Consider the following 62,443-nt stretch of genomic DNA (forward strand, 5'->3'; position numbering starts at 1 on the left):
AGAAAAACAAACCTTGACCTAAAAGGAGTCCGCAAGGACAAATAAGAATAAAAAAAGAGGATGGAAGAAAAAGGGTGGATGTTTGATAGTGACATTCATTCAACATTGGAGTCCTTTAAACCTAAAGCAGGGGTCGGCAACCCGTGGCTCCGGAGCCACATGCGGCTCTTAAGCCCCTGTGTTATTGACAAAAATACATATATAATGTTTTATATTTTATTTTTTCCAGTGGACAATCCAGGGAAACCTCTTATCTTAGAGTTTGAGGTGATACTGTGTCACTGAAAAAAAAAAAAGTTTAACTAAGTTTAACATCCTATCACGTCGCTGTCACTGCCAACAATGCTGGCTGACCTGTATGCTTGATATGTGGCGAGAAATTATCAAACAACAAAACATTTAATGTTGGAAGACTCTTCCAGAACAAACACACAGCATCTGATGAAAAGTATCAAGCTGCAGATGAGCGAAAAAGAGCAATTCCTCAACTGCTGCAGCAAACTGAGCAAAGTAAATATATTTTCAGGAAGTGGATCAAGTCTCCAAACTCAACTCCTGCTGCTGGTTCTGTGGCAGCTCATCAGACAGCGAGGCGTCCGCTAGTAAAAATGGATCCGTCCTCGGGAGCGTTTCCAAACTCCTCCATGTTCGGTGCTCTAGTCTAAAACTACGCATAGTAAAAGATATGCGTTTTAAAATGGAAACGTAGTAGACAACATGCAAATTATGTGGAGGACAGGGTTCGAACATGTTACATTGTGGTTGAAGGACGAACACTCTACCACATGAGCAACAAATATAAGCAGGACTCAAGATCTGCATAGTTGATGTCAATGTAGGCCGACACATGACAGTGTATTTTTTTAGCAAATAGCAATACAATGTCAAGAATTGTCTTTATTCTTGTTCTCTTAACAATAAATACACCAAACTATAGTTTTTGTATATATAATATGACTATATATAAAACTTTATAAGCTGTGATATCAAATAGCTTTTACGGCTCTAGACAAATTTTATTTGGTAGAAAATAGGACAAAATAGCTCTTTGGATAGTAAAGGTTGCTGACCCCTGACCTAAAGAGATGAAGAATAACTTTTTTTAAAGGGTACGGCTTTGATTCTGATTGTGCCATAAACTCACGGTGACGGCTGTGCTTAAAGAAAGCAGTGCTGACCTCATTAAAGAAAATGGGGTCAAAAGAGAGAGTCCGGGTACCTCCGCCTGAAGGACCCAATGTCACGTTCATGAAGAATGAATAAACCTCCAGGGGCCTCGCGGTTTGCCGTGAGGAGGAAGTTCCTTCTGCTGCTGTCGTCAACAGAGTAGAGAAAAAAAAGATAACTCAGATTATATGGATTAGCATTGAATGCAAAGAATAAATAAATTACAAAAATTAAAGAAAAGGGTTAAATAATCTCTTTAAATCTACTCACATCTCTGCGAACAAAGTTCTTAAGTCCGGAAAAAATCTCTGTACATTTGGTAAGAGTCAGCACGCACAACACTGTTGCAACACTTAAGCTGTCTCACTAAGGTTGGCCAGAGGCTGTACGTATCTGCCGCCTACTCGGCCGCATGAGAGAAACTTGAGGTTCAAATAGCAGAGCTTCTACATACAAGTACTCTTCCTGCAAGCTTATCTACTCTGCTACACGAGTGGATATATTTGAGTGAGTGTGTGTATGTGTAGTTTGGTGTGTGTGTCTGCAAGCTGCAGGTTTGGGTACTTCCCTTGTGCTTAACCACTAGAGGCTGGTGCAGCTGTGGGAGGTGATGAGCTCGTGACTGCAACAGCCTCAGAGAAGGCCGGCCCATCTTTGAAGGGAAACGCGCTCGAGTTACATTAAGTTTTGTTCATTGTGTTTCCATTAATTCAGTGCCACTGGGTAACACCTTAGTAGTTCAAGAATTTCCCTGTAGGTACATTCTCAATGTTACATTTGTTGTTGGTATTGAAACAGTATTGTCGACAATAGTGAGTTATTTAATATTTCTGTCGATAATAGTACAAGCATCGATAAAACCCTCATGATACCCATCCTTAAGTGAGACTTAGGTTGATTGTATAGACTTAATGATCACTGAAACATCAATAAATGTGTATCTTATCTTATCAAAAACAGCTGAGAAACTCATTGGAAATTAAAACAAATAGGTAGATTAAATTATAGCCTTTTTGTATTTGTTAATATACATACATTTGGACTTGATGGTAAAATAGTGATGCCTAAAATACCTCATGTTTTTGGAGATCTGCTCAAATGTACAAAAGACTGTAGATATTAGGGCTGGGTATCGAACAACAATCCCTTTTTAGTTCACGATGACACTTGGAGGTTAAAACATTGTATAGCTTCCGTTTACAAGCTGCTTTAGTGCTGCTGTTATGCAACTGCCACAGTATGTATTGAAGCTGATACAAACTCTTGTTGAAAAGGGAAAGGTCTTGGCAGGATCTAACCCCCCTAACCCTAACCCCTTTGACAAGATTCCATACACATGAAGCTATAGCGTAAATTCAGTCAGAAGACCAAACTCTTGCAAGCCCGTCATTTATTTCTCATACATCTGCCAATCACTTCTCACGCATGCTCACTCATTATTCACTTGCTGTCATTGTCCGGGGCTGTCAATCATGACACCAGCTGTGTATATCAGCTGGTCTCCTCTATCCAATAAGCACAAGGAAACAATGACATGGTCAGCCAATCATCTTGCTGCTGTCTCTTGTAAATATGACCGTCTCTCTACCTTCAGTTCATTCATGCTGCTGTTACTCACCTCTCCACCCTCCAGCTCCGCCCAGCCTTTGCTGGTCCATCAGCTTCATCAACTCATCATTCTATCAGCCTAATCATCATCATCATCATCATCATCATCATCATCATCATCATCACCACCACCACCATTTCAGAAACTGTTTTTCAACTGCCTAAGAACTATGGTATTAATTAGAAACATGAGGGAATAGTTTTTAGTCTTGTGAAGACGTCTGCACGTCTGCACGTCTGCACTGAAGACGTCTGCACAAAAAAATCAACAATTGAAATGGAGCATTGTCCGTCGACCCTCTTAAAGATCTTTCCTTCTTCGACAAAGTCACATCCTAGAAAAACAGAGAAATCTGAATTATTGTCTTTGTCAAAATTACTTTGAAATGTGATCATATTTAAGACTCTTTATACCTAAATAGTTTGAATATTCTTCTGAACATTGTTGAAAGAAAATCATTTTGTTTGGGATTTTATTATGTATTATATGTGAATAAATAAATAAATACAAAAAAAGTTAAGGTTGCTGCTGTTCCAATTGCAGAATGCGTTTAATTGGGAGTCTGGTCCAAACTGTGTGCACAAGTCCGTACTTGGCGTCCTTGGTATTGAGAAAGACCCTCTAATCTAAAGTCCGCTAACCCCGCCCCCCAAACAGCGAGTGGAGCGTTGCAGCCGGTGCTGTGAACCAGAGCCATTTGAAGAGAGAGTTCCGTAAAAGAGCTCAAGACGCGTGATAGCCACGTGAGTTACAGGGACGTCAGATAGTTCCAGTAAATACAAGGCGGGTGATCTGAATACACTTTAGGTAACTTAGATTTGACCTAAGTTTTAAGAAGAAAAAAAGGTTTATTATTGGCTAGAAAAACATGTGCAACAAAAGGCAATCACTGATCTTGTGACTGCTTTGTTCTACATACATTCTTCCAGTATTACTTCAGAATGACCTCCAAATGATGGTCGTCTGTCTTTGGCAGTGCATCGCTGAATAGTGTTAATCCTCCAGGCAAGGTACCCTGACCCACTCTTGCCATCATAATAATGCTCCTTGGAGGATAACAAAACAGACACTTCATTAGTAACATTTAAAATTGGAAAAACATGCTCTGGTAGAATTAAAAATGTTTCAAAACAGCATTTCACATAACCACAACCATTGCTGTGTTTAACTCACACAGCCATTCTTTGATTAAGGGTCACTGAGGTCAGGTAATAAGGCCACAATTCCTTTGGCATACATTTCTTTCACCTGTCTGGGCGGTGATGTACTGCAAGATTAAAGAAGAAATTATTTTTCAGTCATATTTCCAGGATTTAATAAGAGATTGAGAACATAAAGGCTAACTAAAAACAATTAGTAAATTACCCATTTTTCTCTGTCACGCCAGCTGAATGTTCACCATTTACCTTCTGCTTTCATCCACAAAGGACTTGGTTCGGTTGTATTAATTTATTATCAGTTCCCCACCAGATGTCTTAGTAAGAATGGATTTCACCAACTTAGCTTGCGGTTAGCTTGTCTGTAAATATTATCTAGGTGACTAAAAGAAAATGGCACCGTGAAAAATCCAGATTGGTTAGAAATGAGGTGAGGAGGGGTGTTTCAGAGTACTTCTGACACCACCTGGCAGCATCTTACTCAAGCTGTTGTTTAAATAACTCTGAAAGAGTCAATGGACTTTGGGGATCCGGTTATAACCATCCAACCTGCACAGCATCCTGGTGGCCAGATATCACTTCTGATACCCTTCAATGCTGCTGTGAGTAATGTGTTGAGGAGGTATTTTTTGGCCCTCCCGTCCAGGCCTTCAGGTATCACTCCCAATATTGCTACTGTGGGGTCTTGTTGGTATATATCTCTTTGAGGGCATCAAAGACTTCCCTCCAGTATGTATTTAACTTGGGGCATAGCCCGAATATATGTGTGTGATTGGCAGCGCTTCCGCAATTCCGCCAACACAAGTTGGAATGTGTTGGGCCCATCTTGCCACTATTTCTGAAGAATCTGGTAATTATTTTCCATTTAAATTCCCTCCAGGTGTTTGAGTTTGTAACTCGGTGTGCCTCTGTGCATATTTCCTCCGTATTCTGTAGCACGGTTGTCCTCATTAAATAGCTGGTGCAGGTGAACCAGTCCCATGCCTGACCACTTTCTAAAGCCTGTGTCTAGATTGTTAGGTGTGAAGGTCTTCATAAATCCAATGCTTGTTAATAATGAAATTAACTTTGGAAGCCCAAAAGCTGTCTGTATTTTGTTCCAGATTTTAAGAATAATCTTAGTCCACTCTGTCACTTCTTTTATGGGCACTTTTTTTTTTATCTAAAAAAGGCAATATTTGTAAGGGCTCTGGGCGTATACGTTTTTCCTTAATATTAAGCCAGCACGTGTCTGTGCCATTCTGAATCCACACTATCAGGGGTTTCATGTGTGCAGCCCAGAAGTAATATTTTAATGTTGGGAGTTTAAGGCCTCCATTTAGTTTAGATGGCTGTAAGGTTTTAAGTCAAATTCTGGGACTCTTTTTTTGCCAGATAAATTTGATTTCAGTGATTCTATGATGAACTCTTCTTTCTAAGATTGCTGTTAGAATGTGCAGGTCACCATTCAGCAGTGATATTGGTCTATAGGATTGGCACTCTGTGGGATCTTTACCTTCTTTATGAATTACCACTATAGTTGCCTCAGTCCAAGACGGTGCCATGGTTTTAGATTCTACTGCATGGTGGTATGCTTTTAGCAACAGTGGTGCTAACATATCCTTGAAGGTTTGATCAAATTCATTAATATATCCATCTGGTCCTGGGCTTTTATTATTTTTGAACGTTGAGATAACCTTCCTCAATAGGCTTATCTAATTCCTTGGCTGCTGATTCTGTCAGTTCAGTTAATTGTATAGGATTTAGGAACTCTGTAAGTTTTGCATTATCAGAGCCCCTATCCGTATTTTTGTATAAAGATTTGTAAAACTCTGCAAAGGATTCTGCTATTTTATCTGGTTTTGTAACAAAAGTTTCTTTTGATTTTATTTTCTGTACTGTATTAGATGATTGCTATTTTCTTAATCTAAACACTAATTGTTACCGTGTTCATAGTATCTTTGGTTCGCAAATCTTAAACTTCCCTCAATTGTATCTGATAGTAGGCTGTTGAGTTCTCTTCGGGTTGACTTTAGGTAATTTAGGAGTTTAGCCGATGCCGATTGTTTATGTTTATGTTCTAAGTATTTTATTTTTTCTTCCAATTCTCTCTGTTTAGCCTCTTTTCCTCTTCTCCTAGCAGAAGCAAATGAAATAATGCGGCCTCTGATGTATGCTTTAGCACAATCCCACAGTGCTGTAAGAGATGTTGTTTCGGCCGAGGTATCGATATCCAAGTATTCCTTGAGTTCTGCTGTAATAAAGACGGTAAATTATTTATCATAAAGGAGAGATGCATTAAGTTTCCATTGTTTAGATGTTGGTCTTTGGCCTATGTCCCATTTCAATGCCACAGGTGCGTGTTCAGATATAGTTATAGGAAGAATCTTAATGTACACTATCCTGTGTAGCTCTGCTTTCATGGTAAAGAAATAATCAATCCTTGAATAGGATGCATATCTGTTTGAATAGAAGGTGAAATCCCTGCGTCTCGGACACTTTCTTCTCCATATATCTACAATCATTCTACTCATTCTAGAGAGTGGCGCTTTAGAGACAGGTTGTCGGTCCATTAGTTGTAACATTACGCAATTCAGGTCCCCTCCCAGGAGTAGTAGCCCTGTACTGTATTGTAGGATCTTATTAAACAATGTCCTGATGAAGCGAGGATCGTCTTCATTAGGTGCATACACATTTATGAGGGATACTTCTGTGCCCTCAATTAATCCATTAACTAAGATATATCTCCCCTCTGTGTCTTTGTGTACTAGTGTTTGTGTGAAATTAATTTGTCTGTGTATGAGTATGGATACTCGCTTTGTTCTCCCTGATCGGTGCGAAGAGTAATATACTTTATCTGCCCACGACCTTCTCAACTTTTCATGTTCCGCGTCAGATAAATGGGTTTCCTGGAGGAATTCAATATGACAGTTGGCTTGTTTCATCTGATGTAGAATTGTATTTCTCTTAACAGGGCTATGGAGGCCTTTGACACTATAAAACTAACACGCACAAACAGACTACAAAACAGCTTTTACCCACAGGCTGTCAAATGTATAGAACCCACCCTCCCCCCACAAAAAAAAGCTGAGGACACTATAGCAGTAGCACTAACTGCTGAACAATATTCAATGGCACATGCACTTTATGATGATCCACTTATTTATCTGTCTACTTGTGATGTGAATGTTTCTATGGTTGTTTTTAATGTTTGTCTTTACTGTAAGCTACTAAACTGTTTTTCGTTGTTTTTTGTGACAATGACAATAAAGTATTCTATTCTATAACTTATTACTTTTAGCGAGTCCATTATGTTAAGTATGCAATTTTCATATTTTGGGATTTTGCATAGAGAGATGGGAAGCGGACGCAAACAGCCAGCACATGGGCCATGTATCTTGTCATGTGGAGTGTGGGGAGTTGGACTAGATAATGAAATCAATAGGGGTGGGTATAAAAAGGGTATTTAAGAAAAATGGACGATGACCTTGTTGTTCTTATGTACAACGTAGGATCCCAGGGGAACAGTGGGATCAGAATGAAGGGAAAGCAACAGTTGTGACTGCTGTTAACAAACATTAACAACAGTCTGGGACCTAGTCCCTAGCCGCTACCTGCCTTTTGACATCTTTTAATCTAAGGTTGCAATGTTTAATGACTAAAGTAACCTTAAAGACTAAAGTCATCTGTGTGACTTTCAGACAGGACAGAAGGAGCCTGAGAAATATTGTCTAATTTTTGACACGTCTCTGTGCAGTGATCTGCTATTAAAAGGGGTATCATTAACTAGAGATCATAGCAAAATAATATGCAAGGTAATCATATTCAAATATCACATTTGCACTTCCAAAAACAAACGCCATGATTAATATTGATAGTTTAGTTTATTTACATTAGGGACCATTTCCATAAATAATCTCTGCTGGTCCATATAATATGGATGTGTACTTGTGCAAGACACTTACACCTAACCCTAAATTGTATGAGTGTATGAGTGGGTGTGAATGATGACATTAGTGTTAAAGTGCGTTGGTCAGAAGCCATTAATAACATTTACCATTTACTGAAGGAGGCACGATATCCAACCTGCACAGCATCCTGGTGGCCAGATATCACTTCTACCCAGAGGTGAAGACCAGAGGGATGGAGTCTTGCCTCAGCTGGCCCTCTTCACTTCAGAACAAGTAATCACAACTCACACACTATTACTTATCCCCTGTGGAATTAAGGGATTGAAGAGTGATTCAATATAAACTCCCACTGACCTTCTATTTAATTGAAATATGACAAATTAAATATGAATCGTTTATCGTAAGTTTGAGTTCAGAGTTGTTCCGATACCAGAACCATTCTCTGATGCAGCCTAAAATGCCTTAAGTACTGCAGGTGTGCGAGTCTTTGCACAAATCCAATATACAATTATCATATATCATTTATCATCTTATTTATGCGACACAAGAACAACAACACGTGTCAATCGCTACCTTTAGTTATAATGCAGTTGTATAATCCTACTATTCTACTTGCAACATTGCTGGCCCATATCCATCAATCAAAAATCAGCGGAGCTGCAACATAACATCGACAGATAATAGTCAACTGAACTATTGAGAGGCTCCGTGAGCCGCCTTGCTGTCAAGAAAAAGAAGAAGGGTCGTTGGAGTGACCGGAAATAACGCGACTCTGTCTTTAAAGGTCTCTGGTCATTGGCTGAGGCTGAGCTCGAATGAGGAAGTGGAACCACCACCACCACAACAACAACAAAACTCCGTCGGAGATATCGCTGTTGTCTTTGTAGTAATGCGTGTCGTCCTCCCCTGAGTGCCTGAGGTAATACTGCTTCTGGGGTATGTATGGAGAGCTGCTTGCACAGGCTTTGAGCTAATGTTAGCCTTTCCTCGTCCGGTGCTAGCTTAATTTACGCTACTGACGCTAAATGTATTCGAGCTCGGGAAATGTGAGTTTATTAGTATGTTTAGCTAATTGTATTATTTGACATCATATGACACATGACATACACATCATGTTTGTCTGTCTGCTGTGTACCAGCTGTCTACATACAAAACTACGCTAACGTTAGCAAGATAACCGCTAGCTGTCATTACGTTACTACTGGTAGCGTGTTAGCTCGCTAACGGGAATCAATACTAACCTGTGCTAATGCTAGGGAGCCATGTTTGACAGGTAAATAGCTCCAAGACGTGTTGAGAAAGGTTGTCCCTTAAAGGCTGTCCCTCAAAGACTATTTAAAGACTCTCTCTTAAAGAAGGACTGTCCCTTAAAGACTCTCCCTTAAAGGCTGTACCATTTCTGTTGTATGTAATGGAAATTAATTAACCTCCTCAATCTCCTTTAGAGAAAACAAATGCGACATGAAACACTCAAATGTCTTTAAGCATTTATTAAACAGAAACTTGGAAATAATTCAATTGAATGGGCAGTGCTCTTCCCCACAAATGGTTCGGAGGTCTGACCCGGAAAAAATAGTTCACATGAGTTTTATACATCAACAGTTATTCTTTGAAATGTTTGCCCTCTCCCCTTTCCCCTCCCCCCACACTGCCATCCGTGTGCAGACAGGAGTCAGGCCCCGTCCAGCTGGCGCCTGCCGCTTGGTCGCGGCCCTGAGAAAGAAAAGTGATAGCCCGAAGAAAGAAAACAGAAGTATCCATACGATAGAAAGATACCCCTGCTATCATTCCAAGATGGCCCAGTTCAGTCTGGGCGAACTGACCTCACTACATGATCCACACGTTTAAGAATAATGCCTTCTAAATACAATTTCCACCACATTGTACAGTGTCCCATATTTACTGTGGAGGAAAGGACATTGATGTGGCCTTTGAGGACACGAATTAGTCTTCAGTATAAATCAAATACTGAAGTTTATATAGGTAACGTTCCAGTTTTCAGACACAGAGGTCGGCTCCACCTGGGATATTTTTGCTGTTCAGTTATTTATTGTTTGAACCGACTCTCTTCTTCTCATTGCAGTGAAACTGCTGTTTTCTGTGTATTTCAAAGGCTCACAACACTGTTATAAACCTGTGACAGGCTGAATCTAATTATTCTATATTGATGGGACTCTTATTGTTACAGGATGGGTGTGTAAATAGCCACATAATATGGATAGTTGTGTCTCAGTAGAGAACAAGCTGTTGTGACATTTTTTATATAATGAAATGAGAGCTTTTTTCTTTCAGTGTTTGTATTAAGCCTTTGGATACATTACACAACTGAGCCACGCCATGGAGGAGACGAGTCGGGAGGCGGTTGCCACGGCGGTGCAGCGAGTGGCAGGGATGCTGCAGAGGTCCGACCAGCTGGACAAAGTGGAGCAGTACAGAAGACGAGAGGCTCGCAAGAAGGCCTCCGTGGAAGCCAGGCTGAAGGTGATGTGTTGACGGCATATTTCAGTTTTGCCCTCCATCTGATTTTATGAAATAAAAAAGCAGCAATTCCTCGACAATCCTCAATTGAGTAAATGCTTCAGCACAAAGGCTATTTATAGAGCAATCAAAAATGTAATTGATACCTGCTAATGAATTAGGTTTGTACAGTTACAATCATCATCGTCTGTCGTGTTAAAGGGTTCTAAGAAGAGATCAGAAATACCAGGAAAACTTGAATGTCAAAGTAAACAGTTTATTTAAGCTCCATCTTAGTGCCCCCAACCCCCAATATTATTCGTTGACACAAAGCAAAATAACACTAACTTCTGTAAGTTACAGGGACACTAATAATAATAATTATTATAACAATTGGGGCTGCATCTAACATTTCTATTTTAAGCAATTAATCTAACAAGTATCTTTTCAATAAACCGATTAATTAACAACTGTTTACGATAAAAAAACATATCTTTTCAATTCTTGATTTAATATAACAATGAATTAACCCAAAACAAATACCAAAAGCCACTTCTTGTCTCCCCAGCCCTCATAAGAACGGTTTCTTCCTTCAGGCAGCAATCCAGTCCCAGCTGGACGGCGTTCGCACCGGACTCACCCAGCTGCACAGCGCTCTGCTGGACGTCAAAGACATCCAGGGCTCACTGGCTGACGTGAGCAAAGACTGGCGGCAGAGCATCAACACCATAGAGAACCTGAAAGACGTCAAGGACGCCGTCGTTCAACACAGTCAGCTAGCCTCCGCTGTTGAAAACCTCAAAAACATTTTCTCAGGTAAGCTTAGTTTGATCCGACCTCAAATGATGTCGGCGATAATGTGTCCCTGCCCCCAGACAGTATCCCCAAACAGGCTTCTTTGAAGTTTGACTCTCACTCTTAGTGCTGTGTGTGTCTTTGTGTCTTTTGCTGCGCGTACAGTGCCACAGATTGTGTCGGGGACGACGCTGCTGATAGAGCAGGCCGAGCTGCTGCAGGCCCACAGGAAGCTCATGGAGCTGGAGTGTTCCCGGGACGACCTCATGTACGAGCAGTACCGCATGGACAGCAAGAACACGAGCGACATGAACCTCATCTCCATTTACTTCGAAGACGTAAGTTTGACTGACGGAGTTTTTGCTGACAGCTGACATGCAGCCGCGCTGCAGTGTGGCCCGGGCATTACACAATACTGCTTTACATTCGCTAATTATCAATTGATATAAGAAATTAACAAATCACGGTGTGATAAAAGCTGCTATCCATCAATTGGAGCACTATTAAAGATGACCTGATCTAAATGCAACAGGAAAAAAAGGCAAGACATTTAAATTTCAGCACCTCTAAATGAATAACACTTTGAAATGCGGGAATTATCCTGTAAATAATTTGATTTGGCAAATATGTACTCAGATGTAGACTTTTAAGACTACATTTTATAAAAGAGTTGTTCACCTTTGTAAAATCCTCAGACATGTTAATAGTGCTTTTATTGGTCATGTCTGAAAAGCTCGAGTTACAAAACATTCAGAGGTGCACGACCAGGCGCCACGACCGATTTGTGGATCCTCAATGCGCAAGCTGCTATGTTTCTGACACCCGCAGCTCACGCTGGCTCATGCTGGCTCCACTGTAGCGAGTAGAAACCTGACTCAAGTCAGCAGAGCCGGTTAGTCACCGGTTAATGGGTGTCGGCTATTAAAAGCAAAATCAACCAAAACTGATCTAATCCTGACTTGAGTGCAGACACTATCATGTTCAACTTGTCTGCTACAAGGCTTATGGTTTACTAGATTGAGACCAAACAACACAACGTTTGTTAATTTGTCTGACAGGGGGACATTATCAGCAGCTCATTTGCTCATTTACTAATATCCATATGTTCTATGATTATTTTGTTTTATTTAGTCTGGAGCTAAAGCTTGTTTGCCTCTCTACATTTGTATTTTATCAAAGAGGTTTTTAGTTCTGATGTGGCGACATGCATCCAAGCTCCAGGGCAGCCGGCTTTCAGTCTTATTCTGTCTGCTCTTCCAGGTCCAAGAGCTGTCCGACGAGCTGGCCAAGCAGTTATGGATGGTGCTGCAGAGGGCCATGGTCACGGTCCGCCGTGACCCCACTATGCTGGTGTCAGTGGTTCGCATCATTGAGCGGGAGGAGAAGATCGATCGGCGCATGGTGGACCGCAAGAAGCAGACAGGCTTCATCCCACCTGGGAGACCCAAACGGTGGAAGGACAAGATGTTTGAGGTGATGAAGGATCAAGAGTGATATTCCCTAAATTAGTAAGAATATTACTCTGACAATTAGAATAAAGTAGATTATCTCTTTGTACTCTTTGAGGTGGACACAACATGTATCACAACAGTCGGGACTAGTCTTGAATGATCTACATCCAAATATGAGACCATATGGAGGCTACTTGGGGAACATATTATCCCCAGGAGGTTTCAACTCTTATGTTTTGCTCCGAACAACACAGGGATGCCAAACATCAACAAAAACATGGCTGACTGACAAACCGATGTGTCTTTGGCAAACGTACGCACAATTGAACTCTCAATAGTGAAGCTTTGACCTTTTCATTTATTTTATTGCATTTTTAACGTTTTCCATAATAACCTTTTTGCATAGAAAATTACTTTTACCGCATTAAGAGCTGTTTTCTTTTCTTTGATCTGTTGCAGGTGTTGGAGGGTACAGTCGGCACCCGTATAGAGGGCACCCAGTCTGTGACAAGAGAGGCTGACAAAATGTGGCTGGTTCGTCTTCTAGAAATAACCAGGAAATATGTTCTGGATGACCTCATCATTGTGAAGAACCTCATGGTGCAGTGCTTCCCCCAGCACTATGACACTTTCAACAGGTAACGGACACATGTGCTGAGCCTTGAACGGGTCCTAAACACAAGATTATGCATTCAGAAGATCTCTCTCTCTCTCTCTCAGGTTTTTCGGCCTCTACCACAATGCTGTGTCCTCTCGTGTCAAAGAACTGGCCTCTGAGGACTTGGAGGCTAATGAGATCGTATCCATGCTGACCTGGGTCCTCAACACATATAAGAGGTAACACACCCTGTCTGTCCCTTTCTTTGTCAATAGCACTCAGGGGAAACTTGCTGTCATTGGGTGTTGCAACTGATTCAACAAGTGGACCTCCTCCTCAATCATTTGGGACGAGGAGTGACACGCAATCACTTGGTTTTAGACATCTCCATGGTAACCTCTATATGTGGTGTTTGGTAATGAGTAAACAGGTGGAGAACTTTGAGGCAATTAATTTGCACGTCAATATGTTTTTTTTAACTGTTTTTGTTATGAGCGCTTTTACGCAGAGTGCAAATACTACGCTGTGAAAAAGTTAACTTGTCAACGCTTACCAGATCAATAAAACAATAATAAAAGACAGAGACATATAGTATTCACAGGCACACAGCAGTACATTGCTTTTCTCTCGTTCTGGGACTACTGATTCCTGTTTTTATTTATTTACCCTTCATTGTTACATTCAGCAGCACTGTCGTTCTTAACTTGAAAACTCACCTGAGAGCAGTTTAACCAATCAAGTGGTAGAACAAATGGGTATTTGTACACTTGGATTAAATTTCCATCGTCACCACCAGTCCACCCGGCTCCCACAGCAGTTCAACTGGACACCAGAGTGGTGACCTCCAGGAACAGCAGCGTGGGGTCAGTCGGCTTGAACACTTCCGCGATGGCAGCGATGGCACCACAGAGCCGGTCTGTGTCTTCACCCTACAGGGAACAGATTTTTAGTAAATCCTTGTGTGTGTTTCAGTGAGGAGATGATGGGTCATTCAGAGCTCTATTCAGAGTGCGACATCAACCAGCTGGAGCCTCTGCTCCCTCAAGACGTGGTGGACGAGCTGCTCAGCAAATACGTCCAGACGTTCACGGTACGCACCACACACGTTGAGGCTCCCACAAATCAAATTGGGTGTTCACGTAATTTTTTTGTGTCACTTACGTATTACGCTGATACCTGTACGCCAGCATTTGGCCCGACGCTCCAAGCCCACGTCCCTCCTTCACCAGCAGCAATGCAATGATGTCTGCCTCGTACATGTACTGTTTGTACAGGAAACACATAAGTACGCGTCATCAAATAGCACTCTGCTCGCAGTTTCATGGGAATTTTAACAGGAATTATAAAGCTTTGTTTATACTAACCGATAAATGAACGGAGGCATTATCCTGTAAACGCCAGAGGGTGAACAAACAAAACGAACTGAAGAATTAAAAAGACAACGAGTGAAACCCAGAGATATGAACATAGACTGTAGGTGTAACTGACAAAAACCATAAACCAACCTCCACTATGACCAGGAAGGATTGTAGTTATCTGAACTCATATTCATGGACTACTTTATTGCCTTTGTACCAGCCGTGTGAAGGAACTAGTCAAGTATTAAAAGCATTAGAAAGAAACCAAGGTGAAATTTCCTGTAAAAGGTTTGATTTGGCTGCACAATATTTAGTCAAATGAAGATTTTAACGCCTCCTTGTTTCTAAAATATCAGAAAACAAATCGTCCATCTGCGTATGATCCCTAGTTGTGTAAATAGTGCTTTTTATCAGGGAGCTATTTGTGGCTGCTTAAGTGTCAAATATACAAACACAAACGTGTCGTCATGGATCAAAGTGAACCAGGTTACAGTGACACAGAAACGATGCGCCAGGCTCTCTGGTTGACTCGTCATATCTTCAGTCTAATATAACAGGCTGGCTGCGGAAAGCCCTGGAGACGGACAAGAAGGACTGGCAGAAAGAAACGGAGCCCGAGGCGGACCAAGACGGCTACTACCAGACCACACTGCCCGCCATCGTCTTTCAGGTAACACACACATGACGTACAACCACACGCGCACACACACAGCCACTTCTGACCGTTCTTGACCCTGAACAGGAATGAGGAGATATTCAGAAGGGTCCCTCAAACAGCATTCATTGACTTACCCTGAAGGGGTTTCAGATTCAACAGACTGTGGGTCTTGCTGAGAGGCATAGTTTTCCCCACCCACTCACAGTGTTAGTGTCACCATGTGAGCTGACTTTCTGGCCTCTGCTGAAAAGCAACTCTGTTACATACGTCTTATATACATGTTTTCACCCAGGTGATGGATGGACTTTCTTAAAAGGAGAATTAATTGATATACAGACAATACAATTGGATCCATCTGAGGTCCAAACTGTAAATGAGGTACAGAATACACTTTCAATGCATGTTCCTTCCACTCTTCATCAGATGTTTGAGCAGAACCTGCAGGTCGCTGCGCAGATTGATGGAGATTTCAAAGAGCAGGTTCTGAAGCTCTGTCTGAAACAGATGAACACTTTCCTCATCAGGTAATCTGTTTCCATACTTTCTTTCTGATGTGCTAAGGGTCTCTTAAAGCTGGCATTTAAGTTGCCTGGCTTCATTTCACCACACACACACAATATTGGTTCTATGTAAACACCGGTCAAGAGAACAAACTGCAGCAATTACTAACGTGTGCGAATGTGTGGTTGTGTAGGTACAGAGAGGAGGCGGTGACCTACAAAGAGGAGCACCTGAGAGACAGACAGCTGCCTCAGTGTTATGTACAGTACATGATAGCCATCATCAACAACTGCCAGACATTCAAGTAAGATTCTGTTTTCTAGAGCAACTAGCCTGCCGGCATTTCTGAGACACGGAGAAAAGCTGAGGTCGTGATCTTCCCAAATAAAACATATTTGATGTGACTTGTCGAGTCTTGGCCAATCAGCGTTAAGATGTCTAGAGCTTCTTCATTTCCCTCAAACTTGTTTTAATGGAAGCTAGTCGGCTTGCTATCAGAATTGACATGGGTCGCTTCGGTAGTCGCCAGACAGTGAAGAGGATTAGCGTGGGGTTCCATATTGTAATGGGTGACGTTGTGATCCTCAGAGAGTCCATCAACAGTCTGAAGAGGAAGTACTCTCAGTCGTCGGAGCCCACTGACAGTGATGCTGCCATAGAGAGGACCCTCAACGAGGTGGCCAAGGAGGGATGCCAGTTCCTGTTGGACGAAGTCTTCCTAGACCTCGAGGTAAGCAAGACATATTGTCCACGTTAATGCCACAGAGTAAAGTATTTAAGGTTTTTGCAAACATTTGCTACAAAGTAATAACACATCTCCTTTTAAAAGGTACAGTGGAACCTCTGACTGATCACGTCGGCTCACTATAAGTGGTTGAGTGTTAGAACCAGTTTTTTTTACCATTACCATGTAATGATGTCAAGTACATTGACATCATTACATGTGTGTCATCTGATGATTATTAAGTTATGAAAAAATTGTTTTCATATTTTGTCATGAATTAAAAAAAGACCCAAAACAAACACTGACGGTGGACTACTTGATTAATACAAGTTAATTAAACGTGCTTCTGTCCGAAACTGTGTCACTACAGTGTAAAAGTGGCACCTTGCATGGTAGCCCCTACCATCAGTGTGTGAATGGGTGACTGACATGTTGTGTTAAAGCACTGCACAAGTACAGTCCATTACCCATTTACCATAAATGGACTAAAGAAAGATCAAGTGCCTTTTTAACTTTTCATTTAAATTGGCAGTAAAAAGGAGAAAAACTAATTAAGGAAATTGATGCACAATAAAATGCTCCAGTGCATTTGATTGCTTTGATTTTGACATTGCATTGACCAGCATCACCTGAATGAGCTGCTGACCAGGAAGTGGGTGACCGGCTCTCACGCTGTGGACACAATCTGTGTGACCGTGGAGGATTACTTCAATGACTTCAACAAGATCAAGAAACCCTTCAATCAGGTAGGACGGGAGCACAACACCCTGTTCTTGAATGATCACGATCTCCCCGTCCCACAGCGGACTATGAGCCCTGCACCGTGATTGATGTGTTATATGTGGTGTGTGCAGGAGATGACGAGCGAGGCCCTGCGCAGGGTGGTGGTGGAATACATCAAAGCAGTGATGCAGAAGAGGATCACCTTTAAGAACGCAGATGAGAGGAGGGAGGGAGCTGAGAGGATGATCAAAGAGGCGGATCAGTTCAAGTTCCTCTTCAGGAAGCTGGCCGCTGTGAGTCCATGTGTCACGGTTTCTATATCCTGCAACACTGTTAGCTTCCAGCACCAGCAGGACTAGTTATACACACCTTGTGCATCCTATTTTCTAATATGTTACAAATTTGTGTTAAAAAAAAAATGGACCTCAGGAGGAGTGAAGGTTCGCTGTTAGCAGGCAGTGGGCAGCACTCTTGGCTAAATACCAGAGCTAACAGCTAGCATTAACGCAGGTTGCATTGAGTGGCATTATGATGCGTTCATAGTGGGCAACGGTAAATTAATAACGTTATCATGATGTGTTTCAATATAATCTTGTAAAATGACATTTTTGGTAAGAAACTCAACTAAATATAGTTGTCTGAAGGAATTCTGAGCTGTTAAACTTCCTAACTGGCTCCAAGCAGCTCATAATACATCATTAACACTACAAATGCCAAGATTTTTAATTGATAAAATATATTTTATTTCCTAACCGTCTAAGTTGTGTTTTTGGGGGTAAGGGGGGAAATTATATCGGATCATCTTTATAAATAACAATGAATCTGTTGAGTTTAACAAATCTGTCAACCAATAGCTGTCAAAATAGATTCAGGGTGCACACGGCCCGGTCAGAGTAGACCTGGTGAAACCATTGCCGTCGTAATGACGGGTTGATTGTTTGGTGTAGGGTGAAGACACAGACCGGCTCTGTGGTGCCATCGCTGCCATCGCGGAAGTGTTCAAGCTGACTGACCCCACGCTGCTGTTCCTGGAGGTCACCACTCTGGTGTCCAAGTATCCTGACATCAGGTACACACAAACACACACTCACATCTGGCTCACACATCTGGCTCTGCAGCGATAGCCGCTGCTTGGATTGAGGTCTGGACTCTGGCACATTAAAGGGCCAGTGTGGAGAATTGTGTTACAGCGGTTTTGCACTCATTGGCTCACGTTGCGTTATGCTGCGGTCACACCAAAAGCGTTATGAATTATTCGCGCGAGTAGATTGCATGCAAAGTCAATGCACAGGCGCGACTGGCGTGTTGCGAAATCAATAAGCGTTGAGATGCTCTGCCCGTCATCACTGCCGTTGCTGAATCAAACTGCTACTGGTCCGCCTGAAGTAGCGCTGGAAGCGTCCGTCATTCAGACGCTGTTCCTGGAGCTGTGTGCGCCTACGGATAATATTATGAACCCAGACACGAGGGCGTTTGATGTTCCGACATTTGTGGGACCTCCACAACAAGTATAAAGCAGAACTAGTGGTTATTTCTATGGTGGATGGCGGAAATAGTAACTGTTTTCACGGAGTAAAGCCACGGACATAAGCCGCGCTCTCCTTTCCGCCGCGAAAAAGCAAAGCGAATTAACCACAAAGTCAAGCGAGTAAACTGCGAAAATTCGTAACGCTTTTGTTGTGAACGTAGCATTAGTCTGACAGGCGTTCAGCATTCCCAGTACCAGGGCCATAAACTGGCACACCTAAATGGAATGCAGCCATTGGAATGCTATTAATTACAGCAATCTTCTAAGTGCCTTAGATGAGTTTCTATATAAACGTTCCACTCTGCCCATTGGGAGGTAATCCCAGAGCAGGTTGCTGCCGATGCGGTAACAATGAGGTCTCTCCACAGGGAGGAACACATCCAGGCGCTGCTGGCGGTGCGCGGTGACGCAAGCAGGGAGATGCGCCAGATGATCATCGGGACCCTCAGCGAGAACAAAGTATCCTACTCTGGTCTCACGCAGCCCATCTTCAAAGACATCACGGTGCCCACCATGACCATGACGACCATGAATACCATGACCTCCATGGCGACTGCAAAGCTGCTTAAATGAAGGCAAAAGCCACGACACTGTTTCCACTTTCAGACACGATAACATAAGCAAGGTTCTGTTTCCAGACACTCGGTTATTTTCATCTGTTTCATGCAGCTTGCTGTGTTTTCTGTCCCCACCCTTTTTTTTTTGCTGTTTTCATTGTCACCCTGATCACATCTGCGTCAATAAAATAATACAATAATAGTTGTAATATTGTGTGGTACGATTATTTCGAGATTGAAGCATCACAGGATGTGTTTCTTCTCCGTGACTACTGTACTTTGACTTGTATTGCAGATGTCACAGTAAAAGCTGCCATGAGGAGCTTTTCATTTTCTGTTGATTCTGGCGACCCTATGGGCAAAAGTGGTCGTATCTCCGAGCACCGGAGTCCCAGTTAGAAGTTCAATTTGCAAAAACAAAACATTCTGCCACCTCTCTAACAGCGAAGAGGAAACCTTCTGTATCAAACTAGGTCAGACATGATGCATCCCGTTAATCAGTGCATTTGTCAGTAAATCTGAGTCATTGTTGCATTTTTCTAAAATGGACATTACTAGTTGTCATCGAAACAATCTGCCGTGGTCAATTTGTCATGAGACAAAATGTGCAACCTATGCAGGTGTATTCACAAGATGGACGTCGATGATCATTGCTGCGGAGAAAGAATGAGAGTCTCACATACAGCACATTATTTCCTCGTCACCACTACGATGAGGGTACATCAACACCACTGCTGTCCAAGGTGCTGATCCTGGGACGGCCATGGATGTGAGAGCCATTAGCTGGAACTGTCCGTGGTACTCGTGCTGTCTCTATTGAACACTGAACAAACAGACATTCAGGTGTCCATGGATGTGCAAAAAGTATATGTTAATCAGATGAGATATGAAATTTGAATAAATCATATGTAAAAAAATAAATGAAAAAAACTGACATCGATAGGTTCAATACCTTTTATCGGGGGCTTCAGAACATCATTTGATTGTATGTTCTTTGTCATCAGGGTTAATATATGTACAAATTGAATTCAACTCGAGAAATATCTGAGAATTTTGAGTCTGAGAATGTTCTTTTATGTATGTGAAATGTACCAACCTATACTCAGCCTTAATGTTACATTATTCGTTACTCTTTAATTTTAAACTATCCCAACAAGCTGTCGATACAAAGAAAACCGACACTTGTGTGTTAAGACTTTCAAAATCAGAGGGAAAGGCCATGGAGGGAACATCCGGGCACTGTAGCAGTTAACTAACTCAACACCAGGTGGCAGTAATGCAACATAGACGATGCAAGCTGCCGTTGAACCACGAAGAAGAAGATGGAGTCAGAAACAGGACGTTGCGTCTAATCTGGGAACCTGCGGACTGCTGAACATCAATAAACCCGAACCTGTTTAGCTTTCTGAACAACAGGCCGTCCGTCCGTCCTGCGCGTCCGCGTATCACCGACAGTTGGACTCGAATCGGGTGAGTGTTTGCCAGCGCAACCGATGCGGCGGACCGCTGTTGTGCCGCTGCTCGGCTAGCGCTCCAACCAGCTTAACGGTGGGCTCAGACAGAGAGCGGCTAGCAGCGGGCTACCGCCGCTAACAAAACATCCCGGTGAGGGGGTTCTTCTCTGGGTTGGACGGACTGGGTCTCTCCGCGTCCCGCGCCTTTGGTCATTCCTGATCGGTCATGTTGTGCCGGGCAGCAGCAGCGAGCCAGGGGGTCACGGAGAAGATAAACAAGCTAGCTAGCGGCACCGATACCACTGGACTCGTTAAGTACATTCAGCTAAGCCTTGAAGCGAGCGTCCACGGTTCGCGAGCGTCGCGTCCACGGTCCGCGAGCTTCGCGTCCACGGTCCCACGTCTTCCCGCGGACGCCGTGTTCACCTCGGAGTGATGCCGTGAAGCGGTGAAACACAGCCGGCTCAGTTGTTGCTCACAAGCACGGAGGTTCCATTGTGCTCCGAGCAGCATATGATCGCGTAACATCTATTTATCTATGATTTCGGACTTTGATGAATTCCCTTTCTTTTTCTTCTTCTCTAGTTGGCTCTATTTTATTACTGACATTCAGTGCACAGTCCGGCTTGTATAATAATTATTGGTCCTAAAGTAACTTCACGCGCGTTCTGAGGAGCTGCTGTTGGGTTGATGGTGTCATGAACAGTCAGCACATACAAAGAGTTGACGTCATCACACGTCATTTCAACTTCACTAACTGCGTATGTCCTCATTGAGTTCTGCTAACAGGACCAGTGTCAGTTAGTGTGTACTGTCTACAGTGACGTAAATACTGTGTGTCGGTGTGTGTATGGATCTGTTTGTATAACTATTAGCATTAGTGTGTGTGTGTGTGTATATGTGTATATGTATATGTATATGTATATATATGTATATATATGTATATATATATATATACTAATAAGAAAGTCATTGCACTCCTCCACAAGAAGTCCTTGAATGTCCTCATTGTCCTGAAGCCTCCGTCCTCTTGGCTGCTGGAGACCAGTGGAGACGACTCAGTGAGCCACAGGCTGGTTCTCCAGCAGCAGCCACAAAGCAGCTCTTTGTCGAACACAGAACCATGTGTTCGAATGAAGCCATCTGAGCAGACGGCTCCTCTCACAGCTCACGGACACGTCAATCTGTGATAAGAAGACACTGCCTTCAGCTAGAAGAGATCATGAGCCAAGGCTCTAACCTTTTGACCCCAAAGCCACAGTTTAATGGGAGGTGCATGGTAGTGTAGGAACACTCATATTTTTTTATACATATTTATTTAATTTACTTCCTTATTTATTTTTATATGGGAGTCATTTGATGTATTAACCAAAATGTGACAGTATAAAACTTAAATAATATACTAATTAGAAAATAATAATAATTGGAGGTCAATATTAATGTAGGAATGTGCAGGTTATTTATTGTCTTTTTTTTCTTCACTGTTTACATACAACTTTATTAGGATACTATTCACAAAACCACTTCATAATACATATTACAGGGATGGTGGTACTTTATTTTCAAAACCAGTATTACACAATATTAACAAAATATATTTTTTAAAGATATAATTCTTGCACAATGGTAAATGCATGCGCGTTCACATTTTCCTGTGCATTAATCTAAAATGATGCTCGGTTAACTTAACTTTGAGTGTTTTTGGGTCTAATTTTTGCTCTTATCCAATATGTTGATTTGTTTTAATGATATGTACATGATTTATTATGTATATTCTACACCCCTTGTTCTTTCAGGTTCCCCGGGCTCACAGAAGTTTCTCCCGTCGCCCACTCATCATGGTGGAGTACTACCAGGTTTTAGGAGTACGGAGAGAATCGTCCGCCGATGACATAAAGAAAGCGTGAGTTTGTGAAACGCCTCTGAAACACTTCAGCAGACATCTTGTCCCCCCGAATGCAGCACGCTGCTATACAGCTAATCAATGGCTCTCTATAGTCAGCGCTCTACAGAGCTCTGTTAACAACACTGCCACTGAGGGTGCTCCCACTAACAGAGTGATCAATCTGCATTTGGAAGGGACTCGTTTGTAAAGTGTACAGAGCACTGCAGCAGCCGAGTGGTGGAACTGAGATTTAAGCTTCACGCTGCTCACCTTCAGCTTCATGCAAACTCCACTTGAGAGCAGAGCCAACTCCACCATATCTGATTTTGGGAGTGAGTCTCGTAGAGTTTGGCCTGTGAGGGGACATCTGTCGTAATGATACTGCTTGCCGGCGCGTTCCATCAGCTTGAACCGGCATTAAGAGCCGACGTCCAACGGACGGAGAGCGCTGAACGTTTCGCTGGAACCGGGGAAAGAGTTTGATCTTAATTTGCAGAGCGATTGATGCTTATTTTGTGCTTCTTCGTTCATCTTTTAACTTCAGCAGGTCCAATTTAATACATTTTGTATAGCCCGGAATTACAAATATCGTCAGAGGGCTTTACAATCTGTACACATACGACATCCTCTGTTCCGGGACCTCACATCGGTTCAGGAAAAACTCCCCAAAAGCGTAGTGAGCTGCACATTTACAATATACACAATAAACATTTGCAATGTACACAATAAACCGTATTGCTCAGTGAATGATTTATACATGTATATCTGGACATTCTGGATTGTACGACAGTGTTTTAGTGCCATTGTAGGTGTACAAAAAAATAAATACTGAGGTTAATATTCTCAGAAAATAAATAACTTGAATATTCTCTGAGATTCTAAAGTTATAAATGTAGTATATGAATAAATAAATTGAAGGAAGAAAACTTTAAAAAGTTGTGTATTACGTTTTTTTTGGTTAAAAAAAAAAGAAGTTTGCATTGGAATTGCAAAATACAGTGCGGTACATGGAGCAATTCAAAAGATTGCATTGTTTCATCTAAACCACTGAATACCTTTGGCAAGAACTAAGGTGTACATATGTGAAATGCTGTTTCATTTACATCTAAAAGGAACATTTTAATGGAAACATCAATATTTTAATTTGATAGTTGAATGATGTTCGACACAATTTATACAAGTCATAAGATATTAAATGGATAGTTTGGATGTTTTAAGTTGTGCTTGCATGAGGTTCTTCTCCAAAGTCGGTGTTTTACTATAGTACATGGAGTTTATAGAAACAGACAGCACAGGGGAAAAGTAGTATACTGCTGGACGTATTTTAGACTATTAAAAATGTCTATTAAAGGAGCCCAGTCCTGGGCTACTGAGGTGCTTTTTCCTCCAAATAGATCTGGCTGACGCGCTCCTGCTGTGCCTCGATCACTTTGCGTTCCTTTGACTTGATTCAGTAATCCACAGACACGTTGTAATGAATAAGTCGTGTTTATTCTTTTATGCCGTGGATGAACATTCATATGGCCCCTGGATTCCGACTAATAACGCTTTGTTGCTCTAAGCCCAAAAGTACCGTCGAAGCGGTCAAAACCCTTTGCCCTTTCCGGGGTCCAGCACCTGCCATCAATCGTGTTCTAATTGCATATATAGATAATCCCAGGAACACAGAACAGCGCCACCCGGTGTACATATTTAGGAACAACGTTTGATCCCCTTTGCATCCTACAATATCAGTTTAAGTGTACGCTTTATTTAGAATATGTTCACTGCTTTACCAGAACTTTCTTATGGGGAACTGAAGCTGTTATATCCCAGCTCTCTTCAAAGCAACAAGACTCCACTGACAAAAGCAGCATTTTTAGATTGCTTGCTGGTCTACTGCCACCTCAATCGGTTAGTTTGTATTGTTGTGCGACTTTGGTGTTTTAAAGGGTCCGGATTTTTTAAAAGTTTGGATTCACCAAAGTCACACAACAACACACAGACTAATGTATGGAGGCAGTGGTAGACCAGCAACGCCAGTGTTCTGTGAGGTAAAAATCCTGTTTTTGTGAATGGAGAAGAGAGCAGCTTCAGTTCTCGTCATAAAGATCTGTCTGACAGCAAAATAAAGCAGTGAAAATATTCTAAATATAGTGTTCACTTAAACTGATAATAATATTACATCCACAGCTGTTTGATCCTCTAAACTCCATCTACTGTAGTAATATACTTGGGTAGCTTTAAACAAACACAAATTAAAAAAAAGGAACTGAAAAAGAACCAATGTCCATAAGAATGTACAGTGTGGGACAGAACACGGCTGATTGCTGTTTACCATTAGTCAGCAGCAGTATCATGAAGACTAGATAAAAGCACAGTACGTTATCTCTTCAGTCGGGGTTATTAATCACCGTCTTCCCTCTGTCCTCCTGTAGCTACAGGAAGCTGGCGTTGAGGTGGCACCCTGATAAAAACCCAGAGAACAAGGAGGACGCCGAGATAAAGTTCAAGGAGCTGTCGGAGGCCTATGAAGTCCTGTCAGATGGTTTGTATCACGACTCGGTCCGCAGACACGCCCCAGACACCAGCGGTGTTTACACCTGATAGTAGAATGCGTCACGGTGACTAGAGACGCAGACGGTGACTAGAGACTCATACAGTGACTAGAGACTCAATAAACAAACCTTAACCCTTAACTAAACCTCACCCCCCCACCCACCCCCGAGACGAAAGGCGCTGACGGGTGTGAACAAGGTCGACAGGAAGTGGAGCTCGGTCTGAGGGGAGCTGAGGAGTTCCTCCTCCTCTCGGCCTCATGTGTCTGACTTTCTTCTCTTTGTTGCGGATCCACTCTGAGCGTTTTCCCTTTCCTCCTCCAGCCAACAAGAGGACCATATATGATCGCTACGGCAAAGAGGGACTGACGGGGACCAACGGAGGAAGAGGTCAGTGCTCCTGTTTAGACACACTCAAAACTTACCATAAACCTACATCATGTATTTTTGTGGGTGGGAGACTGAAAGTGGGTGTTTTTCCCCGTCCACTAAAGGAGTGTGTTCTCTGCCACTGAAAGGAGCCTCTGCAGCGTGGAGAGTCAGTCGTGTTTTTTTGTTTTTATTACTTTTCGAGATGAGCCCAAAGCAGTTTTTTTGCTGCTGTCGGCAGATGTGTATCATTTTTGTTGTTTTGTTTTGCTATAGCTGTTGGTATACAAGCCTTTTGTTTTCACCACTGTCCAGAAAAACTATTTCAGTGTAGACAATGAAATATTCTAAATATTATCCTTTTATTTTATTATAGTCATCTATAGTGGTTATGTATATATAATCACACACTTTAAAATGATTAGGAAATAAAAGATTGCATTTTTAGCTTTAAAAATGTATATTATAAGCTGTTTAGGAAGTTAATCAGGTCATAATATACATTGTATATTGCTTGTTTAAGCCTCTTCAAACCATTTTAGAAGATTACCTTTGAACACATCATGATAACGTCACAAATAACCTCTGCCCAAGTCTCAATCTCACGAGAGCATGAACGCATCATGATGTAACTCGAGGGAACCTCCGTACGTTCGCCGTGAGCTCCGGTGCTGCCGGCGTTAAGTAGCTCGTCTCCTGCTGACCTGATCACGTGATCGGCGTCCAGACAGCATGAGTGCAGAACGAGACTAGTCTGACCGGACAATCCAAGACCAGTAGAGTGGGGTTCCAGTCCCACAGTCGGTTGCTTAACAGAAGCATAGTTAGGGGATGGAACAGATGACGCGTCTGGGATGGTGGTGATTGTTAATATTTTGGTTTGCTTCACGTCTCAGGGGGACACTTCCACAACGGAGACCATTTCCACGAACAGTTCACATTCCGCAACCCAGACGACGTCTTCAGGGAATTCTTCGGAGGCAATGACCCGTTTGCAGACTTTTTTGGTAAGTCGTCCTCTATGGTGCGTTTCAGACCAATCCTCATTTTTTTTTTTTTTTTTTTTCTGCACCAGTTTTTAATAATACTTTGATACTTTCCGTCCTGTCCCCTCAGGTACAGACCCATTTAGTGATGATCCGTTCTTTGGCAGTGGCCGGCGGCACCAAAGTCGGCCGAATCGCAATCGGGCGGGCGGCACATTTTTCGGGGGCTTTGTTGGGTTTCCCCCCTTTGGTGCGGGCTTCTCTCCTTTTGACCCAGGTAAGACCGGCACCGATGATTCAGTAAATATCACCACACCACTGTCACCAGTTTAAATGACTCTCTCTCTCTCTCTCTCTCTCTCTCTCTGCCCTGTTTATCCTAGGCTTCGGCTCTTTCGGCTCCATGAGTCACATGGGTCACATGGGTCACATGGGCCACATGGGTCACATGGCACCCATGGCCAGCCTGGGAGGCGGAGGCTTCACCTCTTTCTCCTCCTCCTCCTTTGGAGGTGGAGGAGGAGGCATGGGCAACTTCCGCTCCGTGTCCACCTCCTCCAAGATCATCAACGGCAGGAAGATCACCACTAAAAGGTAGACACCGGCGGAATGACATCATCATCATCAGTAGTAGACACACGTTTACCCTGGAGGGAAACTAAGGATCCATCCGGTATCGTTGACATACAAACCAAAGGACTCCACAGTGTAGCTGCCGTCCATTCAATATATTAGTATTTTCACAATTTTCTAAGCATTTTGTAATACATATGCAACAAATCCTGTGGTTTCGGGCCTTTCACAGATCAAGAGTTAAGAGAACAGCTGGTCTACACTCATTCAGAACATTAGGTTGTGGAATTTTAAGAATGTCCTCAGCTGCATGAACAACTGAATGTGTTTTTGTCAAAGCTGAATTTTGCCTTCGCCATCTTTGCTATTTTGCAACTGATAAGCAGAAGTGACCATATTTGGAAGTGGCGTATGTGTGGTATGTATGTGTCACGTACGTACGTCTCTGGTAGCATCAGCGACCTATCAATCACCTTGTAGCCCCGCCCTAAAGCATACTCTGCTTTATGTTCTGATGTTCTGTTTGACTCTAAATGAGCAAAATTTACTAAATGAACATCATGCTGTATTGAAGAACACTTGAATCTAGAGATTGAGACATCATGTTTACAATGTTTACTGAGGGAATAAATCAAGAGACAAGTAGAGTTATTTTATATAGACTTCTATACAACCAGAGGAGTCGCCCCGTGGTGGTCAGTAGAGAATTCAGGTTTTAAGACACTTCTGCATCGGCTTCACTCGACAGAACAGGAGGTTGCCGCCTGGTTCAGACCTGTAACTCAGCTCATGTCTGAAGTGAAGACTGTAAATTAGAACTTACATCATCATCATTATGAACAAAGGAAATAAAACGTGTTCTAAATATGTCTAATAAAACAGGAAACATTGTGCATGAACCATAAACTGAATATAAAGATGGAGATGACAGCTCCTCAAAAAGTAAGCCAAAACGTCTCCACCGCCCCCTGGTGACTGGCTGCAGAGTATAGGTAATAAACCCCGCCCCCTCCATGTTAGAGGTTGGGACATGGGCCACAATAAGAACAATTTAAAGGACACTTCAAATGCATTTTTTCCAAAGATGGTTTCTGTCTTCTTCAGTAGTTGTCGTCACAATAATGTATGTTCTTACATCTTGTATCTGTCTCTCTTGCCGTAACGCAAAATGGAAGCTCCTGTATTGTAAATGGTCTTGTAGCTTTTCTAGTCTTCCGACCACTCAAAGCGCTTTCACACTACTTGTCATCTCACATATTCATACACTGGTGGGAGGGCCTAAGGTTTCACTAGCCCATCAGGACTAACTAACATTCATACACTGTCAATTTGGGGTTAAGTGTCTTGCCCAAGGACACATCGGCATGGGCATGCCCTAATACTATCGTAATGTAATACTATTGTACTGTACAGCTGGAGGAAGTGGAGATGTCCATCTTTATATACAGTCTATGGCAGTGTTTCCTAAACATGTTTACATTGCGACCGTATTCACAAAAGGTCTTGTCTATAAATCGTGAGAGGAGAAAATGTTTGTGTAAATAAACACACACACTTATGTGATCTTGAATGGGTGTAAACCAGCCATGTCAAAGAGACAGCCATCTGAAATTACAACTTTGTTTTGTTCATTTGTTATTGACATGTTAAACACTCAATAAATGAGACCAAAACATGCTAACAGGCATCGATAAAAATAAACTGTATGTATGCGTGCCTTTCAAAAGAAATTCAATGTAATACGGAGACTACCATTATCAGAATAATATGAATCTTCAGGCTCCCTCATGTGGCTTAAAGCTGAACTACAGATATAAATGTCCAATAAAACACTAAGGACCACTGTTTGGGAATGACTGCTCTATGGCACGATCCAGTTGGAAGTAGTTGAACACACACACACACCACTTAAGAACACATGAAGAATATTTTGGCTTTTTAAAAATTCATTGCGAAGGGGGGGGGACACAAGTGTTAGCAAACACATTTACCAATTTGACAACACGTATGTGTTCTAAAACCACTGCAAGTCACACACAAATAATATACTACATACTATAAAGTAGTAAAAGCAGCCGGTGTATCAAACATGTCTTGACATGATCAACTTCAGAATGTCCCACCTCTGCCACGCTGTCAGTGTTTATAGTCCGACAGCGATCTTATATCATCTAATAAATGTCCACATTGATAGAGGATGTGTATTTCACAGTGAGAAGGGTCCAGCTGTTCTACAGCAGTGACTCACTGTGGCTCTGACTTCGGAACATAGAGCTCAATAGAGACCTTTATCCTAATAAAGGTCTCTTCATGGGATGGATCAGCTCTAATCAGCAGCGTTTGGGCCAATTGAGTAACATGTGGTTTGACCCCTCAGGATCGTGGAGAACGGCCAGGAGCGGGTGGAGGTGGAGGAGGAAGGGCAGCTGCGGTCACTAACCATTAACGGCAAGGAGCAGCTGCTGCGACTGGAACACAAGTGAGGAAGGCGGAGAGCGCCCCCTGCTGGAGAAGCGTTACCTCAGCACAAACAGAGCAACAAACTTGAGCTTCGGAAGGAGGAGGAGGAGGAAGAGAAGAAAAAAAACAACAATAATGTAATAATAGTGCTCTCCTGTTGTTTGGATGTACATACTTTAGTTTGTGTTTATTTCCCCTCATGTCCTCTCTCTCCCTGCTGACTCATTTGTTCATCAAAGGTTCGAATCCCAAAATTTGGACGCAGACTTTTCTATGCATTTTTGTTAATGTATTTCAGAATTGGAGCTGTCCTTATATTTTGGCTCAGGGTGGTGTTATTGTTTCAGTGTTTGGGACCACAGTATTGCTCTGATGTATATGACCCCCCCCGCACCCCTACACACCTTCCGTTATGCACTCCACTCAGTCTGTGTTACGACACACACACACTGACACTGCGTTCAGAAAGAATAGCATGACTTTTGCTTTTTCATCTGAATGGTTAAAAAAAGAAAAGTCTTGCATTTGATTTTTTTTTTTTTTTTTTTTTTTTTTTTTTTTATGTGGGTAAAAATGACAGAAGCATCCCCCTTCCCGTCCCCTCCTGTTTACTGCTTGTCTAACCCCTTCTTAGTAATAATTCCTTTTTTATATATATAAAAAAAAAAAAAATACAATGCTGGTAGGATGAGTTATGCAATTTTATATGTTCTAATAACAAATGTGTTTTTTTTCTTTGTTTATTTAATTCTGCATGTACACTTGTTGATGTTGAGTCTTAATGTTAAAGCTGCATTATGATGCACAAATGGAAGGCATTCTATAAATGATATATGGACATAGAAGGAAATTTGTGTACTTTGTAATTCAATAAATCTTGAGTTTCATCCTGTTTTCAGGATGCGAAAAACCGGTCTGTTCTCCGCTCTGTTATTCGGCAGTGAAACGAGTCATGAGACGTCCTTCAAGTATCGTGGGGGTGGGACCAGAGTTCACTCGACAGGTCTGTTAGAAATGCGTCCTGAATCACTATTTCATATACACAGCAGAACAATGTGACAAACAGTTGGATAGGAATGAAATATTAATAAGCAGATGAAGAGCTCAGATTCACGGCTTGCTTCCACGTTTAGTGCTTTAGCCATACAAGTACACAGGGCGTTCTGATGGGAGGGACTAAGGTACCACCTGCCCATCAGGAATATCTAACATTCCCACATCATAGGCACAGCTACAGGAGCTATTTGGGGTTAAGTGTCTTGCCCAAGAACACATCGACATGTTCTAGCAGAGCCGGGGAATAAACCGCAAATCTTCTGATTGAAGGACGACCCTGTTTGCCAGTGAGCCACAGTTGCCACATTGTGGCTTTTGAGTCTACGTTGTGGCTTCGTTTCGCCAATTAAAGAGAAAACCAGTCTAATGCAGTCTGATCAGTGCAGTTGATGACGTAGGAAACAGCAGACGATTGTTCATAATTATTTGCATGTACGTGCCAAATCATTGGCAATTTGTTATAAAGAATGACAAATTGCTTTTCTGATGTCCACCACTGACTCAACGATGATTTGAAGGTTGAAAAAGTAGATTTGAGAATTTCAACCGTGATCATGAGGCCTAGAGGAAATAAAACTTCCAAAATACACATTCAGGTGTTTATTTTATTACTTTGGCTGTTTGCGTCTGTAGATTTCACCAAAAGTCACCATCAGAAAATGCCTCATCTGCATATTTAAACTTCTAATTTCGGAAAACCTGTAATATAAAAATGCGTTGTCTTAATTCAAGTTATCAAGTCATATAAGTTTCATGTTGATATCTATTAGTTTTTTTGTTTGACCCTTTTCACACAGAAACTGGATGTTATTGTACAATATATATATATATATATATACATACATTATTTTAAAGTACCGTGTAATGTAACTAAACATCTCTTTAAAGGTTGTTTTCTCTCCATGAGTTTCTTCTCAGACTCTGATCTATAAATCTCCACTTTAGCCGCTCTTACATTCAAACTTTACTCTTTCATTCCTAAAATAATGGCCTACGTCATTTTTTGACAAAAATGATTTTCTTGCCTAAATCATCTCATGATACTGGCCACCTCTGGTAAAATTGCCTACATCCTCAGTTGAACAGATCATGTGATTCAACCCCTATAGTATAACGGCCTATGTCAAGAGTGTGACTGAGGCCATTTTATTTTGCCTAAATTAAAATACTTGTGACTTAGGCAATTTTACAAGCTTTTCAAGATGGCATTTTTAAGCTAGTATTTAAGCTAGCAATTTAGATAGAATTCTTGCGAGCATTTTTGTCAATGAAAATCTCACTCGAACATAATATTAGTAATCATAACATAATTTGACCGGTATTACAGTATGCCTTTTGTGCAGAGTCTAGAGGCAGCTTGTGCACCCCTATTGCATCTGGTCAAGTTTGTTGTGTTTTCTGAAAAACCTGAAAAAACTTGGGGCTATTATTTTAGGAAGGTGACGATATTCTTAGGGTTTATGCAGAGGAATATCAGATATCATATCTCATTCATATCCTGGTTTATACAATATGTTATTACTAAACACGTGGAGAACATTGTTATTTGTTTTTATTATGGCTGTTGACAATTTGTTTTAGATTTATGGAGATACAAAGAGATATTTCTAACATTCTCATTGACTAATATCTCAACAGAATAAAACTAGACTTTTGAACCTGGCTTCATCCAATGTATATATGTCTGTTCATATTTTAACTTAACATTTCATAAAACTTGTATAACATAAGTAGTTATCTTAATGTAAGTATTCAACTGGCCGAGCTTCGGGGTGATGTCATGAGTTAACCCTTTGACCCTAATATTGGTTATTAACACAATCTGACTCTTTGCCCAAACCTCTTGAGACAGATATCACTATCAGATATCGGTTATGGATCAGCTTCATTCTTTCCTCACTAGCAAAGCTGCTAAGAACTCAAGCCAAATCGTATGAAGTTGCTGAGAGATCAACCAAGATTATAAACTGAAAAGAGATAATAGTGGGACATGTAATCTAATTTTTAAAGGATAAACAAACACAACATTTCATCTTCAGGGATTATGATGAAGCACTGTATCATTTGGACAATGATTGAGACGGCTACTCATCACATGGCCTCCTTAAAACTACCGGACCATGATGGTCCCCATCAGCATTTCATAATAAACTCACTCTACTTTTGCTTCATTGATGTTTTCCAAGAAGGATCAGTTTCTGTAATCTCTGATGCAGCTTCAATCATTTTGGATTTCAAAACTAGGTCATCTGAGAACTGGCAAACTCTAAACATTTTGAATTTTCTACGAATGCGAATCACGTGAGCTCACCTGCCGTCCTCCCTGCACCTCTTGATGGGGACACGGCCCCCACGGATACCAGTGAGACCAGTATACCAATAGGAGAGAACCATCGTGGGGGGAGCTTGACAAAGATGGTGGTCTTTATGATGATAACGGGTTTGAATCATTTGCAGGTAATAACTCAGATATCTCCCCAAAGCCAATACGTCAGTGGAGAAATACCTCCTGCTGGCCCGACTGTAAAGAACATTCCCTGAGAGTGTGACTGATGAGGAATGGGACGAGGTCTGGAGAGCCGAAACTACCTCAGCAGGCAAGTCTTTTTTCTGTTACAAGTTTTCCGAAATCGTATGTTTAAATATTGCATATAGGCGTTATCTTGTCCAATATATGCTAATTAAATTAAATTAAATTCAGTTTATTTTGTATAGCCCAAAATCACAAATTTAAATTTGCCTCAGAGGGCCTTACAAATCAGTCTTGCCATGTTTTTTTGTATTACAATGTAGTATAAATCATAAACCCCTCTGTACAAACTTTCAGAATATAGAGAGGAATGAAACTGTTTGTCTGGATCAATGAGACGAGGAAACTCCGATATAGAGCTACAGCTTCTGCCCTTCTGTATGTCCAACAGACAACTTCGTCAGGTTAAGAGAAAAAAACTTCATGATTGGGCTTCAAATAGATACGTAGACCAAGTAAAACTGTAACACAAGTGTGGAAAACACTTCTACGAACCTCAAATTAATTAAAAAACACTTTGGGACACAAACAGCGGTCTCCTGTGTCATGTGTTTGTTTGATCCGACCACATTCTCTCTGCTTCTCTGTGTCCCAGCAGATTTCTTCACATTGCAGAAACGGTGCCTTGAGCGTCGGTATCTGACGCCGAGGGGCGTGGCAAAGTGGTACTTGACCCCAGTATCAATGAAGTTAAAACAAAAGAAAAAAAAGGCCTTAATAACTGTTTTATGATTTTGGAGATACATCAGAAGTAAAAATGTATCAGTCACTCGCACTTGAAATTATAATAATAATAAAAAAATATATATACATATGTTTTGTTTACATACATTCACAAAGCTCTGTGAGCAGGAGTTATAAACAAGCCGTTGAAGTGGAGCTGTCCTTGGTGCTGAAGGCCTCAATCCAATTACCTCTCTCTCTCTCCCTCCCTCTCTTTCGCTCTCTACCCCCCCCCCCCCCCCCCTCTCTCTCCCTCCCTCTCCCTCTCTCTCTCTCCCCCCCCCCCCCCCCCCCCCCCCTCTCTCTCTCTCTCTCTCTCTCTCTCTCTCTCTCTCTCTCTCTCTCTCTCTCTCTCTCTCTCTCTCATCCCTTTATTCTCTCTTCCTCCGGGCCGGTAGCTGTTCTCTTCATGGCTCTCAGCTCTGCGGACACCTTTCCCTGGACATTTACTCTCCTGCGCTGATAGATCTATTTTCTTATTTATATATTTTCTTTTTTTCTTTTTTTTTCGGGCCAAAATGTGTCTCTCCAGCGGTTCGTGTGCTCTCGGGAGGCTTCGTGGATCGGCGGCCGGCGGGGAGACGAGGCAGCTGGGATAACTCACTGAAGTGGTGCTATGGTGGGACCTCCTGGAGGGGCAAGAGTTCGGCTTTCCCGAAAGATCTGCAGTTTCAACAGAGGTGGGCAACACGGAGATTCTGTCACTTTACACATCCCATTTAAAGATGTGTGTTTGAATACCAGCTGTATAGGCTGCTAATGAGTGCTAATTAGAGGTAATCGAACAGTGATTTGCTCCAGAGATACTTCTTATCTATCTATTTAAACTTGCTGTGTGCTCAGGTGCGTAATCACGGGTTAAGCCTCAGTCTCCTTAATCTCTTGAGGAGGACCTGGACACTCTCACTCCGGACTCTTATTCTGGTGCATGAAAGGGTTCAACTTCTCTCTGCATATAACTGCCGTCTATGTACTTTATCACACAACAATTATTCGTGACAATTAAGTGAATCGTGTTTTTTGTAAAGACAAAAACAAAAACAAATCATATATATATATATATATATATATATATATATATATATATATATATATATATATATATATATATATATATATTCTGTGCAGCAAAGCCAGTTTATTAAACTAAATGTGCGTGTTGCAGACATTACTTGTCTTTTATTTTGGAGGGGAAGATATCTTTTCTTTTCTTTTTTGGAGTGATGTAGCTCTGGCTCCTGACGTAGCTGCATGTCCCATGTGTGTCCCAGGAGAAGATAGACGGTCTATAATTAACTGAGGCAGACTTGAGCCAGGGGAGACGAAGCCTAATGCCACTACTGGGATTTGTGGAACTCCGTTACACAATCAGATAAAGGTCCAGCAGTCAGAAGACTTCTAATGGCATCTGAGGGCCTCGGTGGTCCAACAGGAGACAAACAGAATGCAGTTCACATTCACAGTTGTTCTCTGAGAGCGGATTCCAATTGGTATTCATTGCGTAAGAGCCTGTTTAAAGATTGTACGCGTTCATTATTCAGTGGTTTAATTAGAGGATTATTTCTAATTAAAATTCCCTGGGTTCTGATGAGTCCCCCAGGGTTTAACGTGGCTGCCGGATATCACAGTGTTTCACGTCTCCATCGTTTTCCAACGACAACTCTTGCATCTGCCATTTTTATATATATCATTTGTAATTAAAAAACTTTTTTTTAATTCAAAATATTGTATGTATACAATTATTTTGGTTCACCAAATTGGTATTACTTTCTATAATACCCACGTCTTTAATGCATTATAAGCGTACTTGAACTCATGAAAGTAATCTTCTTTTATTTATAAACACTCAAATATTCAAAATGCTTTGTTGTTTTTTTTTTCTTTCTTTGTTGTTTGTTTTTTTTCGGAGTTTAATAATTCCCATAGTTGTAATATGTTGTATCGGTTTTATAATGCCTCATAAGAATTATTATAATGCGTTATAATGTGAATATCAGTTACTCGTCTACGTGCTCATTGTTTGCTTCAAGTAAGTGACATTTTATTTTACATCGTTTTGTGGTGTTCTTGCAGAGATGTAATGATGTTTTTCACTTTGTTAAAACAAACAATGAGCACTTAGAGTCTTAGTAAGAATGTTAGTATGATATTTGACCTCATAAGTCATGATGAAATGCTTGTTAATGTGTTGTGATTATTATTATAAAGCATTGAGAACATATGAGTGCTTTTTAGCTATAACGACACAGTGCTATTAGCAGATGTTATAGAGACATGGCGATGTGACACATTTATTGCACATGCAGATGAATATTTGAATAATATGACTGGAAGTTACTCATGAAGTGGAATATGAATCCATGGCATAGAACTGGGCAGGGTCGTAACCAGAATGTGCAGGCAATGTTGTTACACTGGGGCTTATAGAGAGAGCCGGCCCTCCAATGCTGTGCTAAAGGCAGGCAGGGCATAACAAATTATGGGGTTAAATCAGGCATCAGCTTGTGTCCCAAAGAGACCTGTGGTTGAAGCTTAGTGGTGCCATTTGTTATACATCCTCTCTAAAACGCAAACCCATATACATCATGGTATTATTTTTTGGGGGGTGGGTAAAATAGTCAGTAGCGATCTATAATAATATTATTTTGCCTATTCTATATAAACTATAACATCTATAAATAAACTATTTTACTTTTTTTAAAAATCATTTCACATTTTATTTGTCCGTTTTAATAAGTTCAATGTATGAGCATGTAGTCGTGTCCTCACGACAGTGATCAGGATATTTGAGAAGATTTGACGTGTCTATACCACCCAGCTCTTTAAGCATTCACCTGTTATGTGCTACTATGCCCCCTTTCACCCCTTTCACCCCTTCTTCCTCCCTCTCCCTCTCCCTTCCTCTCTCCACATTGTCTGTTGCAGCGGCACAATAGGAACTGACACGATCAGGTTTTTAAAGCGACAGTCCACCCCAAAATAATGTGCCCTCTTACCTGAAGTGTATTTTGTCAATCTAGATGCTTTTGCTGTGAGTTGCTTTGGGTCATGACCTTATTACTCAAGATAATCCAAAAACCTTGTCGTGAGCAAATAGCTCTGACATGTAACTGCTCTCAAAAAGGTCTGTGGATTATCTTGATGGATCGGGTCATGATATTTGGAAAGAGACGTTGCTGTTTAATTTGTCAAATGTGCATTTATATTGGCGCCTTGAGCACCATCTAGTCTCATTATACCGGAGGGAAGGCAGACTGCTGGCAATATCTTTAACACTCTGCAACTCACACCAAAAATATGTAGATTGACAGGTGAGAGGAAACATATACTTTTGGGGTGAACTGTCACTTTAAGGTGGACCCAGCTTTATTCTTGATGCCATGAGCTGTAGAGATTCATTTTGTCAGAATCAAGTTCAAGATCTACGTTATTTCAGTTCAATACATATATGTTTAGTGTCCTTGATCAAGACATAGAAGCATGAATTGCACAAAAAATGTAAGTCGCATTAGTCAAGATAGATGTATGATAATGCACAGGGAGAGCTGGGGCTGAGGATGTATCGGGGTCCAGAAACTTGTTTGTTCCTTGGGCACCCCAAGGTGATTGTATAAGTCATGACCTTCAACAGGGTTGGTCTGGTTGCACATCCTGTTGATCACGACATCTGACGTGTGATGTCATGGTCTTGTTTTTCCAGCCATGGATCCAACCAGGAGTCTAGCGGTCTGAACACAGCCAGGTGAGCTTGGTGGGCAGCGTTCCCCCAAACCGACCACCGCCGTCACCGTCCCATTGAGCCTCACAAGCTCCAGAGACACTCACACACACAAACCACAGCAACCAGTTTGAGGTAACCCACTCCCACGGCAGAGCAAACATGTCAGACAGAGGGAACTTCAGCGTGCCCAAGGTCAACACCGCGGCTCCCGTGCTCCCCCCAGAGCCCATCGACATCATCCGCATCAAGGCCCGCTCCCGGCGGGTCAGGCTCAATGTCGGGGGTCTCACGCATGAGGTCCTGTGGAGAACACTGGACCGGCTGCCCAGAACACGCCTGGGAAGGCTAAGGGACTGCAACACCCACGAGTCGCTGCTGGAGATCTGCGACGACTACAGCCTCCCTGAGAACGAGTACTTCTTCGACCGGCACCCGGTGGCCTTCTCCTCCATCCTCAACTTCTACAGAACGGGGAAGCTGCACATGATGGAGGAGATGTGCGCCCTATCCTTCGGCCAGGAGCTGGACTACTGGGGGATCGACGAGATCTACCTGGAGTCGTGCTGCCAGGCTCGGTACCACCAGAAGAAGGAGCAGATGAACGAGGAGCTGAGGAGGGAGGCGGATACACTGCGGGACAAGGACGGCGTGGAGGAGGAGCACGGCTGCTGTCCCGACAAGCGACAGAAGCTCTGGGACCTGCTGGAGAAACCCAGCTCATCTATGGCCGCCAAGGTAACGGCAGCTAGACACACACACACACACACGCATGCACGCACGCACGCACGCACACACACGCACGCAAGCACGCATGCACACACACGCGCACGCACGCACGCACACACTCACACACGCACGCACGCACGCACACACTCACACACACACACATGCACACACACACACACGCACACACTCACACACACACACACACACACACACACGCACACACACACACACGCACGCACACACACACACACACACACACACACACACACACACACACACACACACACACACACACACACACTACAACCACGCTGTTAAAGATAACTTACACTTCAGAATAGAATGGAATTTGAAAGACGAGGGTATTTACCACAGACTGTATATATAATAAGTGGACGTAGTCGTCGTGACGTCACACACAACGGTTTGAAGCCTTGAGTTCGTCGATTTGGGCGTCACCATTTTTCACAACCGATGAACAGAAGTTACCTTATTTGGAATGTGGATGAGTGATGTTGTGATGCCTTATACAGCTCTGGTAGCAATAGCTCGCCCTAAAGCATCCCCTGCTTTATGGTCTGTTTGACTCTAAATGAACATAATGCTGTATTGAAGAGACTTGAAACTAGAGATTGAGCCAAAAAAAATCATGTTTACAATGATTACTGAGGGAATAAATCAAGAGAGAAGTATAGTCATTTTCTCACAGACTTCTATACAACCCGACTTATTTTTCTCCCCTGCTGGCAGGGCAGGGCTACCTTGTGAAAAAGTCTTCAGCATTCGTTGTACTTCGCTCCACACTCTCTTGTCACTTCCGGCTCCAATAAAGCAAGACGGGACAAACTTGAGGCTTTAAAACCGCCGACAGACCGATTGGTGACGTAACGGTGACTGCGTCCTCTTCTTATAAGCAGTATCTGAGACTGAGGCGCCTGATCGGGGCGGTTTCCTCTTGCCTCTGTGATTAGCAGCTTCATGCAGATCCAAGTAGAGGCATCAGAGGCCATTAGGGAGCCATGATGAACCATAATCCTCCTTCATCTGCAAAGTACAGAGATACCGAGGAGGAGAAGGAGGAGGAGGAGGAGGAGGATTAGTGCTGCGTTATTCTTCTGCGTTCCTGCCTTTGCACAGCATCAGACTGTCCTTTGGTTCTCACGCACACAGTGATAAATGCAATTCTGATTGCATTTAAGAGTAAACTTCTGATTTCATGCACATGGCAGTGTTTATACTATGACAGTTTTTTCTAAAATTAGATTGAAAGAATCACAACGTATCACCTTGCTTAAGTGTCACAGTATCTCAGTGTATTGAATGCTAACCCCTGTATCGTGTGTGTATATATATATATATATATATATATATATATATATATATATATATATATATATATATATATATATATATATATACGCATCATATCGCCAGATCCTTTCCAATACACAGCCCTGGTCATAAAACAATATACAGCAGCTTTGACTCTTTCTGGAAAAACTGTAGGTGTGTGTGCTTCTTCATAATTCACAAATGTCCTATCAAATCCTGCAGAGTTGTGTCTTTCTGTTACAAACAAAAAATCTTTCTGCAACATCGATCTAGTTCAGTTTCCTTATTTTGGGAATATTTGAAGACAGGTTCCTCTTGGAGCCCACGTGGTCCAATAGTTTTAGTATCTGGTGTAAAGCATGACATAATGTGTTTTCTGTATGCATAAGTTGATCTTGTGTGTTTGTGTCCTACAAGCTGCACATTGTCAAATTATGTATTTCTCTCAGCTTTGTGTGGTAGTAACACTGCAAGCTTAGTGGAAGAAAAAAAACTTGTTGTATTGTCTGCAGCAGAGCAAGGCCGACGGCAGATAGACAGCTTCTAAAAACACAATCCGAGCAGAGCATTAGGCCCGTCCTAATTATGGGACAGCGGTGGACATTTGTCATAATTTTAATACACTGCTCGTGGGGAATATTTATCACGTGGAAGGAATACAATAAGCTATACGATGTTTACTGGAATGTATTTGACATTTTCCAGTTTGAGGAAAGGAGAGGAGACCAAAGAAGGAGGAGAGAGGACAGAGAAAATGAGGAGTGGAGGGGACAAGGAAAAGAAAGGAAAAGAAAGGAAAGGAATGGAATGGAAAGGAAAGGAAAGGAAAGGAAAGAAAAGGAATGGAAATGAAATGAAATGAAAGGAAAGGAAAGGAGAGGAAAGGAAAGGAAAGGAAAGGAAAGGAAAGGAAAGGAGCTGTAGTAAGAATGCATTTAATCAGCTCAGTGTCTGGGGGAATCCCATTCTTATTGGAAGATTGTGGAAGGTAACGTCCAGTGTTCAGCCGTCAGCCGGTGAAGCAATGTATGTGGAGGTCAGTGTAGCTGATGTTCCTCTGAATGTGATCTTTGTTTCTGTTGTTATGTTTAGTGAGTGTGTTGGCAAAATTCCATGTGATGAAAAAGCAGCGTAAATTAACTGGAGCAAAGGGACACATTCGCAAAAGCGAGCGGGATGGGGGGGGGGGCATTATTGTGATATTGTTACAGTTATTGATTCTCTGTTTCCAGCTAACTGAGTGAATCAGTCCAGGCCAACTGCGCTGTCAGCAGCATGAGGAGGGACAGCTCAGAGCTTTGGGTTTAATTAGCTGGATTCACACGGAACTTTATTATCTAACGCCACCAGGAAATAAAATACGTTTCACATCAGCCTGAAACAGGTTTAGACAACAAAACGTCACGCAACAACCTTACCTCAATTAGCAATGTAGCATTGCATAACAAGCGTAAAGTCAGCGTTTGCTTTTCATTTAACACGGGACACAAACAGCGGCCTCCTGGGTGAGGGTTCTGTGTTTGTTTGACCTCAACCACCCTTGGAGGTCTTTCTCAGCTTGTGATACTCATTATTTTACCGCATAACTTTCAATAACACAAGCATCATATACTACGCCACTTGCTCTGATCAAATGCAAAAAAAAAAAAAAAAACGTATCTGTGGTTTTCAGAAATGGGCAATGCCAACATTTATTCCTGGCAACTGAGCTGCATTACCTTCATTAGATCCGGCCTTCGACACCAAGTATACCCAATATGGAATTTTTATATTTGTGTGACACAGATGCGAGCTTGCTGGAAGTCATAAGAGATCTGATACCTTTGTGGCTACATTTAGGTCATTTCAGTCAGAAAGAATTGACCATTTATGCTTATACCGTTACATTTGGTGGCAACAGCTCTGCTGTTTGAGGGACAAGGACTATTTATTTATAATTAAATCAATAATACTGAAATGTTACACAGAGGCTGCATGGCCGTTTCTTTACATTTACTATAGTAGAAGATAAGAAACAAAATGTGATTGTATGCCTAGAATGATAATCAAGTGTTGAGAGTAAAATAGTACAAGCAGAGACACCTCAGGTGTATGTGAGCCACGTTGCCAGCTCCCATATATAAGTGACGTTACGTGATAATGTGAGTTTACAGATAGTTCATCGCTCTATAAATACAGCGCCGCTGGCCTTCAGAGGGCCATGTGACTGCAGTGGAACCATGGTGTCAGCAGGAGGGAAGCTGCTTAGGCCACTCTGCACTGACACCAACCAGTGACACAGCTCAGCTCTCGACCAATCGGAGCGCCTCTTCCTGGTGACATGGACAGCTCAGTGCTACGGCCGATTAGAGCAGAAGCATTACCTGGCCATTTGGAAAACATGGGACAGACAGACAGACAGACAGACACACACACACACACACACACACACGCATGCACGCACACACACACACATACACATACACACACGCACGCATTCACGCACACACACACACACACATGCACACACGCACACACACACACACACACACACACACAGTTCAGAGTCCAGATGGACAACTTCTCATGGTAGTTTTGAGTTTTATTGGATAATATGAGTATTAAACGTTCCAATAATAGAGATTAGTTCCATACACTTTACATAATCCGTGTAATCTTCTTATCTTTGGCTCTGATTTAATTTTTTTTTTTACATGTTCTCCTTGCAATATCTTTTGTGTTGAGGCTCACATACATAAATAGGATTGTTTATGTATGTGACAGTCGCTCAAACATATTTAATGCTTTTGGCTGGACATGTTATTAATGTCACAACTGGTCAAAGCAATATTATGGACTAACTTCCTGATATCAAATTCAAACTCTAAGTGAGGTTTGGATGAAACCAGCAGTGAATTATGGCAGCGCCTTTATACACGGTCACCTGTTAAAAGTGGATACACACACATATTCCTGTACTTCTGACTGGTGAGGACCCACATTGCCATAATGCCAATAATAGCCCCTCAGGCTTACATGAACCTAATTCTACACTGAAACATATAACCAAGTGTTACCCTCAAACAGACTTTTGAAGAAGTGAGGACCGGCCAAAATGTCCTCACTTTCCAAAAATGTCCTCACTCAGTTGGTTAAAAAAAATGCAACGGTCCTCACTAAGTAGCAAATACAGGAACACACATCCACACAGTATGACTTAGGAGTATGGCTTAATCTCTTTTGGGGCTTTTACCAGGACTGCTGCTGCTACAAATAGACAAGTGTTGGCAGGTTGGATGGATAGTCTGTCCTCTCCACCTCCTGACCTGCAGAAACTTACCAAAAAATGAAGAATAACAAGGTTATTATCTGGAATTCCCCCTCTGATTAACGAGGTAGTCCTAAAAATTGACCTCCATGTGGGCTAAACTTAATACCCTTAGTATTATGTATACTGTTTCTAGATTAATTTTGAATGATGAGAATGCCATATAGGTATGAGCTAGTCAGTTATCAGAACCCTCTCCAGCCAATTATAATCAACTGCTCTCTGGTAAGAAACTGATTGAAGGAAATTACAAGATAAAAATCACATATGAAAGAAGGCTGAACAACGTTTTATAATTTTCGTCACTTAGGCGTTTGATTTATTTACTCTCATTTAAATATACTGTGCAAGAAAGCCATAATCAAGACCGAACGAAAAGAGAAAAGAAAGGAAGAGTGTTACCCAAACAATCAACGTTTAAAACATTTAAACGCTATGGGTTAATGGGCCTGATTGTGTGCATACGAGTACGGTGGTGCGTGTTAGCGAAGCAGGAGTCTCTGGAGAGGGAGCTGGGTGGGGGTTAAGCTCCAGGATGTGGGGAGTGAGTGACGTAGGAGCCACAGGAGGTGTTAGTGATCTCCACTGCGGATAATTAGAGGAGTAGAGAAGAGAGAGGCTAAGGAGCCTGTACTACCGCTAGTTTCATGAGCTTGATTCAATAGCTAATAAAGGCATTTAACTGTTCATAAATGGTTGATTACTATCAGAATGAGAGACATTAGCTGTGGGGGAATATTATTGTATATTTATGGTCTGTATGATCTTGTCCATCCATTCTGCTTCTTTTCTTTTATTTGTTAATATGATGTTGCAACACATAAGGTACAGGTCACTAAGCTTCAAACTATGACGCTCTAGGTCCCCTTCTTGTGTCAGATTTGGATGTTCAGGGACACGGGTCAGGGGAGTGTTAGTATTCGCTCCCTAAATGCATATAGTCTATTTTCAAGATAAACCGCCACTGTAGGTTTACTTATGCAACAAAAGTATGTGGTTAGGTTTTGGCAAAAAAAGTACTTGGATAGGTACTGAATAAAGCGCCGAAAGTTGCTCTGTTGCGCACAAAACCAAAATGACTCGACTGCCCAGTATAAAATGACTTGTGCAAAAAGTGCATTTTACAATTTTTAAGACCTAATGATTTAAGTACCTGAAAAAAGCTGGCTTACAGATTTCTCCTTCCCAGTGTAAGTCTATGGGAAAAGTCTTGTTGGGCTCTATAGCAGGTGTAATTCCACAGTTCGGCCATGATGTAACATTTACTTCAAAGCCCGGCACTCTTTCTGGGGGGCTTGATTAAGCTCAGGAAAAGATTGTAGTTTGGGTTAAAATAAGTTAAAATAAGTAAATTAAAGTAAAATAACTACTGCTTGGCCTTTAGTGAAGTCTGGAAGTTACGTCACAAAACTGTGGTAAAATAATTGACTTTTGTTTTCAAACGGGACATAAACAGCTGCCTTCTGGGTGAAAGTCCTGTGTTTTAAAACCAGCATGTTATAACTAACCACTTTGCTGAGCAGAAGATCACTTCTTCATGTTTCAGAGCAAGAAAGATGTCTCTTGCTAGTCATAATTCCTTTAGGAAATAGTATCATATTTAGTCACTGTTCACTGGTTCAAACCCTACGACAACACTTATCTGTCTAATCATGAACCTTTCAACCTGCCCACAGAAAATAAATGAGGTGGAGAGAAATGTTGTGTGGCTGCACATGTGTAGAGTGTGTATGTGTCTCATTGTAATGTCGCACACTTTACACACTTTCAGCAGACCAAGAGACTTTTAACTGTGTGGAAGAAAAATGTTTTTATAGACTCATGTTGTCAACAGCATATACATTTATAATGAAATGTCTTACACTCATGTTAAAGACAAAATCCTACAGCAATAGGCTGCAAAGACACTTAGCACACACACATCTATGCTCCGAACACAACCCCGATTTATAAGAGCACATTTAACAAAACCTGTTGTTGTGAGAAACAGTCAGAGGAACAGGATGCGGCCCGTATCACAAAGTGCAGTTAGCCCAAGAGGACAAGTTTAGTGGGAAGAGTTCACCAGAGTGAGGGGCTTGGAAGGAATCAGTGACCTGGTGCGAGTCCAGTATTGGCTGATAGAACGAACGTTATTGATGCCAAAAAATACAGAGACTGGGAAACGGACCGTGAAGAGGATGTTATGACAAGAAAAACATAACAGCGTGTGTATAATGAGTGATGCAGAATATGTAATGAGTGGAATGAACGGAGGCAGCGCAAACACTGCATGTTATAGTATAAATGATATGTCTTTGTGTTTGCTCACGGGTAGTGTTAGAAAGATGATGACGGGAGCTATTGTCTGAATTACCGGGACCCGCCTGTTTTGTTTGTGACATGATCGTTGCAAATAAATCTATGTGAAGTGAACTCTAATCCAGTCTCTCTCGTGTTCTGTGGGGAATCGATGCTGAGTCGTCGTCTGAGATACCCGTGGAGTCTCAACATGCAGTCAGATAGAAAATAGATTTAAGTTTAAGTTCAGTATTAGGTTTTAGAGATAAGTCATCCTCAATTAAGAAAACATTCCACGACAACTGCAATAAATATTGTCTTAAATGTCTCGAAATGCCATAAATGTATTTGAAGTACAATAATGTGGCTTATACATTTTGATCCTAGTTTGCAACGACCAGCACAGTCACATATTATAAGCGTTTAACTTTATCCGAGGCTTGCCAGCCCCTGGAAAATCAGTTTTTCAACGAAGATAACGTTTTACTGGCGTGTCAGTATCCAGCAAAATCCAACCACTTCCTGCTTCACCTCTTTCTGCTTCACTTCATACTATTATTTTGTGCCACTATTTTTGAATGCACAATAGACGATTATTACCACAGTGTTTGCTTACATTTTCATCTGCACATAAGCAGTTTATGTAATGTGGTTAAATTAGGGGATTAGTGTGACTGTCTGATTTACTTGCCCTATTAAACTGTGACGATGTTGCGATGAGATGAGGCAGTAAATCTTGCATCAGATTAAAGTGACCACAAGCAACTTTTCCCCCCCACACACGCCACACACACACACACACATACACACACACACACACACACACACACACACACGCATACACACACACACACACACACACACACACACACACACACACACACACACACACTACTGCCTCAAGTTTGGCATTTTTGCTTTCACCATCTTGTCTTTTTGCAATCGGCAGTGACATGAGAGGGTGGAGCTAAAACATTTTAAGGCAACCAAAAAGGTTACAACGTTCATGAAATGAAGGTTTAAAGCTCGAAGACAAAAAATGCTGACAACTCCCAGACAGGACAATGCTGTGGTCGCCACCTGTCAATCACAAGGTAGCCCCGCCCAAAAGCATCCCCTGCTTTATGGTCTGTTTGACTCTAAATTACCATAGTTTACCAAATGAACATATTGCTGTATTGAAGAAGATTTGAAACTAGAGGATGAGAGATAAACTGAGGGAATAAATCAAGAGAGAAGTAGAGACATTTTCTCGCCCCCTGATCATTAGAGAAAATGCATGTTTAAGGCACCACATTGGCTTCACTCACTTGTCAGACGGAAGAGGTTGCCTGTTATGAAACTGAGTAATAAATGTTTGTTTCTGGCTGCTCATGTTAGTTATAGCTAGCGTTGATTCGATTCACGAACAGACAACGACTCATAAATGTTTGTTTCTGGCTGGTCCCAGCTTCTTCCTGCTTTGTTTTCTGGCTCCTTGCGTTTGCAAGCGTTAGCAACATGTCCGTCGCTAGCAGCATGGCTACTGTCTGAAGCAAGAAACACCATAAAAATGCCAGTTTGAACTAGAAACCCCAATCTCATTGCCATGAGTAAAACTAGTAAAAAGACGGTATTTGCATAGAGAAAGGGATGCTTATCGGGAAACAGTATTCTATAGTCATCAGATTTTACAATCAACATTAACTTCATAATATTACTCTCTCTCTCTCTTTGTTAATTTACTAATCAACAATAATGTCAACACTTGCACAAGTTTTAAAATTCATTGTGAAATCCTGTGTGAAATTCAGGACATCGTAAAAGTCAACAATGAGTCATCGGTTGTGTCTCCTTCCGCATTGTGCAGGATGCATGTTTTCAGCAGTAAGCAGCTACTCAGAGGTCTTTAGTCTACTGGCACTGTGCCAAAGTACAACGATGTCGGTGCACTGATGTACTGTAGCTTCTCAATAATGAATGCTTTCATTTAAATGAGACTGATGTATCACTCCAGCAGGAGAGAGGCTGATCCAAAGTGGTTTGCCATCTACAGCAAAGTTCATCCTGCTGACTGTAAATCTTTTGTTGGCAAATGTCTCCATGTCAGGCTGCTCTGTGGGTATGAGTGTGCCACAGCTCCCAAGCTGCCTGGCTGTCCTTTCTTTGTTCACTCTCTTTGTCTTCAGTACAGGAGAGACCTCAGGGATATTTCTTGCAGCTGAAAAATGTCCAACTATTACTGGGTCACTGTGCTGAAGCATAATGGTTTAATAGTATTATTGTTTGTTTAGTTTGAGGAGTACGGACAGCTATCTACACATTCATTCTAGTTGACCTTTTGTCAAAACAAGACCACATTTTACTATTGATGTCAGTTTCTGAGCTACGACAGAGGCCAAACTGTGGCCGGCAACAGACTAGATTTGGCTTGTTTTTAGCCTTGCTGATTGCCAGAAATTCCAATTTAAAAGTCCTGAACTTACCTTGAATGTCCTTGAGATTATGAAGAAAACATCCTTTGTCAAGGAACCATCTATCTTGCTTGCTGAATATTATGACTTCTACTTTTTCAGGGACAGCCTCTTGTGGTGCCACCAGATTTCTTTACCCGAGTACAGTTCGGAAGTTTTTGATTGTGGTTTTATGACGTACTTTTCCATTTTAGACAGCTGTTTTTGTCAGTGGAGTCTACTGGCTTTGAAGAGAGTATAGATAGTTGAGGATTGTCTGAAAGAATTTTTCTTTTGAATCAAACATTGTCCTAGAGATCACAAAAACAATCTCTGTGATGCAGCAACAAAGATTCATTAAATGACCTTAAACCAACAGAACCAGAGCAGCTTACATTGTGGTTCAGGGTATCTGTGGTGGCAGTGATCGCCCTGCCTCGATGGCTAATAACATACCACGAGTGCTAATTACAGCCCAGTGTGTCACACAGACCAGCCAGTAGCTTCTCTTTGGAGTAATTACTATAATTCTGTCTTCATTCTGCTCTGTCTCTTTCTAAGACTGAATACTAAGGCAGCATTCAGGTCCTAAGGATACACAGAGTTGGTCATCTTCAACAACGTTTCTATGTAGTCTCCATTTCTCTCAGTAACCGTAAAACCAGTAAGACCAGTAAGACCACATGTCCTGTCCATAGTTCATCTTGATTGTGCAGCTGGTCAAGTCCCCACAGAGCTCAGAATAACAGTTCTGAAATACTACGACATAATTGAGAGGATATCATAAGGACGTGTCACCACAGAGGGTATTACAAAAGATGTGGCTCACGGTTTTGCCACCTTCGAGTCAAAATTTCCAAGTGTCATTTAGTTTGCTCACCTTTGGAAGCCAAGAGCTTTCACTTGAGAATTTTTTAATTTATTTTTAAAATATGTTTTTTTTCTGAATTAGCGAGAATATTATCTCAGAATTTAGGAAAAGGTTTTCATAGAAAAAAACTTTTTTTTCTTAATTAACAAGATGCTTCAAAGTCCTGAAGGACTTACTTGATTTACTTGAGAGCTTGATTAGGCAGAAGCAAACGTGTCCTTCCTGTTCAGTTTAATCCAGCACTGAATGACGTCAGTGCAACTGAGACGCAATTGAGTGTCTCTTGAGTAAACCACGTTGCTAACCAGGATGCATTTCAGATACATCATCTTAAGTTGAGGAAGCGTGCCATATTACTGCAATAACCAGCAGGTGAGAGTGGGCTTTAAGTCTGAACTGCGCAAAATCAATAAACGGATTATGTTTTTAAATCGTTCCAATACATTCATACAGACTCTTAGAAGTCTGAAAACCATCCCAGCAAAAGGTCCATTTTGTAGCTCTTCTTGGGTTTTCGATCAAAACACACGTTCTTTAACAGGAGATGGAAATTGGGCCGCTTCCATGAAACTCAATGGTTCTTTTCAACTATTGCTTTCAAGGTCTACAACAAAATCAACATGTATGCCATTTATGAGTCCATAAAGGGCTAAAAATCCCGCCCAAAAATGGAATCTAAAATGTGATGACTGGGCAAACTCCATCTGCTGACGAAGATCATGTAATATGATCAAGAACTCCATGCACAGCTACTAAATGGACTTTCAACAGTTTCAACGTTAATCTCAGAGAATACAAAACATCTGGATCAATAAAGGAATACATGAGTGAATAGTGTGACAATAGATGAATAACCGTATGACGGATGAAAGCAGCTGCTTTATAGATGAACTGTGTTGCAGAAACAGCAGCGGGTCAACACTTCCTGTTGTTCCAGAAATACCTCTATGTATTGATCAAGGCTTGTGTTTCTCTGCCCAGTCACTCATCCACTCTTTCATTCCACCTTGTGTTTTCTCTCCCTGTCAATTTCTCTGATTTCGCCTCTTCTCTGATCTTCTCAACCCCTGCCCCCCCTTCTTTGATTCATAGCAGTCTTTGATGCAGAGGTAGATACTGTGTGCCAACATCTCACGGTTGATATTAATTGTCGGAGGATGAAGTCATTTTTTGTTGACCCCCTGATCTTTCCAATAAAATCTACTGCGCCCATGCTCCGAAGACACTGAACTACTATTTCCATTTTTAACATGCCGTGACCTTGGTCAATCACGGCTATGAAAGGAAGTTATTATTATAAACTGTACACAATAGATAATGAGACTGTATGCAAGACAGCTGGTTCATATGAAGTTTCCATACAATTAGCACAGGTAAATATAAGGCTGCATTTCAGTCCCAGTACGTCCCTGGTCCTTGGGAGAAAAACATTTATGAACCCGGTAGTTTTCTTTGGTCCAGAAAAACCTCAGGATTTATTCTCTTGCAACCATGCACAGACAGTATACAGAGGTCACAGGGTCGCCAAAGTCACGCAGAGCTCCACAGTAGATTTTGAGACAGTGGGAGGGATGAACGCAGCTCCATTAGCATTGACTCTCCTCAGCTTTTATCTCTATTTGGAGCTGTTTCACAACGCCTAAATGCGTTTCAGCTGAGTCAAGTTCATTTCTTTGTTGGTGACTCACTGTGATGCGAACTCAATTGCTATCGAGCGGTAGAATCTTAAATGGGGATCCTCCATTAATTCTTCCTCCACTGCACAGCTTCTAAAGCAGCTTGTGTGTTCCTGGTACGGCTTTAAATCTGCCCCCGTGGGTGCCAAGGTCGCAGCATTTGGCAGCCATTAAGCCATTAAGACGCTGCAGGGTGGACACACTTTGATACACCTCCACGTCCGTTTGTCCTGTCTCTCCTTGGCTTCCTGTCTGTCTTCTCTCTCGTTTTTCACTTTGTTTCCTTTCTTGCTGGTGTTGTAGTTTTGTCTCAAAAGTCTGGTGTGGTTTTTTGTCTTAAACAAAGGACAAAGTCACTCAGTGTGAATGAGGATTATGAAGCATCAGAAATACTGTACACGGTGTAACGCTGTAATGCGCTGTGTCCTTTGACATGAGTCTGATAGGCCAGACGGTTCATCATCCGGAAATGATCGAGCCAATCCTTCCATCACATGATTTCACAGGAAGTTATTCAAATTGGACATCTTGACATTAAAATGATCATGGAATGAAAACTAAATGTTAAAGTAGAGGTAGTCAGAAATGAATTGTGAAGTGGAGTATGATAGGAGTGGAAAAGCCACAGACTTATTGTTGTCACAGGTATAATGTAGTAATATGATATTTGTGTCCTGACTTGAAAATGCAGTGTTTTGCCTTCCATCCATTCTATTCCAGGCCATTCCAAAGTACACAGCATGGAAAATGTGAATGTTGACCCATACAAATACAAATATTTCCTAAATAGCAGAAAATGCATAAAGAGGATATTGTTATAACTTAACTACAGTTATCTTGGTTCCTTTGGAGATTGAAATGTTTCACTAAATAGACAAACCCTAACACTGTACGGTATTGCTGTTACTTATCAACCCAGTCGCCATACATTTTTTTGGCATTGTACGTTTCTGAAAATCACAGGATATATTGAGTGTGAACGTAGCGTAGCAACGTAGCGTAACAACGTAGCGTAACAACGTAGCGTAACAACCGTAAATATACAACATCAGCCCCTAGACATAATATAAAGTAACAAGCGTAATAGTGTATATGTGACAAGTGTGTAGTCAATGTTTAGTTTTAGTTTCCCACAGGATACAGCCAGTGGTCTCCTGGGTGAAAGGCCTGTGTTTTTTTGAGCCATCATGTCCCGCCCCAGCTATGTGGACTGTATCACTCACCTCTTGCTCTGCCCGTATGCAAAAATATCAACGTTCATGTCAACAAACAACAAAGTCCACATTCAACATATTAATAGTTTTTGGAAAGGCATTTTTTTCTGGCAACAGGGCTGTTCTTGTTGTATCTTTATGCAATTGTCTTATATCTCCAAACTTATCATCTTGTCTGGGAAAAAACAGCTTTTTCAGGTTGATGCTCATTTTATTCCTTATACTTGTTTCCTCTAGTTCAGACTATATTTGTAAGCACTCAATCGAACGTTCTGACAAAATCATGGAGTGTATCTTTAAATTCTTAATAGAATCATTCTCAGTTGTAATCAACTCACCAGGTTTTCATAATGACTCAACAGCACACACAGAGCATGAGGGTCCACAGTTTAGTTTTGTTTAGAAACAGCATGTCTCAGTGTTTACTGTCAGTCATTTTCAGTCTCTTTTGACATTTATTTGTATTATTTTATTTTGGTGTAGAGCTTTTCTCGGGGGTGTCCACCTATTGCTTGATTCTTCCTGTTGGGGGAGGAAATAATGAGTAAACACTTCTAACCTCTCTCTATCCGTTCTATAGATAGCAACACAATCCTATTACAATTATCCTGAAATGTCCTAGCAAGGGCTGCAGAGGGAAGACAGACCGCACATGCTTCAATCCTTGCTCGGCGAGGACATTCAAGTTTAGCTTTTTTAACAGAGCCCCCCCCCGTCCATTTTAGGGGAGCCATCCTGTGAGAACTATGACTACTGGGGTTGCAGTTGGTGACTGAAAAAAATAACTTGTTGTCATGATTGCTTAAACTATATCCTGACAGAAGTACATGAGACAGATCATCTGTGTCATAACTCTAACTCTCTTTTAGAGCTCCTAATGGCATTTACAAGATTCCACCACGCCTGAAGAAAATCAATCAATCAGAGCAGAGTTACCAACTGTAGCTATAAATAAGTAGTAAAACTAGAACTCACTCCGTTCTCATTTTACTCAGCAAGTTGTAGAATATTCCTGCTTGAATGTCTGCCGGCCCATGGTGACCGAATCTTTTGAGTGCACTGTGGGGAAAAATAGGCCAATCAGGAAAAGAGGCTGTTTCAGCAGTTGAAACGCAAGAGACCGACAGGGAATACTGACCTCACAGAAAACAATAGTTCTGACAAAAATCTCATTCAAAATGATCACCATTGGTGATTGTATTTTAAAGAGATATTCCAGGGATTAAGTATTGTTCTTTCATTAAAGGGGACTCACAAAAGACAGATTAAAAAAAGAACTGCTGCAACAGAGGCCAAAACACATGATTTTATTGAATTTCCAAAAAGCTGAGTCCTACACTTTTATTAGACCCTCCTTGCCTTGACACAGAAAACATTATATGACTATTTTCCATGGCTGAAGAGTACTAACTAACTATGCAACTGGGTCATATTCCCAAAGGATTCCTAAATGTTATTTTTCCTGTGTCTAAGTATCATAGAGCTATGCAGACTGTCATTTCCTGCATTGTCCAATAAGTTGGTGAGCCTTATCAGATGGTCGTCATGAAAATATGGGACTCCCCTTGACTTCTTCTACCTTTTCATCGAAGTTTTTGTGAATTACTCTAATACCAAACACAATACCAAAGACTGATACAGCTCTTATTTTAGGAGTTTGTCCCAACTTGGACAATTTACAGATAATTTTAGCCTTAGGTCGCTTTGTGAATACACCCCCTTGTTGGGCCCACAATTGTGACTTGGTTTGTCTTGTTGATTTTACATAAAGCACTTTGTATGAAACACTTTGTATGAAACACGCTCAAGAACATGTGTGAGAGAAAGTCCAGCTTCAACAAAAGAAATAGTTGTCATGAGTATATTGCCAACGGAGTGTGAGGTTTGCAGCTAAAGTGCTCGTCATTAGACTGTTTAGCAATCAGAGGCCATGAGCAGAAGATGGTTCAGAGGCGACTTTCACTGTGCGTGACAACACAGCTTTCACAGCTAAATCATCTTAAGAGCACTGGATGAAAAGAGACCATTGCTGACCTTTCTTCTAGTGCCACCTTCTGGACAAACATATTAGCCACACTGTTGGGGCTCTATAAGGAAAGCTAAATCATCAATATGTTTTGATTGAGTCGAACATACCTCTACAGCGGCAGAGGGTAGGGTTTTCTTGTTATGCGCATAACTTTTCATGTCGATCCTTAAAAATGCTCTTGTGTCAATCAGTGGGACATGAAAGCAGTCATGATTCCTGGTCATAAGTCCCTGTCTGTACGACGCACATCATACTGCCAGGAGACAGGAGTGCAACATAATTATAGAATACTGTATTAGCAGCTCAAATCAATTGGCTTGCAGATTTGCAGGGGGAAAAGGACACTACGAGAATCCGAACCCTATCTTCTTTAAAATGTATATGGCTACTATGAGGCACTTGATGGACACCTGCTTGTCTTTTAGTTTTAGTGATGATGTAACAAAATCAAACAACCACATCCCAAAGCATGCATTAAGGCCCCCTGTAAACTTGAACAAAAAAAGTATTTGCTGGCCACTGTGAAAAATTACATTTTAAATTTTTAACTAAGGTTGGCTACTAGGTGTCCAAATATTTCCATTTATATATGATACGAGATGAAAAGTTATGGGATCACGAAAGTAATTTCATTTCATCCTGTGGGGAACAGGAACATCTATAAAAAATTAGATAGCAAACCATTGAAAATTGTGATGATATTTTACTTTTAACCAAAATTGATGAAAAGTCAGGGTATCCCGAAACTCAGGACTCATCCTCTGGGGACCATTACAAACCATTCAACAGTTGTTGAGACATTTCAATCTAAACCAGTCATGGACAGGTCGGCCGGCATGGCCGTCAATAGAGCTACAATATGCAGCTAGGCGGGCACAAAACAATTACAGCTTGTTGCATGTCATACTGGCAAACATATTTGACAAAGAACCACATGCTCTGCATCCTTGTATGTATATTTGTACATATATAGAGGTATGTACTGTATAATACAGTAATCCACAATATTGTCTTTGTCTTGCAGGTCCTGGCTATGATCTCCATCCTGTTCATCATCATTTCCACCATCTCATTGTCCCTAAACACCCTGCCAGAGCTACAGGTGGTAGATGAATTTGGCCAGTTCAATGACAACCCCAGCCTAGCCCATGTGGAAGCTGTCTGCATTGCCTGGTTCACCATGGAGTACATGCTACGCCTACTCTCAGCACCCAACAAGTGGGATTTCATCAAAGCACCACTAAACATCATTGATTTACTGGCTATTATGCCTTACTATGTGACCCTCTGCCTAACTGAGTCGAACAAGAATGTAATGCAGTTCCAGAACGTGCGCCGTGTGGTCCAGATCTTCCGAATTATGAGAATCCTGAGGATCCTGAAGCTGGCCAGGCACTCAACAGGACTGCAGTCTTTGGGCTTCACTCTGCGAAGAAGCTATAATGAGTTGGGTTTACTGATCCTCTTCTTAGCCATGGGCATTATGATCTTCTCTAGCTTGGTGTTCTTTGCTGAGAAGGACGAGGACGCCACCAAATTTACCAGTATCCCTGCGTCCTTCTGGTGGGCTACCATTACTATGACCACTGTCGGTTATGGAGACATCTACCCTCAAACCCTGCTGGGCAAGATTGTAGGAGGACTCTGCTGCATAGCCGGCGTGTTGGTCATTGCCCTTCCTATCCCAATCATTGTCAACAATTTCTCTGAGTTCTACCGAGAGCAGAAGAGGCAAGAGAAGGCCATCAAGAGGAGGGAAGCGCTTGAAAGAGCAAAACGGAGTGGAAGCATTATTTCCATTAACCTAAAGGATGCATTTGCACGCAGTATGGAACTTACAGATGTGTTGGTGGAGAAGAGGGAGGACAGTAAGTGTCCTGTGGACAATAACCTGTCACCCAGCCGCTGGAGCTACCACAAACACTACTCCAATACTGAAGGGGTTAGCCCAGGCAGGTCCCAACATTCTCATTACCTGGAAGTGGCTCAGCAAGGCTCCCCTGATAGAGTCAAGCCTTTGTCTAATAAAACTACCCCTCAAAACCTCAACGCAAAACAGCTGGAAGATGCTTACAATAGGACAGCAGCCATCCAGGAACAGCAGGAGAAAGATTTAGATGAGCAGATGGAGATGAAAGCATTGACTTCCACTCAAAGACGGCAAACTTCCCCTGAAGTGAGCACGACCAGTAAATTATCCAATGTGGCTGATGATTTTGCAATGGAAAGAGGAGAAAGAAGCTCTCTGCTCCCTAGTGCAGAAAAAGGTGAAACTGGTGCTAGATACCAGCGTATTCCTCCTCCCTTGGATCTTAGTCAGATCAGCACAATGGAGGTGAACAAGGTCACTGACAGCCTCCAGCCAATGGACATAATTAAAGAAGGGTTGTATGAGTTTGTGTCCACTCCTAAAGGAAGTCTGGCTGGAGATGTGGGTTTGGTGCAACAGAACTTGGAAGGCTTTGGGGTGACCAACGACAGCATCTGCAGCTCCTTGAAAAATTATAGTAGTCCTGAAAATAAAAGAGCCCACAAGGTTGACTTCATTGGATCCCAAGATGATGTGCTTATGGCAGTTATGACACCTGTAGCAACTCCAGCCTCCGCTGGCTTAGCCAAGCTTGCTCAACTACTTTCCGAAGACATCGTGCCCAGGTTTTCTCCTTCTCCTAGCTCAGTAACCCAGGAAGCTAAGTCTCCGCTGGCAATCCTGCAATCTCCGTTTCTGGCCCAGCAATCTGTCAGCCCAAGTCCTAACTCCCAGGGGGGAGGTGAGGGCTCAGCAGCCAGGGGCTTAGAAGGTGAAGGGCAGCTCACAAGCTTAAGCCACCAGGGTAAGAATCACATGGAAAGGTCTGCTGTCGGCTCAGGTAGCAATGCTAGCCCACTGTCGTCTAAAGCCAGCCCGCTCAACTGCACCCAGGAGCTAGTAACTATGGATGCTGGGGAGAAAGGAGAAGGAAGGGGGGGAGCAGAACAGAGTGGAGAAAAACAAGAAAACCACGTTGTTCTGGACAGAAGTGTGACACCACCGTGTGAAACAAGCATGTGAGCCAGAGAACAGCTCACAGACAGAGACGCCAAATGGATAAGTTGAGGAAAAGGTTGTCGGGATGGATGACAGCAACTACCCAGAATAAACCGCTACAAATATTGTCTAGTGTGTGGACTGTACATGTTGACGAAGAAAATGTGGAAACACACCTAAACAGTTGTTATAGTGTTTCTGGAGCAATGCACTTATCACATCCCACAAGACTTTTGGGCTCTGATCTCTTTTATTTTTGACAAGCACTGCCATCCAGAATCAGACATCTCTGCAGTGTTGTTATTATTATACCATTGAGGGAAGTCAGAAGCACATGCCACCTGTCTGGGTACTATCTGAAAGACACTGTCTCGTGTCAGTATTAATGGACTTATTCTTTGTAGACCAGACTGATATGCTGCAGTGCAAAATAGTGACAACTGATACATCTTTTAGGGCTCAGATGTGAGCATAAACGAAGCCTTGTGTGAATGAGGATATTGACGACTATCCTAAGAGTTTTTGTGTATAGCTCGACAGTTTCCTATTGCTTGCTATTTAGGCTATTTCTAATGATGGACTAATAACACTGAGGAAAAGCAGAGGGTGGAAAGAAGTCACATTTTTTATAATTGTCTTAGCAAAATGTATCTTTGAAAAAACAATTATTTAGTCTTTAATCTGTATTTTGATTATGGCTTACTCACCATTCTCTCAATCTAGGTATTACGTCATTGTAATCTCACCCAAACACAGCACTCTTCTCACTTCATTGGACACAAATAGCATTGTATCGTCCAAGAGGAAATATGCATCTGCTGTATCCAAAACACTGACATGTGTCTCAGTGCTTCAACATTGTATGTTCCCATTTTTCAGATTTTTGTTTTACATTTTTGTCTCTCCTTTTTATACCTGAAACAGGATCTTGAAGGTGAAAAGGGAATAGAATAGGGATGCAAAGGCTATCGTATCTACTGCTAGACCACTGTTTGCGCACACACCTCTAAAAAAAAAAAAAAAAAAAACATGAAACAGCTTAGGAAACAGACCTATATACTCATAAGGAGACAGGGGAAATGATCAGCTATAAAGACAGAGAGGAAAGCGCACAAGGACAGTGGACAAGTTCAAGTCCCAGCTCAGGGGCTCCTCCTTCAGTGTCATGCAGTTCTACACTGAATGTGGCATAATAGGCCGGTGTGGCTCGACCCATTCTAAAGGAACCTCTAAACATGTGACCTTCTTTGGCCATCTTTTATTGAGTATTGACTGGCCACTTGTTTAATGGTGTGTTAAGGCAGACCTCCTGAATTCAGGAGGTTGGGGAAGAGCACCCAAACACACAATTTGTTTTAGTCTCTGTGAGACTGCTGTTTTATTAAAGGATAATTCAGGTTTTATTAAAGGATAATTCAGGTTTATTACAACTTGGGTCTTTGACCTTTATTTCTATCGGTAATAATAAAACACTACAATGTCCATTTTTATTTGCTGAGATCTAGGAACACTTATTTGGAGGTGAAAACAAAGACATATATTACCTAACACAGAGCATGTGTAAGTGTTGGTTATACTCCCAATTGGACGTGTGGTAGATCTCTTCATGCTACTTTCTAAAGTCTGCGTTTCACACATGCGCAGCAGATCACTACGCTACAACTTGTAGCATAGTGTTGTGTCTGGCAGCAAATTGGGGATGTACGCGAATATCCCCACAGAGACTACAATATAATTTACATCACACCGACCCTGGCTGATCCTTGCGTACGTGCGAATCAGTTTTAGGCCTTCAGCATGCTTCAAACAGAGTACCTGTCTGACTTGAATGGGGGAGGAGGCTGCATCCAACCATTCTGGTAACTTTTCCAAACTGCTAACCCAACAATCACTTCCACAGTTAGGATAAAAAGCCCTGACAAGGACAGAGTTTATGGCTGGCTTTACCCCCTGCCTTCTAGTGGGACCATTCAGAACAGGAGAAAACACTTTTGTTGTACAAACCAGTTTCTTCCAAGCATACTGAATACTTCACTGTGTGCACACAGTTCTCCTGCACAGTACATAATATCAACTTGATTTCAGTAGGACTTTCGCGTTTAGTTTTACCTCCAAATAAAGTCGTACATCTGTGTTTTTATCGACTTGTCAGACTTAGTTCTACTAATGTCGCCATGCTCCCAGAACTCAGCAAGTAACTTGGAGAGTATGTTATCGCGACCAATAGAAAAGATGGACAAAACTACCGATGTAAGACCAAGTGGTACACAAATACTCTATCCTTTGAAGGAGGAGGTGCAGGTTCATCCTACTGCCCATCAGTCCTACAAAGGCTACCCCTTTGGAACCCACTGAGGGAGGTGGCCTCTGAATTGAAGTGACTCCACACACAGTTTGTACTGCTTCTCCCAGCGAATAATTATATATGATGACTGGGGGAGTGCGTCTATGTGGCTTGTATGGCTGCTGATTGTCTTGTGATGGTAGTGTAAGAGTGCCCTCTACAGGCATCCTTCAGGCACTTGAATGAAAGGACCTGATGCCTCTTTAGCACTGTGTAATCTTATTTAATGAATATATTTGTATTAGATCAGTTGTGCATTAATTTGAATTCATGCTGATAGGTCCCAATGCACATTTAATTGTGATGGCAATTTATCACACACAGTGCAGAAGAGACCAGTCATGAGAATTTGTGAAACATGGATTCTAACTGTGTTCCCAAGTATACTTACTCTTTCTAGATGAATATGTCATATTCTTGTTTGCAGTTAAAACAAATTAATTGCACTTTATTAAGATAAACGTTGAGCTGTGTATTGTTCAAATCTCAGTTAATTAAAAAAAAGGGTGCCTTTTCATAAAAAGACAATTTATGAGAAGATGAAAAAAAAAAACTGCACAATATGGCCAGATTTTTTTTGTTTTTGTTTTTATTTTCTCTCGTTTATCTCTGTTTAGCTGAAATGTTGATATGCAAATCCTCTGGTTCTCAGGCTTTGCATACCTTTACTGCTTTATGTTCTCTAATCAACTACAGTCAGTCATCTAGTTTTCATGCAACATAGCTTACAGTTCTAACCTCACTGTGCCACAATGTCATTTTTTTCAGGAAATGAAAGTTTTTGTGGAAAGCAGTGGGTTTGGTTATGCTTAGTAGTGACTTCAGCTTGGATCAATTTGGTGCTGCAGCAGTACAACATACTGCAGCACTGTACTAAATGGACACATGGACATTTAATAGGTGTTGGGTAACCTCAACAAAGAAAGTTGCCACCCCAACATGTGGAAAATGTAATTGTAAACCACATCATCTTCTGTACAGTAGCTTTAGAGATGCATAACATAAAACATGACTCCTTTTTTCACTGTAAGTGGAAGTGTTGGGGAGCGCTAATTCCTAATTCTATTCACACTCTTTTGTGGGAGCCAATATCCCAAGCAGGTCGGCGAGGCTGTTGATGAGATAAGAGTGCTCCACTGGGCACACCGTGATCTCACTGGAAATCCCTTCATATGACAACAGGGAATATTTTTACATTGTGAAGCACATGGTAGCTAAGGGTGAGAAATACCTTTCGGCCCCTTGTCCATTCAAACAAACGCTGAAAAATAACCATAAGCTTCTGAAAATCTTCCACGTGGTCACAAACTTTCTTTTTGATCGGATGTGGCTCTGTGGTACTGAAGTGTTGCTTTCTCACAGGTCATAGAGACAGAAACCAACACGCCATACTCGGGGGGATCATGGTCACCGGAGGGAAAAACAATGGGCGCCACATAGAGTTCTGCCAGGATGAGTCCTTTCAGCACATCACAGGATTATTTTAGCACAATATGTCGACCTAAAAGGATGATGGGATAAGTTAGCTGTCAGTGAGCTAATGTTAGCTTTGTGTTAGCAAGTTACAGTAGTTAGCTGGCAAACATAATACTGCATGGCTTTTTAATGTAACGTTATCCATTATTACATAAGTTGCATGCTGTTAAAATGCTTTCGCTTAACTCACAGAAATACAGTGAGCCTAAAACTCCCTTTTGGACACAATGCTTGCTGCAAACTTTCAGCATGCCGAGGGTCGGGATCCCGTCTCCCATTCTTCCTGATGATGCCTCGTGTCTTATTGCCTGTGTCCTCAGTTCTTCGGTCCTTCGCTCTGTTGGTGGAGCATTGATCGCAACCACACAGAAGCTTTTAGGCATTTTTCTGTCGCGTGCAAGCAGACAAAAGTGACAAGGAGGCACCTTCATGGTCAAGTCAATATAGGGGAGCGAGACATTGTTGGGTCTTGGTTGCACTCTGTCTCTATGAACACTGCTGTGGCTTTCCTTTGCACAACCTCAACTCATCAAAATCATCCCAATAAATGACCACCCCTCTCTACCCGAAAATAGAACATTTCCTTGTGTATTTGTTGTAAGCATTTGGGTTTTGTGCAGTGAGACACAATCACGCAAACCAGACTCTAAAACCTTCTCTCTGGCCTGCTCTCCTTCTTTCATCGTTTCTTTAATGTTCCATGCTCCATGCTCAATGCTCTTTCTCCATCCTCATCTACTTTTATTTTGTTTAACAGTAGACTGTATGCTGATTAGTCAGTTGCATTATTGGTAGACAACATAATGATAGTGAATGATAGGGACTTTTGATTCATCTACCAATGTGCAAGACAAATAAATGTGTTCATGTGACCTACTTTTTTGTCTGTGTTTGTGTGTGTGTATGCGTGTTACATTTGCGCCACTAAACTATATGCACACACACATTAGTAAAGTATAGGCCACTACTTCATACTCCACTACTGTTACTTTTCAGAATAAGAGTTTACAAAGGCAACCTATAATGAGTTTCTAAAATGATACATTGTTAACGATTAAACTACCACAATGTTCTCCCCGTTAAAGAGTTTTTCCTGTACAGATGTGAGGGTGTCGTACAGACCGTAAAGCCCTGTGAGGTTCATTTGTGATTTGTAGTTAGGGCTATACAAACTAAATTTAATTTAAATGGAATTTAATTTTTGATTGAACAAAAAAAAAGAAAACGTACAAAATCATGACTTTTTCTTTCATTTAAAATCAAAATAGAAATGAAGATATCAGTAAACAATATCTAAAACATTCACATATAAATATGATCAAGATAACTGCATGTCGCAGATTTGCATTATAGCTTGGCTAAATATAATTAAACAAGCTCAAATTAACAATAATAAAAACGTCCCTTAAGAAACTAATGGTTGACGTCACCCACGCTGCGACCGTGTTCTTCCCCATCTCGAGTGGAGAGCCCGGTCACACACCACCGGTGTGGTTTCAGCACCGCTGTGCTTCACACATGTACGGACGATAAGCACTGGACATCCTTCTCTGCCGGTTTGTGGTCGCAGCCCGTTTCATAAACGGACCGACACGTTACTGTCGTAACGCTGACCCCCGTACATGACGTTCCCGTTCTCCACCGCAGCTCGCCGTCGCTGGGTGTGAATGAAACCAGCGCGCCCGAAGGAGGACCCGCAAAGAGCGGCACCGGGGCTTCACCGTTGCGTTCCCGCAGACCAGAGGTGGGCAACAACATGAGCGCTGTCATACCGATATCCGGTGAGCGTCGCGTGTTCACGAGTCTCGGGCGGAGCGCCGCGTCGCTGTGTGAGGCGACACATTTTGAGGCTAACGTTACGCGTTTCTAGCTAGGAGGAGCAGCTTCACGGGGCTCCACAACGGCTCTTTAATGACCGATCAGCGTGGCACCGCGAGGCGCGTCCGCGTTTGCAGCAGGGACTTCTGGTCCAAGTCCGGCATTGGAGTTATACTGAGATACAAAAAAAATCATCTCAGCTATCGAAATTAAATTGAGATTTCATTCAAGAAAAATAAGGAACAAACCAGCTCCCTTTCCGTCTTGGCATTAAACCAGTCACGCGCAGGCAAATATGGTACCTGGACATATATATGCTGTATTACAGGCCAATGCACTTTATTATGAAGCAACCTGTTTCATGTAGGGATGCACAGATACCGATATTGGGCCGATGCTGACTCAAGGGGCTGGGTCGACCAGGCTTATCCATTCAACGCGCT

At 41.8% G+C, this 62,443-nt stretch overlaps 3 protein-coding genes across 4 annotated transcripts; all 3 read left to right on the forward strand.

Moving 5' to 3' along the window:
• The first annotated feature begins 8,632 nt into the window (after window positions 1–8,632).
• On the forward strand, window positions 8,633–19,347 carry exoc3 (exocyst complex component 3). 2 transcript variants are annotated; one of them, XM_079228430.1, is made up of 16 exons: window positions 8,633–8,742; window positions 10,116–10,304; window positions 10,877–11,096; window positions 11,241–11,413; window positions 12,336–12,548; window positions 12,986–13,164; window positions 13,247–13,363; window positions 14,097–14,214; window positions 15,027–15,152; window positions 15,564–15,664; window positions 15,835–15,945; window positions 16,230–16,371; window positions 16,989–17,111; window positions 17,220–17,381; window positions 18,036–18,157; window positions 18,985–19,347. In XM_079228430.1, the coding sequence occupies exons 2-16, from the start codon at window positions 10,161–10,163 to the stop codon at window positions 19,187–19,189; spliced, it is 2,256 nt and encodes a 751-aa protein (XP_079084556.1). In that variant the 5' UTR covers window positions 8,633–8,742; window positions 10,116–10,160; the 3' UTR covers window positions 19,190–19,347. The 2 variants fall into 2 exon arrangements, with proteins under 2 accessions (XP_079084556.1, XP_079084557.1); XM_079228431.1 differs by having other exon boundaries at window positions 8,673–8,759.
• A 1,197-nt stretch (window positions 19,348–20,544) lies between these two features.
• Window positions 20,545–29,754, forward strand: dnajb6a (DnaJ heat shock protein family (Hsp40) member B6a). The gene is made up of 8 exons (XM_079228515.1): window positions 20,545–20,643; window positions 22,424–22,530; window positions 24,930–25,039; window positions 25,374–25,439; window positions 26,315–26,425; window positions 26,535–26,681; window positions 26,788–26,998; window positions 29,355–29,754. The coding sequence occupies exons 2-8, from the start codon at window positions 22,466–22,468 to the stop codon at window positions 29,458–29,460; spliced, it is 816 nt and encodes a 271-aa protein (XP_079084641.1). The 5' UTR covers window positions 20,545–20,643; window positions 22,424–22,465; the 3' UTR covers window positions 29,461–29,754.
• Window positions 29,755–37,626: 7,872 nt separating this feature from the next.
• Window positions 37,627–56,386, forward strand: LOC306745242 (potassium voltage-gated channel subfamily B member 2-like; the record flags this gene model as incomplete). The annotated part of the gene is made up of 2 exons (XM_079227995.1): window positions 37,627–38,202; window positions 54,359–56,386. The coding sequence occupies 2 exons, from the start codon at window positions 37,627–37,629 to the stop codon at window positions 56,384–56,386; spliced, it is 2,604 nt and encodes an 867-aa protein (XP_079084121.1).
• Window positions 56,387–62,443: the final 6,057 nt, after the last annotated feature.

This window comes from Taurulus bubalis (assembly GCF_910589615.1).
Source record: "Taurulus bubalis genome assembly, chromosome: 1".
NCBI lineage: Eukaryota > Metazoa > Chordata > Actinopteri > Perciformes > Cottidae > Taurulus > Taurulus bubalis.

Coding starts and splice junctions, on each gene's coding strand:
- exoc3 (XM_079228430.1), top strand. CDS start 10,161: ATGGAGGAGACGAGTCGGGAGGCGGTTGCCACGGCGGTGCAGCGAGTG. Junction 15,665..15,834: donor ATGAACACTTTCCTCATCAG/GTAATCTGTTTC, acceptor GTGGTTGTGTAG/GTACAGAGAGGAGGCGGTGA. Junction 16,372..16,988: donor AAGTCTTCCTAGACCTCGAG/GTAAGCAAGACA, acceptor TGCATTGACCAG/CATCACCTGAATGAGCTGCT.
- dnajb6a (XM_079228515.1), top strand. CDS start 22,466: ATGGTGGAGTACTACCAGGTTTTAGGAGTACGGAGAGAATCGTCCGCC. Junction 26,682..26,787: donor CTTCTCTCCTTTTGACCCAG/GTAAGACCGGCA, acceptor TGTTTATCCTAG/GCTTCGGCTCTTTCGGCTCC. Junction 26,999..29,354: donor AGGAAGATCACCACTAAAAG/GTAGACACCGGC, acceptor TTGACCCCTCAG/GATCGTGGAGAACGGCCAGG.